This window comes from Strix aluco, chromosome 6 (genome assembly GCF_031877795.1).
Source record: "Strix aluco isolate bStrAlu1 chromosome 6, bStrAlu1.hap1, whole genome shotgun sequence".
NCBI lineage: Eukaryota > Metazoa > Chordata > Aves > Strigiformes > Strigidae > Strix > Strix aluco.
In genome coordinates this window covers 24,395,644-24,467,732 of record NC_133936.1, presented here as the reverse complement: position 1 = coordinate 24,467,732, position 72,089 = coordinate 24,395,644, and the positions used below count along the sequence as shown (strand labels likewise).

Genomic DNA, 72,089 nt, shown 5'->3' with positions numbered 1-72,089 from the left:
ACCTTTAAATGCCATCTTCTCTGAGCCATGATGGAGAAAGGCTGTTTGTTTTGAGCACAAAAGGAAACATTTACTGAATGACAAAATGGATATTCAAAGCAATCCAGAACAAAGACACTGAACATTGTATAACAAAGATGATGAACATTCATGGTGAATCTTTTTAATATCTGAGTTTGAGATCTATCTTCAGTGAAATACTTTGGTGTTCTCATATCAATCAACCAGACAAAAATTACAAAGTGAGGGGTGTGACTCATGCGCTCACTGGTACATTCAGCCAAAAATACAGAGCAGAGCAGATCTCATAATTTCTTGCTTTCCAACACTGTCTCTGGCTCCCAGCATCACTTCACCATCACCACCCTGCCAAGAGTTGCTACCATCAGCAGTCCCTAAAATGTCACATATGCAGAAACCATTCATCAACCCCAAGTTTATCTTATATAGGCTTTTTTTAAGGCAAGCATCAATCCCATCTCATTTCTGTTGCCCATATTCCTTTATACACTCACTCTCCAAGATTCTGCTGCCATCCCTAGCCAGTGCTTAGGCCACAATTATTTGGAGTCAAGATACCTCCTTTGGAAGAGAAAAAACTTTTGCCTGTTTCTTCATGTTGGTAATATTCTGAGGAGTCTACCCTGGAAAAATCTACAGAGCTGTGAAAATGGACTCCTATATGAGCAAGAAATACAACAGATGGTTATTATGTGACCTGGTATAGCTTCTGAGTCAGGGATTTATATTTATGTCTTTATTTTGGTGCATTTTTTTCCTTTATGTTCAGGGTTGTTTTCCCTTCATGAAATATTGCTATCTCTGTACCGACATCAGTTTCTTAGAAATTATGATTTTATGTGTCAGGATTTTATTGCCGATTGCTACGGATCCTCCCCAAATTTGACTAAAATATTGCAGTGCTAAGATTTTCAGATTCTCCAAAGAATTTTTCTAATTAATTTGTTGCTTAGTAAATGGTGATTTGCAGGTCACGTTAGAAACACCTTTTTTATGCATCTTGTAAATATTTAGAAAATAATTATATGCCCAACAGTATTTACTTTTGTTGCTTAATCCTATCTGGTGGGACTGCATACGGCCAAAGAGGAGAATAACCCCAGCTGTCTTTCTGAGAACAGTTTTGTGCAAGGCAGAATCCGTCTGAAGATCAAGGAAAACTTTGAGGAATCCTATTTTTAATGCGGGAGAGCTCTTCACAGACTGCTGATTCTGGTCATAGCCACTAGAAGGCCTAATCACACCCTTTACTGGAAACCCTGTAGTATCCTCGGCACCTGCTGCTTTACAGCACAGTGAGTACTTTTCTTGTTGCACAATGAACTCTCCTTTTCATTGCTGGGCAGTCGTTTTCTTCACCCCTCCTAACAAATACCGTTGTGTCCTGGAGAAAGAACATTAAAAGGGTGCTGTAGCATTCGCCCTTCCAAATGCCAGTCAGAGCTGTCTCTATAGAGCTGTCATGCTGGAGCACTCATCCTAGTATACAAGTATTTCTTCCTCACATAACCAGGAAAAAGCAGCCACTCACATAATTTCATGTTTTGGGTTGTCATATGGTTCTTGGCTTCTTAGAAGCTCAGTTCTCTCCAAGGACAGCAGCCATTTGTTCCTGATGTTAAGCACTACACCACCTTTCTGCACCCTCCCCTTCTTTTTTTTTAAGGGAAAGGCAGAGGTGAATTCTCAAAGAAAAGTACTGATTATTAAATTTTCATTGAACTAAAAAAGTCTGCAGGAGTTTAAAGTGACTTGCTGGCACTGTTCAGAAGTGGGGAAGGCTGCAGTTGATCCGATCCAGCCTGATCAGTAATGTTCATGGAAAATGGTAGGAATTGCTATCTCGAGAGGTTCTGGAACATATAGATAATTAGACCAAAACTGCCATAATTTTTAAAGCATAAATTTTTGTGCAAAGGTGTCACACTTTGTAGTGAGCTTCAGAGCAACTCACTTGAGGTTTTTTTGAAAATTTTTTGGATCAAATGGTTTGGCAGTTAAGAAGAGAAGGGGGAAGTAAAACCAAAGCGTTACGAATAGTATACAAGACACGAGCTTTATGTGCAAATTCAGATCTGGGTCCAACTTTTGAATTCCGGAAAGTTGTGTCCTCTTTGAATCCAGGCTTTTTGTCCAGGTGCACAAAGTAGTTTCAGTTTTTCTGCAGGCCTAATTAGGAGCATAATTTTTTTATGAAAGAATAATATTAAATTGAATTTTTATTTATTTATTCTATAATAAAATCCTATGTCATATGGGACAAACCAAAGCTAAGTGTAGATGCTCTGCCTATACCAATGGACAAATGTAACCACCACTATTCAGACAGTACAGGCCACATCCAGATTAAGCACTTTTCATGACTCAGAGGGAGACAGCATGCACACAAGCATTATTCTGGTATGGTGTCCAGACCTAGAAAGGAAAGATATCTGGGGATCAGGGCTATGGATTTACCCACATAATAAATGGAAGGCCTTTTTTTGGCTACAGTGAGCTTGCATGTAGTCCTGTTAGGAAAAAATTACTAATTCAAAGACTATGTCTCATAGTCCTTGGGCACAAAAATCCCAGCTCTGAGTTTGAGAACATAACTTTTTTCCATCAATCACTCAGTAAAGTATCTTGACTGATCTCAGACAGCATTGTAAAATTTATTACTTGTGAAAGTTTAAAAATCAGACCACAATGCTGGATGCTTGTTGTATTATTGTTAATAAAACGTTTGTGAGGATTTCACTAAAGCCTCTCTGTTGTTTTTCTCTTCAAGGTTTTCTCTTCATTACAGGATTGCCTGCTGATGCCATTCTTCTCAGCTCTGTGAAGTATATTTCATTTACAAATGCAAGTGTCTGGGCTTCAAATGTGTTAAAAGAAAGCATATCGTATAACAGGTATTGTATGAAGAAAAGTTCTTCATTTGTGTTTTTCCACAAGAAGAAAGGTGGTTTGTCGTGTTAAAAGTTCATTGAGTTCTCCATATAGTAAATATTAGATCTCTATTATAATTTATAAATTAAGAACCTGGATATGGTTAAAGATTTCCTATTTGCCATGCCTTCTTCTACTAGCAGAATGTCCTAAGCCCTGAAGTTTGTCCCTCATGCAGGAACACCAGCTTTAACAACACCACCTCACCTTTTGCACTGTTTCCCCATACTGCACACACACACCTTTGCCACCTCGCAGTTCTCCGTTGTTAAAAGATTTTTGTTTCCATGAGCCATTTCTGGGATACTCAAGATTCCTGAGCAGAAGTTTTGACCAACCAATAAGAGTGTTGCTGCTAGACAGTTCTTTCTCCCCCTGCCCCCCTCTTTTTTTTTTTTTTTTAATTTATTTGGGGGCTTTTCCTCTTTTTTTTTTTCTTAAGGTGCAAAATCTTAAGGTGCAAAATGTTTCTGAGAGTTTACTATGAGACATATCAATCTGCCTATTGGGTTTCAGTTCTTTCTTTTTTATTTACTTTGGTCCACAGTAGCATTGGAAGCACCACTGATCTGGATTCAGTTTTAATTAACAATCAAATATGAAAAGGCTTTTATGTGCAAGCACTGCCCATTACTGAAGGTTTGTGCTTATTTGTAGTTGGAGTTCGGCATTTTGGTTGATTGTGCTTCTTATTTTTTGCTTGAAATAGGAAATGAAATGAAATGAAAGTATGATTACAGAAGTTTTTGCTAGCAGCAAAACCAGGATGCACAGGGGTTTCAGACATGCGCATCTTTTCTTTGGTTTTAAAAACCAAATTTCAGACCAAAGCAAGTCAAAGAAGTTTAAGGTAAGTCTGACAGCAGTACTTAAACTTCTAGATATGAGACTGAGCCTATGGCCATTTCAAGTTTGATCATTTTTATTGCTGTGTGCCACAAAAATATTTATTGAAAGTAGCATGTCTCTTGTGTTCAGCTTTTGCCCTGTTTTCTAGCTAATTGATTATCTCATGAAATTTAATAACTGGTGGAGCAAAGAAAAAAGAGCAATACAATTTCCTTCTCATTTACTTCCTCAACCTAATACAAGTTTACTCTTTGGTCTGAAAAAATTCCAGATGTTAAAAGGGAAGTGGATATTTCTTTCCAGATATGAACTAGTTTAATACAGTAATAGAAGCAGCAGCATGCTTTGTATAGGTACTGCATGATTCAGGGAGGCTTTCAACATTGAAGCCCAAGTGACACTAATCAACAAAGCAGCTTTGGTGATCAGTAGGAATGCAAAGCCTGTAGAATGGTACTAGCACAATACAGAACCCACAGAACAAACAGTGTGTTTATTTGGTATAACTGAGTTGTGAATCTGATTGTAAATAATCTGAGTTGAACTTCCAAACTATTTTGTATTTGTACATGGCTTTATGTAGAAGGATTCTGCTGGGCATTGGCTCAGTTGGTACTGAAATGCATTTCTTGGGCTAGAAAGCAATAGCTATTCTGATGAAAAGCACTATGGAGATGTTTGCTGCTGGCACTGGGGAAATGGTGACACAGCACACAGTTATTCATTTCTCAGTATGGGCCACATCAATTCCAAGCAGTAAATACTCATTTCCCTAGTGAAAAATGGCAGCCCAAGAACACCATGCATTTAGCATATTGGCGATACAAGTATAACATTAAGTCACCAACATTGATTTCTGTGGTTTGTAGGAATTTATGACATATTTTTGATATAAATTCTGGGGGTTTTATACCTCTGCAAAGTGTGGTGCCAAATAACCTTTCTGCCTGAAATAGTATGATCTGTTATGGCATGATATTGTACTGAGAAAGTAATGTGGTGCTACCAGTAGCTTGTGCAAGAAGTAATAGAGCCATGTTTTGAATTGCAGTTTTGTAATTATTACTTCTTAAGGTTTGTGTTCTTCTTGATTCCTGAGTTGATATGCAAATAGGAAAATGGTGGGCTGAAGTGAAAGCATAAAAACAGTTGCAAAATCTTCATCTGGCAAAATTTTTCTATATGCAACGAATTGAGAGATAACAGTATTCATGAGCTGGAAAAGCTGATGGAGGAAGTGAAAGGGAGGTTACCGCTGAGCAAGTACATGCTGGTCACATAAGGATGACCCCACCCCTCAGTTTTAACGCTTGATCCTACAAACTCTTCAGACCACCCCTTTAGTTTATTTGATTTACATTATTAAATATAGTTAGGATTGGGCTCCAGAGACAACTGAGTCCCTGTAGGCAACTTCTGAATAGGTCAGCAGAGCCTGGTTGATGAGCCCTAGTTTCTCCATCACCCAGAGGCTGAATCGTTTGCCAGAGTCTCATCTCACATGCTCCACCCTTGTCTCCACCCCAGCCTCCTCCACAGACAGCTGAGCAGGCAGTTGTTGCTGGGATCTCAAAGAGCTTGCTCCTGGAGATGAAATTCCCCTTTCCATGCCCTGGGCAACCTGTGAGGAGAGAGGCCTGCCTGCCTCGACAGCTCTCACCTTGTCTGTGCCCTCAGCTCTACTTCCCTCACCCTCCCAGTCCCTTCTCCTTTCTCCAGTACAGCTGGTGGGTGGCCATGGGGCCTGCCTCCCACTGACTCCCTGGAAGGGGAAGACCCTCTTGCACTGCCTCTGCCGTGTGGAGGCCAAGGTACAGGGACTATGACTGGGCAGCGTGACGAGGGAGGCCCAAGCAGAGGTGAGTCATTGCCTCTTGACACTGTCTGCTCTGCTTCTGTTTCTCCTGTCAGCAAATATTTATATAGCCTTTTCACAAGGGGTGGGGGGATTTATGTAAGCAATGTGCCAGAAAGCTGATTTAGCCAGAAAACTGTGTAACAGATGATGTCTTTCTGAGCTTGCAGTGAGGGAAACTTTGTCCTCCATGCAGAAGGGAGTTGAAGGGCACCCAGTGGGGCAGGGAGCTGTGTACCCAGGAGTGCATTCACCATCAGGCTTGGGCTCCTTTGCTGGGATGGAAATGGTGGAAGAGTGTTCTGCCATGCTGGCTTAAGGCCTTCACCTTGAAGGCAAGGGCCCGGTAGGGGACCAACCTTGTTCCCCTGGAGCAGCAGGGAGAAACACCTCAGAGGCCGGGAGAGGACTGTGAACTATGTCCAGGCACCTGGGAAGCCAGGGCATATGGAGCAACAGCAGCAGCCAGCACCCAGCGTTTGGCCTTGGCCAGACACTGCTCTCACAGGGGCAACCCACAACAGCATCTGGAAACTCCCCCTTCTGTAGTGGTACCCTGGAAATCCAGGTCACACCCTGTTTTTTCTTCCAACACTTGATATTTTCCAGGTCTACTTTAACATCCTTCCAGTTCCTTGGGAGCTTCCTTTTCTACCTGCACTTACTGTTCCTACCCATCCATAGAGGCTTGTACCTTGGTGGGTCTTTCTTTTAATTTCTGATGGACACATGGTTCCCTGAAGAACCTGCCTGTGCTGTCCTAGAGAGAATCTTGCAGACACATTAAGGCAATCTGCCTTTCCACAAGGGATTTGATGACTAAAGATCTGCTATCACTAGTATGCCAATTTTATTTGTATTAAAGCACCTCAGCCTTGCAGTTAGGTAAATTGTGCTGAATTCAGTGAAATTATTTTAAGCTTAAACATTTATTCAGTAGCTTTGATTTAGCCTCTTCATTTAATTGTTTGCAAGAATTATCTGTTCTGCATCCACCTGGAGCTTATATTTTGTTATATTTTGTGATCTAAAATTTGGCTAAGAGAAAAACCCTCAAGGTTGACAAGGACTAGGATTGACAGAACTATGGCTCTTTGAAATCCCTGTTGTCCATTTAAATTTTAATGTTTCTATCATTTGTTCCTCAGTGTAAATTAACAGCCATGGCAGTGTGTTGGGTTTCTTTTCTGAAGTCAAGACTTTAAATTTAATTCAATAGCCTAGATTTACAGCTATTCTATATTTCACAAGGCAGAATCAATAATGTGACTGAAGTGAAGAAGATAAAAATTTATGGTATCTTGCAATTTAATGGTTGAAAAGATGCAATTGGAGAGATCATAAATTGTGAAGGAGTTTATGCTTCATTGCTCCTGATTCAGTGCTTGCTGTTAGAACTTGATTTGTGACTATTCACAAGGTGTGATTAATGGTGTGATCGATGCTTGCTTCAGTGCAGTAAAGCAGTTGTAATGCTCTTCATTAGAATAAATAAAATAAATTGACTGAAGCTTTATAAAAACTGTGTAACATTTAAAATCTAAAATGTCAATTTTTTTTTCCTGTTACAATTTAGGTTTCTTCAGGCAGTTTCCACCTACATCACATCACTCATTGTCATTCTTTTTGGATATTATAGAAATCCATGTGGGTTTGGGTTAGCTTTATGCAAAGCTCAGTGAAGGGGAAAGGAAAAAAAAAAAAAAAAGAGTTGAATAGGGCTGACTAGAGTCTAAGATTTTTCTGGTGGCTGTGCTTTGCCATCCTGCAAATGTACATTTATTCTCCTTTAACACATGCAAGTTTAAAGGAGTCAAGGCAGAAAATGACTTTTCCATACACAGCTCTATTAAAAACAATAAAAATTAATAATTTTCATTGTTTTTAAATGGGATGGATGTATGATCGGCACCGTAGCAGAGACAATGAAGATAAAGAGGTTTTTTTGAATGGCATTTTTTTTTGGTTTAAGGATGTTCATTACATAATCTATTGCTACCTCACATTATGCTCTAAAACAGACAGGGGAATATGAGAAAGCTGCAACAGCCATGAAAGGCAGTAGAATATAATGATTTTGATGTTGTCATTTGAAGAACTGGAGATGCAAACAAGAAATAGGGTGCCTTGTACATGCCAGTTAAGTCCCCTGCAGTATATGGATCATTTTGAAATTTAAAAATGTCTACGTTTAAACATGCTGTGTAAAACTTGGGGAGTGAAGAAATTGTGCTGTGAATTTTAAGGAAAATTCTAGTGTGGCTTGAACCTAGATCTCTTCCATTTGCTTCAGTCTTGTTTGCTTTTGTTTACCTTGTTGAGAGATAAGCCTTGTAATTAGCTGGAAAAGTTTTGAGATTTCCACTGTGCTCCCTTGCTCTGATTTTCCTCAGTGTCCTTTGTCATGATGTGTGTAGAGATTTCAGGTTTGTGTTTGATTTTAAGAGGCACTATAGGTAACTGAAGCTACTAGACAACAAGGCAGCATTTTAACAACAGCAGTGAAATAAACATTTCCTATAATATGTGTATCTTAAAATATGCTGTAGTAACTCCAGGCATCAGTGATCATGCATTTGCTGATTGGAATTGCAAAGAGAATGAAAAACGTAAGGAAACTACAAATGCTTTTGAAACATATAGCTGTGTCAAATTAGTGTTTCTATTATTGCACACAGTATTTACAGACTAGCAGTTGTCACTTCACAAAAAAATATCTTAAGATAGATCATATTCTGTCTGTCAGCAGTCTGGCAGAGATTCAGATATTAACTGCAACACGTTCTGACAGTAAACACATAGTAAAATGTGTGAGACTATAATGTAAGTAGATAAGCTTTTCTGTTGTAGATGATTTTTTGCTCCCTCACTGTCAATTGAAAAGCCAGTAATTCACACACACAAATGAGTTTCTGTGAGTCATAAAAACTGGGTTTGGTAAGAACAGACACAATGTAGCTGCAGTGACAGCCCCCAGAGCATTGCAGCTGAAAGATCCCAAGAGCTACAATGCTGTAGTGGGCAAGAAGGCATAATTGTATGAGGCAGTCGTGGTTACTTGACCAGCTGAATTTTCCTCTATCCAACAACTATCCAAAAATGTAGGGCCACAAGGAAATCTGAAGCTCTAATTGAGCTTAACAAAAAGGAGGGTTGACTCAACCTAAAACTCCACCACTTGGCAGGCAGAATACTGTGTCCCTGCTTGTTTGGTTGGTGGGTTTTTTTTTTCCCCCAAGTAGCTGATGATCAATCCAATCTATTATGCTAATTTGAGAAGCAGCAATAGCAATAACACTGAGCCCTTAGACAAAACTTGTCTTACTTTATCATTACCAAAATGCATCATCATTCTTGTTTTGTAGAAAGGAAGACTGAAGCATTGAACAATTTCTCCAATGCCATACGCCAAATTTCTTGCCGTGTCTTTTCCACCTTCTCTTTAGACCTGCACCATATTCATTTGGCTTTTGTGTTCCTCTTGTCAGTGGAGAAAGCCACACCCATTTATAAGGAGTGCCAGAAAATGATAGGATTTTGTTTGAGAGTTTTTTCTTACTTTCAACTATCAAAACAAATTAATTTCTGTTAGGTGGGTATGATTGCAGTGATTTAGGCAGTTTGTAGATATATTCAGCCAGAAACACGTGGGTAGTATATAAACAGAAGATTTTGTTACCAAGCTGATGAAAGATCATTTCATTGTGAGAGTAAAGCCCTATTTCTTCAAATGTGGCATGCACTAAGGGAATGGCTCAGATTAGGACAGGTACCAAAAGCAATATGGTAATACTAGAGAAGCAGAATATTACCATGTGAGGGTGTTAGGAGGGCTGAGCTGTTGCGCCTTAACATCTTGTTGTATCTAATCTAACCTCTTCAGAAGCAGCTAGACTCTGTGCTCTGTATGGACATCCTCAGTTCCACCAACACTGAAAGTTTCACCTGGCAGAGGAAGCTTTTGTGAAATAGGAGAGGGTGTGAACTGAAATAGCTCTTCCACACTGCCTTTCATAATGGACTTTTTTTTTTTTTTTTGATTAATGCCTTTCTGCAGTTTAACTTAGTCCACTTCAAAGTGGACTAGACAAAAGACTACTCTTCAGGCAGAAAGAGATTTTTCACATAGGAAATTATTGCAGAATAGCTAGTCCTGGCTTTTTCTGAGTGGAAAAAAAAAAGTTATTAGTCCCTTCAAAACCTGGCTGCTTGGAATATGGAGAGGATAGATTTACTAGTGCTGGTTCACCACCATGCAAAGGTAGCCATGTAGCCCATTCTCTAGCTTTACGTGCCCATGATACACCATGTGAATGTCCAGACAGTTCATGCCTTCTAATTATTTTTCCTTCTGAGGGAAAGTTGTTATTTCTTGTCCAAACAAATATATTTCCTCCTTGTTTGAGTATCTTCTGCAAATACTGGCATCAAATATTCTCCTGTCTGTTTTCCCTTTCTTTGTAACAGTGACAGTGGTGAACAGCACCTTAAAATGCCGAGTGCTTTCAGTTGAGGTTGTCAAACAAATTCAAGTTACAGACAGAAAAACTGAGGCACGGCACAATTTACCCAGAGCTATACTTTGAGACTGTTGCAGGCCTTTATTTCTTTAAGCTCAATCCTGCATCCTGTCCAGTGGGCCCTTCCAGCATGGGGAAAATCATGCCTCTACCCAGCGGTACCTTCTTGCTTTTTGAAGGTAGCAGTAACCAGCAGATGCTGCTGAAGACTATCAGTACTAAACCTACTCTCATTATTTTTGTGGTCACTCTTGATGCTGAAAGGGATACCATTTATTCCTGTTTTGCTGTTGCAAATTTGAGGTGGGCTGACAGGGTCTGTTTCTTTGTTTCCTAGGAGAGAGCACAGCTTTGACCAGGTGCAGGCGTGTCATTAGGTTTAGGCTGTTCCTGTTTGATATTTGCAGGTTTCATGAGAGATACTGCTACTAGTAGATGACCATGCTGTTACCTTATGATGAAGTGCATTTCCCCCAAATAAGCAAATTATTGCAGAACTGTGTTTTACATGTGTGGGTTTAGGTTTTGGGTTTTTTTTCTAACCAGCAGGATCTAATAGAAAATTATATTATTATACATATGTTATATTATGTTGTTATATTATTATACTTATATATATTATGCATTGCAATCCTGAAACTCTTCTTCCAGAGGTACTGATTTGGTGACAGGAGCTACAGGGAGGTAGGAATCATTGTTAGAGAAGAACAGAGGTATTCATGTAGTAGTGCCCCAGATAAATACATAGCCATTGCCACACTGCAGCTAACTCACTGAAACACAACCCAGCTGAACAGTCATTTTCATATGAAGTGGAGGCTTCTACACACGGAATACTACTCCTTTCAGGGGGAAAAAAGTGCCTAACTGTGCTTTTTTTGACTTACCTGTCTTCTCATAATTACTTTTCCCCTCCCAAGGGAAGGTAGGGGGGGAAAAACCTAACCCACCTGCTATGCTTAAATTTCCAGCCTGCAAAGATTAAGGACATAGTGAAACAGAATAAGGCTGAGGTGTCTTATGTCATTTCTGAGACATTTCTGATACCTGGAGATACCTGGGAGCAGTAAGGCTCTCGCTGTTAACATGAAGGTGCAGATTTCAGAGGTGAATTCCCCCCCTGCCCTTAATTCAGTATAGACCTTTAGTTGTAGTATCTCACACTGAGGAAACTTACTTTTTCCACAAAGAAGAATTTTGCAGCCTCATACATTTCAGTAGTAGGACAATGTTTCTTATGTTCACTCTTTCTTGTATGTAATCTAAGTTAATTGCTAAGTAATCATATATTTCTATTTCATAAAAAGGAATTCTCTGTCAACTTTCAAATGGCTGTGGACTTGTACTCCCTCTTTGTTATTGTTATTTAGCTAAATTCTTTATTTCATCTTCCCTATTAAGTCAGCCCAGTCCCCTGAATATAGATTTTACTTTTCTTCTGACTTGCTTTTGTATGACAATGTCATTCAAAGAAAGCATTCCTAGATACCAATGGAGAGGGAATGTTGTTTTCCTCCTCCATCATAAGGAGGCTCCAAATCACATCAGCCAAAGTGCTCATTTACACATTGGCTTTTAATAGCAATGATCCTTTCCCCAGCAAATTTCTAAAAATGTCTTTCTCCTTGAACTGTACACCCTCCTATTTGCTACTACTTCAGATAGCAATGAGCATTACAACACAGTGTACAAATGTATTTAGGAAATTCTACTCTGTCTTCCCCTTGCTATTACCACTTTTTTCTGGTTCTGAGTGTCTATGTCTCGTGTCTACCAGTTTCTTATGGGTCCCTCACAGTTCATTAGGGGGTTGCTTAATTTATTAGGAACCAATCATGCATTCATACCTTCTTCCATCTGAAGTGCACTTTTAAATGTTAGACTACACACTAATCAAGTTGAACATAATAATGAGAGCACGTTCACATTGTTAAGGTAAATGACCCAGTGCATTCATAGTGAAGACATATTTGAACTACAGTTTGTACTTTTCATTGCAATATTGAACATTCTGGACAACTCTGACTTGTGCTATTTTGTGGCAGCCTTGCAAATATGTGATTATTATTACATTGCTGGCAGAACTCTGGATGTTTCACTGCTGCTAAGTGGTATTAACTGGGGAGGATTTTATTGTGTAAATTTCTTCCTATAAATTAGACTAATAATGCATGAATGGAACATACGCCTTTACGTACATGCATCTTTACACTTACATACAGTAGTGAATGATGTATCAGGCTGAGCTTGATACTATGCGCCTGTTCTCAGGGAAGGCAGTAGGTGTTTATTATCAATTCACTGTTAATAACACAAGATCCAAAGCTGGTAAGTAGATCTAAAGAAAAAAAGTAAATGAATATTTTGGAGGTAGGAAGATGGGAGGTAGTAAATGCATAAAAACTTTATCTTCTGCATGCTTATTGGGGCACATTCTGGGATTTAGACATTTTACTTTTTCCCCTTCTGGGGAATGAAAAAGGAATTGATGTAGTTTTTAAATGTAGTTTTTAATTTGATGTTTTTAAAATTCTGTAGGAGAACATAAATTCTGTTTGTGCTGTGTGAGGCATTCTGTTCTAGGACTTCTGCATGTGAAAAGAAAAAGACGATTTTACATGAGTAAATTGGTCTGATTATGTTCCTACAGAGCAAGCAGGATTAGGCTTCAGCTTTATAAAAGGATGCCCAGTCTCCTGGGGCTAAATGCACAGCTAAATGAAGGTGAGGCATGTGCAAGGTAGTCTAGTGAACATGGGTAATGATAGCAGTGAATATTAGCAGGCATCAGAGACCATAATATGTTCCCAAGGTCCCAGTGTTGTTTGGTTTCTAGACACAGCATGCATGGGCTGCTCTGGCTGTCTATACTGTGCAGGTGAAGCAGAGCTTGCTGTTCTCGCCATGCCTTCCTTCTGGTGAGCAGCCGAGTTCCCAGGACAATGGAGTTCTTTGGCTTGCTGCTTCTTCATAATATGATTTATGACTGAACATTTTCTTCTGAGGACACTTAAATTGGAGCTCATTGCCTAATATCAATAGGCTTACATATACTTCTAAGAAACCACATGCCAGAATGTGAATGAGGTGATGTTCACCTATCATTCTGCTATTCCTCCTAAGTCGTGTGGACCAGATTTTCCATGTTCTGATGTAAAAGTTTCTACGACAGTTACTTTAATGTATGTACAATTCCCAGAGATACATCTATACTGGAGACCTGTCATTGCTGTTATTACAAATTTCTGGGCATCAGTTAAATCTCTCAGCATGAGGTTGAGGTGTGCTTTTAAGTCATTGTTCCTGTTTTCAAAGCTGTAGTTCCATTTCGGTATAAAATTCTAGACTAATCATCTATCCTCTAAAGTCACACAGGCAATTGCACATTAAAGACAAAATTTGGCCTAAGCTTTGCCAGCTTTTTTCAGGCCAGGGAAGATGATGAAAGACAAGGGCACAGACCTTGGAACAATCCAAGCCCTGTGCCCAAAGTCTGTAAGCCACACTTCTCAGGGCAAGTGTGTATCCTCCTGCTTTGGTCCCCACACCTTTCACTTCACGATGTCTGGAAAGCAGCACTCTACTACTTAGGGCAATACCAATGCAATAAGAAAATTTTCACTCTTAAAATCAGAATTTCACTCTTTGGAGCACAGTGGCCAAGCTGTTTACATTAGGTTGTTTTTGATATTTTGCATGGTTTATGTTTCTTACTTACCACTGCTTATTTTATTACATTTTACTTTCTAATTTTATTTTTCTAGGTACTGTAATTCACAAGATAATACCATTGGTTTTCATTATTTTGGCTGTACCACTCCCATTCCTAACATAAAGTAAGCAGTGAAAAATGGGCACTGTGCCCAAACTCTCAGAGATATTTATATGTCTCTCAAATCCAAACTGGAGAAGGCAAATGGAAAATTTGCATTTTTTGCAATTGAAACAAGCTTAACATCTTGCTGAAAGTGCTGGAAAGCCAAACCCAATCTGCAGTCAGCAAGAACAGGAGCACGTGGAAACTCAGATGTGAACTCTGTACATTAGTAAATACTAGCTTATTCAGCTGAGGTGAAAGGATTTGTGCAGCAAAGGAAAATAATTTGATTTGTGATGTTCTTCCAAGAGAAAGGCAGAATACATCTCCTGCCTGTACTTCATCTCCCTCTTACAGATAAGTCAGGTGTCATGTGCTGTGTGAGCCCCTGCAGTGCTGTCAATGAGCCACATGTTCATGTGTTTTTTGCAGACTGGCTGAAGCTGAAGGGTGCTTTCAACTACTAGGCTGCACTGCTTTTGCTTCATGTGTCTGATCTCTTTGGTCAGAGAAAATCCTAAGTAGAGAAGAGCTACTTCTGATGACTATGTCACATTGTTATGGTAGGATAGGTATGGTAGGTAGTTCTAGTTTTAAATAGAACAGCAAATTTCACTGTTTTAGTTAAGATAATACTGCACAATCTGATGCATCTCTTTTCTTTGGTATTTTGTCTATGTTTTCCTTTCTGAAGTTCTGCTCAGTGCTATTGGCAGTTTTCTCAGTCTTAGTATTCTAGTAAAATTACAGCTGTTGCTTTTAAAAAAGAGAAAGCAAAGTGATCAGTGAACCAGTACAATGAAAAAAGTTTAAGAAGCATCTAATGTATAATCTCAAACATATGTTGAGAATCTCAAGTCTTGGAGCCCTGTTTAATTTTTCATCCAAATATATGTCAACTACTAAGGCCAAAATTTTCTAACATAATTTTTAGTGAAAAAATATTTTCTGACTAAAGAATATTTCATTTCAAAGGTTCTGCAACAGTTTTGACTTTTATTAAAAAAAAAGAAAATGCAACATCAGTCCACATACTTTGGTAGAAAACTGAGATATTTACATTTGAAATTGCTACCAGAGTAGCTGTAGCTGGGGTGCCTTGTTCTCTTTAGTGGTTCCTTGCTAATTTCTACCATGTGCTGCCATGCCACATTCACTCCAACGGAAGATGAAATCCAAGCAGAGATCCTTGTTTGGGGAAAGAATGGTAATGAGATGAAGCTTCACAGCAGTGATGTTCTGTCTCTACGGCAACATTTCCAAAATGCTGTGCATGCGCAAGTCTAACCTTCCATTCTTTGTCTCCATCATGGGGCCCTTCTGCTGTAATTACTTTCCACGTTGCTCCTTTTCACTATATCTGCTTTTCCTCAGACTGTAGTGGCTTGCGTTTTTCTAAATGGATGATGATTTTTTGGTATTTGTGTTTCTTAGTGGAAATTAACTTTATTCAGCATTTGGGTTTCAGTGCAGTTTTCTGTCATTGTGCCATCCTCTGGAGTTTGGAGCCCACCTGATGCAAATTAAACTACCCCACCCTGACATTGCTGCAGACTCTCTAAGGACTCCTATGAACTGTTATGCATGAGGGTTTTTTTTGTCAGGATCTGTTTTGACAAGTACTTTGACAACCACAATACCTGCAGAGGACCCAGTCATGTTCTGCATTGTTGCTGCATATGGGCTACCCTCAAGTCTGTCTGTGAGTTCAGGTTGGCATCAGTGTAAAAAATGCCATAGGATCCCTCTGTAAGGACACAAGGAACCATTTCAAACACAGCGGTTGCAGGAGAGATAACCCTGAATAGGTGAGAGAGGGCCTTTAGCCATCCCAGGACTAATCTCTGCAATAGCCTCAGCAGTTTGCTTCTGCGAGTGAGGGCTCATTCCCACACCAAGGAAATCACTACCTCCTAGGCATCCTGTAACTTAGGTTTGTGCTTCTGGATTTCTCTTCACTCTCCAAACCTTTCCTTTCAACCCCTTTAAACAAGAAATAGCTGCCTTTCCACATCTGTCTTCCTAGTATTCTTTTTGCTGACTGGCAGGGACAGCAGACTCCTCCATCTGTTCAGTCCTTTCCAGACTGATCGCTTTCTAGATTGTCAGCAGACTGTGCTTTTGTGGACAAACTTTGTCTCCTGGATACTTTAATATTGAGCTATGACAAGGATCAGACTGAGTTGGCTCCCTCTCTCTCCCCTTGCATGCCCACAGTAAAAAGAAGCGGCAAATGGGAAACACCCATCCCTTGAAGGGATGCATGTGACCAGCGGAAGGGTGGAGTGGGTGCAAGCTGCCCACACATGCAGTATGCATGTACCCACATCCTGCTCCACTCTGCTTTTCTTGCCCGGTCTTGTCCCCAGTCATATGCTGTACTTGCCAAACTTGGCCTAGAGGTGAGCAGGACTCAACCACCTGAATTACTTGCACAGCAAACCCAAAGGCTGTCTGCAGGATGCTGTCCGTTGTGACCTGGTTACAGCTTTTGCCACTGATCCACCATGTCCTCCTTTTGTCATTCTCAAAACTGCCTTCTTTCTGCTGAGAGGCTATGAGGCTGTGCCAGAGCAAACTGAAATTCCCCCTACCTGGGGCCATGGCCCAAACTTCTCTGTAGGAAATCCAGGAAAAAATGAGCTAGACGACAGGTGTTGCAGATACCAGGGGGTGTGATGCAGACAGATATGTGCAACTGCACATACATGCAGTTTTTTTCTATGAAGTCTGATCAATCCCCTTAAATGGCCTGTGAGTTCTAGAGGCCTTGCTGAGAAGGTATGCTCTGCTGCTAGGTTTATGCTTGCAATGAAAAAGACGCTGGCACAGCCCCAAGGCAGAGGAGGGAGAGGTCCCCACCCTTTGCCTCTCTCTCTCCTCTTGCAGTACACATCCAGGCACTGCCCTGAACATGTGATGTTGTTAGGCTGCAACCTACACCCATGTATTACAACCAAGGCCATGTGATAAGCTTTAGTGCCTGTTAGGAGAAGTGCACCTGATCTTTACTAGCAAAGGGTTCACACTGGAAGGAAATTAACTTGTAGTGGCAACAAGGATTAATTCACGTTGGATTTTTTTTTTTAAAAAACCAAATACTTGTCCATGACTGTGTGTCTCCCTATATCCATCTCTTCTCTCATTTTTATTTTACTCCAATTAGTATTTTCTCAGGGTTTCCCTCTCTTGCTGTTTTTCTCTGTTTCTTTCATTCTTTCATTTTATTCTTTCCCAATAAAGAATCTTCCCTGAACAGGTGGAGCTCAAGGTCTTGTTCCTAAACAATTTTGCTGGGAAATGTCAGTGTTCCAGATCAGAAGTTTACAGTCTAAGCCCATGTTTACCAATGCTGAACTTGCAGGTCTCTCATCAGCACGTTCTTAGGTTCTGTAGAGAAGGGGGAAAGTGAGAATTCATTTACTTTCCCTTTAAACATACCATGGACTTCTCCAGTTCCTCACCCTCTTTTTCCCCTTCATTTGCACTTGAGGCAGCTTTCTTGCATGGTCTCGTTGCTGGACCTGACAGCTCCATTGAAGGAAGATGACAGTATTGTGGGGCATGATAAGTGCAAAGTTCTTTGGCATGGAAAATCAGGCTGTAACATTACATTTGTCTCTTTACTTGATGAATAGGATACACTTGTTGCTGGATGAGTGCTTTGTTCTGAAAGATCTAGCTGGCTCCTGGCCTGCATTTATATCACTCGTGGTGACTAACTAGGCATTTTTAATGCTTAATAAAAATGTTTGTTTATTATATGGGCTGTACAAGATTGATACTCATACTTTTTCTGATGCTGATGAACTACTTCGGTTTTGCACATGAGCTATTGTCATCTTTTAGCACCTTTCATGGTTTAATAATTTGAGAGTTTTAAGCATATTTCAGTTATTTCCTGTTTGGTGATATCAAAGAGAGATTTCCTTATCATCTGAGAAGATAATTTTCTCCTTGAGGGTCTGCAAGGAGATCATGGTAGAGGACCTCTGGCAAGTTGTCTTTCTGTATTCCTGTGTTGCATCATCTGGAAAGTGAGTGTCTGTGTTTTGTAGATTTTGGTAGAGAAAATTTCCCTCAATTTTTTTTTCACTTTTCAGAAGTTGCACTGGTAATTTGAAGGTTTGCTGCTAGCATTTTCCAGACTAATCTGCACCAGGCAAGCCAATGCCATGATAAGTAGCTTGAATCCTCAAGGTAGTACCAGCTGAAGTGGTATGAAATTGTGAATCCTCACAGTGCCTGGTGGGTCTTCAGAACAATGCTGTGAAAACTGTCTAACTAGCCAGGTTCGCTGGGTTGTCCTAGTTCTGTAATCAGCTCAGCTAGCGTTAATTCTGAAGTCTCTGCATCACGCTCAATTGTGCAGTATAAGCATGCCCTCTAGCACCTTATTTTCCTTCTCATTTTTCTTCCTTTGTCAATTTTATTGACAGAAACAGATGCAATGTTGCATGCATTCAGGAAAAAAAAACCTAGTGATTTTTAAGCCAGGCCACTTACCAAGCCAGAACTGTAAAGGAAAATAATTTGTAAATGGAAGCTGGTTGCAGTCTTAGCTCAAAGGTGCTGCCATCTGTCAAAATGAAATAGTTGTGTTTATGTAGAACCCTGCACCCGAGGACCTCTATGTTAAGACTATTAAACCACATAACATCCCAGTGAGGGACCTAATAATAGCATATCTGTTATGCAGATGGAGAAGATAAAACTGAGTTAAATGACTTGCCCAAGAAATCACTATCTGTTACTGGCAAGAACAAGAATTGAACTAATTGACCCCATCTTTCAGAGCCTGTTTTAATCCTGAGACAATTCTGCTTCCTCATCCACAACTATTTCACTCACAGCTTATCTTAACATGTTTTATATAAACAGCCAAATAACTGTAACATGTCTGAATTATGTAGAGTGTTTCCAATACAAAAACCACATCTGACATATTAAGCATATTTATTTTTCTATCTGGCTTCTCTAGTTTGCAGGTTCATCTAAATGATAAGGCATTATGAAGCCCTGTATTTTATTTTTCATTTGGATATTTATAGAGAGCAATTTTTTTCCCCCCACCACCTCACCGGATTATAATTTTATCCACTACACAAGCTAACTTCATACCTCATTTCTGCCATTGATATGGCTATTTTCTACAATGCGAATGAAGTACCTGGCGTGATAAATATTGAAGTGTATCTGCAGTTTCATTTTCACATACAATTGACACTTTTCAAAGAATAAAACCATTGCTGTAGTATTTACTAAGTGTCCCTATTTTAATTCTGATCTTCTTGAATAGTATTTCAATACAGCAAGCAATTCAACATCATTTCTCTTCATTTATGACCATGTTATATTATTTCAACATAATCATGCAGTAGTAGAATGAGTTATGTTTATGACATACCATTCATATTGGAAAATGTGCATACAGATACTGCAATAATTCCAATATTACATTTCACTACCTTTCAGTGACAGGAAAATGCAGTATTCTACTATACTGAGTTACAAATGCTATACAATCTAGTTTTGCAGTGTTAATAATCCTTCAGTATTACCAAAAAATTAAGATGAATATCAAGTCTGTGTATTCTTAAATGCTGTGTATTTCCACTTTTTTACTTTGCCTGTTAATTGACTTTCTGTCACATTAACTTGGTATATTAAAAAAATACAAGTATGTATAGTGATTTATGTCAGTGTTTGAATTCTCCTAACAGTTTAACATAATCTTTCTTTTGCTACTTATGTAGACGTATTTCTGCATCTCATCTTTGCAAATAGGTTGTCTTCATTCATACTGCTGAGACAGTTTGCTTGCATTGGTTTGTAGCTGTCTTTCTGGAGAAGGGGGAATCACTTATGTTGATTAGAAAGACTGAAGTCAGGAAAAAGGTCCTTCTGTCTGCCAAGGACCTCTGTTATCAAACTATCGGAAAATTATGCGATGGCCCAAGTCCCTTACAGTTACTACACTGTATCTTCTGTGCTTCAGTGTCTGTAACTGTAGTATTCCCTACATTTCATTGGACCTGAGTCTTCCCCGTAGCTTTTTTTTTTGCACCACTTAAGGTGTAGAAGAATCAGTGGAGTCACTTCTGAGTAGTATTGCTATAAAAAAAAGGATTTAAAAAAATCAGGGCAAAAATCCTGATACCACATGCACAGCCTCTGAGTAACTCAATTAGCTCAATTAATGATGAATGGTAACTCTTCAATAGAAATACTGTCAATTCAGATAGATTTTTTGACATCCTCTTAACCTATCCTTGATCAAATCTAGACACGTTTTTTAGGAGAGCATATCACTTATTTAATGCAGTATAACTATCACTCATTGTCATAAATGTGAAAAGTTAAATGACTATTTTTCTGGTATAAACTATTAGTTCTATAGCCTACATTTCAAGAGGGAGGGAGAGATAATTGCAATTACAGGGATTTTAGCACACTGGTTATTCAATTTTGAATTGTTGGACATGAGCAGAGAATACTGTGATACACAGGTTTATTTTTGCTGCCTTTATGCTAAAGACATATTGTAAAATAATAGCTATTAAATGTGTACATCCTGCAGTTCTGCAGTGCCGTGGTAAAATTAATTTAGAGTTTTCTGCACAGGATTTGCTGAAGCAAAAAATTAACCAGAAATAAATGGAAAAAGAGTGGGCAAGAAGGATAAGTGTCAATGGCAAAGAAATATGTAGCTCCCAGAATCTGCAAGTCCTGGCTTGACATCCTCTCTGTTACCAGTGAAAAATGCGTTGAAGACCTCACTTAACTTTGAGGTTTGGAGGACCTTCAGCATCCGCAGAACAAACATGGCAGAAAAAGCAAAAAATTAAAGGACGTTTCCTAGATGGAATTAGACTTTCAACCCCTCTGTGTCCACATCCTAGTGGGGAAACTTATTCTCCCACTTCCTGTACTGCACAGTTTAGCATTGTGAAAAACAGAAAAGGAGATTTCCTTTTTTAGCATTGTAGTCTGGCATCTCTTCTCTTAATGCATTTAAAGGCAGAGCAATAAAGGAAGGTTGTGCCAAACATACACCAGGAATATTTGGTTTTTCCAAGGTTTGAAACAATGGAAACTATAAATATGCTAAAAACTGTAGAAGTGCTTTAAGTTATGTTTGTGGTAACCTTTTCTGATTATTAATCATGAGATACTACAGATGACTAAAGAATAATATCACTTCAGTTAATTGTATCTGACCATGTTAATTTTGGTCTGGGAGAGGGGAAGAAATTCATTCAGATTACTACCCAAAAAATGACATTTAGGCTTTTGAAGCAGTTGGTGTTGGAGCAGTTTGGGTCAGGTAGATCCCATGGGTTGTCTCCTGGGAGGACTTGTGCTTAAAGTGAAACACCTGCTTGGATATTTATAGGCTTGAGGCATTGCCTTAACATTTACTGTAACAGCATCTATTCTGTTGGCAGGTGTTCTCAAAAACCCTTGGAAGAGAAAAACTGAGAGAAATTAGGCTCCTTTGGGCTGTTAAAGGTAATTAATTTCAGTTATGATCTTAATATTCCTGACACCAATGCCTGCTCTGTCATTTAGCTTCATGGTCTAATCCAGCAATGCCTTGACTACAGCCATCAGTAGAAGTTTTAATAGTTTTCAGTTGATGCTATTTATTTAAGATGATCCTATTTTGGTGTTTGTCTCCATTTTTGTTATTAGGATTTGCTTAGGATTTTTAGTGGTGTAAGAACCAGCCTTTGAAACAGTCAGCAGTATTCACTGGAATGCTGAGTACCTGAGATTTCAGAGAAGCTGAGTCATGAGATATGTGCCCTTGTGCTGGACTGCAGAGTGGGAGAAGAAATAAAAAACCTTCAGAAGAGAAACAAGTCACCATAAAAGCCATTAATTCCTTATAAGTCAGAGGTAGACTGTGGGGGCTTTAGCTTGTGCACTAGCTCTGAGGCCTCTGGCTCCTCATCTGCTATCTGCCTGTGAAAATTTTTTTACAAGGAAACCTCACAGATGAAAATTCCAGCATAAAGGAGCATGTGGGAGAACTAATGCAACCTCAGACCCCAGTAGGATTTCTGTGGGTTTCCCATTGCTACCCGTGGAGATTTCTGTTATGGTCTTTCTTCATGGTCCTTGGATCACTGAGAGCTCCCACCTGATGTGGACATAGAGTCACAAAGCTCTGAAGGCAGCTGATGTTTGCTCTTTGAAGAATGTGCAGAAGGAGAATCTCCACAAGGGTATGAAGGAGATGTTTCCATACTTGCCATAGAAAACAAGTGAAATCTTCTAGAGATAAGTTCTCTGGTGTCTCACAGAGGTGCTTATGCATTGTTGTATGTCCAAATAGTGGCCAGCATATCTGAGGACAAAACTTTTAATACTGGAGTTTAAATGCACAGACCTAGACACATGGGCTCAAAGGGAAGTGTAGTTTCCTAAGGGTTCCACATTATTTTGCAATTTAGTTTGGCATTACAGAATAGAGTTGTTGGAAACAAAAAGGAAGACCTAAGGTAAATTTAACTTGGGCAGACACTGGGACATTAAAAACACACAGATGAATTGATTAATGTTTATTTCTTCCTGCAGTTTGGGTAAAATATTTTTTTAACATTTAAGTTCTACTTAAAGTCCTGCATTAAAAAGCCTCCCTGATGTGCTGAAAGGTTCCAAGAAGTGCTAAGCAATAACTAGTGCAGGCAAGACACAACATCACTGCAGGGTGAGCAAAGGAAACAAGCGATGGATGCAGAGCCTCAGGGTGGGAAATGTATTTTCAGACATTGTTCCTCACTTTCTATAACCTGCCCCTTGTCAGGTCAAGGGCAATGTATTTCCAGTCTAGTTTGGAATGATTACACATGCTGTTTGCTAACTGCAGTGAAGTATTTTGCTGTTATTGTTTTGTCGGAGTTTTGTTTATGTCAAATATTTTGGGGCTGGCTCAATGAAAGGGAAAAAAAGATTTGTTACTGTTTCTTTCACAAAAGCCCAATGCTCTACTAAGGTGTGGGAGCTTCTGAACTTGTTACCTTTTTGCTTGAAAGGCTTTGAAGTGTAATATGTCCAGGAACCCAATATCACCATTGTACACCCTGTTAAAGTGTCCAAATGGATGGGGGAGATAGGAGATGAATCAAGGAAGACACCCTTAGTCTGTCCTTTGCAGTTATTTCACTTCTTATAAAATACACCTATGTGTCTGAAGGAAAAGTAGCTAAGACTGACTAGGGGTTTACAGTAATTACTTTAGGATGCTTGAATCAAAATATTAGTCTTGTGGATAGAGCTCTCCAATAAATCTAGGCCAGGAAAGACTATAATCTAATGGCCTACTTAGGCACAAGCATTCAAATGAATCCTTTTTTGGATTTCTACTGGGTTGTTAGAAGGGCAGGAGGAAAAGACAAGCATTGCAACTCTGTGAATCTAGATTTTCTTTTTTTTTTTTTTAAAAAAAAGTATTTTAAGAGACTAACAGTTTTTCTGACCTGAAATTATTCTTTTTCTATTGTCAAGAACAGCTCAACAGCCAGACTTGCAGTCCTATGCTATTGCACTTCACAATTTAATATCTCAAAGTATTTTTTTACAAGCACATAAATTTATTCCTGGAATCCTTTTGGATTCTCAGTGAAGCAAAACCAAACAGATATTATTTGATTTTTATATATATATATATATAAATATTTTTTTATTTTATTTTTAATTTTAGCTGCTACAGATTCAGGATTCCTTTGGACAAAGTGAACCACCCAGCTTTCCTATAGATTGAGAAAATGATTTTGATCTAATTTGCAGAGTAGAAAACAAAGATTCAAGGAGTAAATTAGCTGCCATTGTTAATTCCATGCAACATGATGTGTGACAGAAGAGAACGCAGAAGGTTGGCTCTGTAAGTTTTAAGTAAAGCGCTGGTAGAGCACTCTCGTGGCTGTGATGTAATAGAGCTCTCAGTGGTGCAGTGGAAGGTTAGACATGACAAGCTGAACCAATAAAACCATCTAACCCATAGGTAAATGAGTAAGCAGAGTGATTTTTCAGCCCAGTACCAACTTAATATGTAGGTTGTAAGAGGAGGGGTGGTGTAGAACATGAGCAGAAACCTGTATTTTGTGGGACGAAAGGGTAGATTGTTGCTGGCTTATTGGCTGACCTGCAGTTAGGCAAGGAAGTTAGCCCTTGGAGAGGCTGACTGCTGGGATTTTTTCCTATGTGGAAGATATTCTAAATCTACAAATATAATTTGGTGAGAGGAGGCCAAATTTGGGCCTGTCAACTTTGACACATCCCTTAAAAGATTCCAAATGATAGAAATGGTGTGTAAGAGAGTTGTAACAAAGGAGAGGTTTTCAGTTCTTTTAACAGAGAGCTACATAATCACACTTTCTTGCAGAAGCATTCAGTGTGAAGATCTGTCAATAGAAATCTCAAACTGTGAATATACAATTGAGCTTTATTATCCCTTTGTTATTTTGTAACTACATAGGTATGACAGACAGAAACTGATTTTAAAAGAAATTCGCAATTGTCAGTGTGTCACATGCATGAATCCCACTGCTGGAAGTTTTTCAGTAAATCAGCATCTTTGGGTAGGTGCACCAAATGCCATATTTTAATAGAATGTTTTTGCTCATGGTAACACTCAAGCTCTTAATTTAAAGAGAATGAACATCCTAACATTTTGTTCCAGCCTTGCACAGCAGACAGATGGTGCTCTGTCTTGCACAGAGCAGACAAGGAACAACACAGTTATAAGTACAAATAAAAGGTGCTGAGGGGAGAGCATATATAGCAAAACCTTCAGTTAGACCCATTGCCAAGGCATCCCCAGGAGCCCACACAAGCGAATAAACACTGTATTGTAAAACAAGAATCATGTGTAAGACACCGTAGGTCTCGTCAAAAGTCCTTTGACTCTCTAAGAAGTACAGTGAAAGAGTACACAGAGGTCTCCAAACCTTCACACATCAGCAGGACTATTTGTCTGGCTTTGTGTCTTAAGGGTTTACGGTGTTACTCTTCTTGGCAGGGCCCGGAAACCTGCCACACACAATGCAGAGAGATGGGGAAGCCTCTAGTGAACTTCATCTCTCATGAAAGACAGAACTATGAAGAAAAGGGAGCAAAACTCTGCCTGAGGGAGCTTTTTTTTGGGTGGGGGGTGGTGTGTGTGTTAACTTTATTTTATATTAAAATTGATTTGTGATTAATTTGTTTCATAGTTTTGGGAAGGGTATGTTGACTATGTTTTGCCTGCCAGATCAAAGGAGCTATTAGTGGTAGTTGCATAGCAAACATACTTTTCCTGCCTTGTGCCACTGCCTGTACCTGTGCTCAGGCTTGGGGGTTTCAATTTTTAAGGGGTTAGGGTTTGAATTCCAAAGACAGGCAAAATGTGCCTGCCAAGATGTGCATGTAACAAACTTTTACCTGGACAGGCACTACACTTTTCTGCAACTTTGTTTCTCTGGTATATTTATTAAATGCATAGTCTACTAAAGGAAACAACAGTTCAGTTCCCTTAATCCCACTTCTGACAGACCCATGCACAAATCCTTCAACAGAGCCATGCACCTGTGACTGAGCTGGCTGAGCAGCAAAGCAGAGAGGGGGGCTGAGATCAGCTCCCTAAACAACTAGACTGCACTGAGTGACAGCTTGTTTGTGTATTGAGTGATGTGCAGGATCTGGTTCACAATCTCACAATGGAATCACCGTTCTGTGACAGTGACAGTAATGTACTTCAATTCAGTCCCTCCACAGGAGCAACAAAGGCCAAAAAATCCACCACAAGTGTGCTTAACTTCAAAAAGTGAAAACAGGGAAGCCCACTAAAAAGAAGCTAAAACGGGCCACTAAAAGAATTAAATCATGAGATTCAGTGTGGTTGTGAGAGTCAGGATAGAGTGGTGTCCTGACTGCAGAGACAGTGTTTCAGTTGACAGGTTCAGTTGGTGTTTCAACCATTCATTCATCTCCTTGCACAAGAAGTTCAAGGTCAGATTCACTTCTTTTCACCTATTAGTGACAGGTGAACTTAAGAGACCTAATTAACCTAAAGTGCAGGAGTCCTTTTATCTTCAATAGCAGACCTTGTGCCTGGCTACCATTTTGCACTGTTAGACTCCTTTTATGCTTATATTTGAACTGGTCCCTTTGAAATATGTTTAGCATGGTTTCTTTCCCTTACATTGAGTTCTCTTCTAAGGAGTGATTTTATCTGTGTACTTTTGATATCTTTTCATACCTGGAAAGATTTTTTAAAATTGTGTTTGTGCATTTACCCAAAACCATCTTTCCAGCATTTGAGGTGTTGTCTGTATTGTATTTGAACTTGTCAACAATTTTTTTTCTAATAGATAGTATTGAGAAACACATATCAAATGGTTTCTCATACCACTTGGTTTCACTGTAGAGAATCAAAGTTCTGATGCTGCATAGATTAGTATATTTTACATTTAAGTTGATTAGGAATATTCTATGACATTATTTCATTTGAAAATGCTGACTGATCAAAAGTGTAATTTCTACAAAAGTGTATGAGTTTTCTAAACTTCTGTTTAGCTTCAAGACGTTGCTTTTAACTTTCTGATTTACAGGTGGGTTTTTTCTTTCATATAGAAATGTTCTGCAAATGAGGGATTCTGTGATTTGACCAGTTCTATCTGAGCCACACCTGGGAGAAAAAAAACATCCTTGGGTAATTTTTCCAAGTTCTCTGCTTTTTAGGTGACTGTTAAAAAGACCATAAAGCTGTTAATAATAAAATTGTAATTGGATTGATCCAAGCTAAAGGATCAATATACTACTCTTCCTAAGAAATTTAACAACTCTATTACAGTTCCCCTTTGCATGGTACTCTGCTAAGGTGCTATCTGCCTTACTTTTTTTTTTTTTTAAACAACATTCAGACTCTGAACTATCCCAATTTGATGAAATACACACAGATTATTAGGCATTCTGGAAGGAAAACAGCTGCAAAGGAGCATACTGCCCTGAAGTCAGACTCATTTGGCAGGTTTCGTATTAACTTGATAGTAATTATGATCTCCATCGAGTGAGACAGGGAGTGAATAAGATACTTAACACTGTGTGCTTTGGCTGTGAAAACCTTTTCAACTCATGCTTTCAATTTCTGGGTTTCAGTGTTATTAAAATATTTATGTGGGTATATTTTGAAAGAAATAATTATCCTTTTCTCCACACATGCTATTTTTTTAATCTCTCATGGACATTTCTCTCTGTTTGCTGTCCACTTCCCAGAGATGGATGCTCTAACCGCCATATAGAGCAGGACCATAAATACCCTTTTCCAGCACTGGAGCTGCAGTTACAGTGTAGTAAAATCTATCATCTCACTCATACAAGATACAATCTGTCTGCATCAGAAAATGACCCAGAACTTTCTACCCACAGTGACTGGATCAATTATGGTTTTAATTTAAGATATTTGATGCATGTATTCCAGGTAATGCATTGCGTAATAGTCATGATCTTATTCCTAGGCTTCTGTTATATGAAGCTTACAGTTAAAAGTTTAGTATTTACTAAATCTACTAGTAGATCTCATGTGCCTTGTTTCTTGTGACTTTCCAAGACACTCCTCCTTGGAAAGGGGAGCAGGAGGAATGAGAGGGTAAGACCAATTTTTCAGAATATTGGAGTCATGCTTCTAATCCATTCAAAAGCATGAATGTGATAGATGACTTTGCAGCAACGTGGAGGGCAAAATATGGACATACTACAATGAAATTTTTTTGAAAGCTCCAAATTTTGACACCCATGACAAGCTGCCATATGATTAAGAAATTAGGTTTGTGTTCCAGGCTGCTCTAAAACTGAATGTGAACTCTTCCTGAAAATAGTAGGGCTCCCAAATGTGCTCATTCTGATCCTGTCTGTACAGGAAGCTACTGTGCCGTGTAGCGCAAACCTTGAACTAGCTGATTCAAGTACCAGAAACAACCAAAATGTGGCAGATCCATGGTCGCTGCACACTTAGCATTTATCTTGAAAAAGCTAGGTAAACATGTCTGCAGAGTGCTGGTTCCCACATAACTAGGTTTTTTCCCTGTTGAAGGCAGCTCACATAAAAGCTTACATGGTATCTCTCTACTCTGCTACAGTCTATGAAGGAGACATCTAATAGATGAAGCCAGACGTAGCAAAGGGCAAAATTTGGGTTCTGGATTAAAGCTGCCAGCTTCTTTATTTTCTTTCTTCCATATTTTTTGTTTGTTTGTTTGTTTAGCTAACAAACTGAAGCACAACCCCTGGGATGTCCTTCTCCCTCCTTTTTTAATGCTGCAGCCACATGCTGTGCTTTTACTCACTGCAAGTACATGAACAACAGTTACCCTGTGCTTACTTGCGAGAGAGGAGCATGCAGGGTCCTGAGGAGTCCAACTGACTCCACTTGGATATGATAGCTCTATGCTTCCTTCCTCAGCCCTTTGCAAGTCCACATTCAACTGTTGCCATGACAGTTATCTTTTCAAATAGGAATGATCCTCCCATTTCATCCTGCTGCCTCGTGCCCACAAAGTTTGGCAGGATCTTCTAGAAAAAGCACTCTCATAACAATTCCTGTACTGCCTGTTGCCTGCTGCAGACAGAAAGTGAAGGAGGATGGAGGAAAGAAGTGGAAGAAAAACATCTAACATTTCTAACTATAATTTTTTAAAAGAAGTTATTGTAAAAATACCATAAAATTTGGCAACTTGGTGAACCTGACATTAATTTTTTTTCCAAGCTGCTTTGCTTTTTGTTTAGAGTTCCTATCTGGGTTACCTTTTAACAAATTCAGCTGTCACTCTCTATATGAGTGAGAACATTTTTAGTACTGTGGATCAAGCTGGCAAGAAGTGAGCAGTAGTGTGAGACCATCAGCAGGTGCGTGGGAGACAGCAGCAATTTGGGAAGCCTGAAAGAGTGCATGTGAGGTTGGCAAAGGGGAATCAATGTTATAAAAAGCATAGTAAAAATCTTTCTGGTTGTAAGAGATATTGCTGGGACAACTGTGCTGTTTACACCAGAATTTGGTTTTCTGTAGTTCAACAGTTTCTAATCTTTTGTATGTTATCTCTATGTTTTAAAGACAACTTCCTTTTTTTCAATGCATTTGGAAATATTCATCTTTGGATTGAGGTCAGAGTTTTACCCATGGTTCCTGAGAGCTGCTTATTTAACATCTGTTTAGAAGCAAGGAGCAGGATGTCAGTTTTTAGAATCTCATAATACAGCTGGATCAAAAGGTCATAGCTAAAAGGAGCATTTTCACAAATACCCCAATCATGGAAAATTTCCAAATAAAATTCCTAATAGTTATATGTGCTAGGCATAAAAATAGATAAATGACACTGAATTAGCTTGTACATGAATATGAAGACATTGGGGTAAATATGGTTACATGAGCCACCTGCTCACCAAACACCTGTTAACATGCTTGCTGGGTTTAGACTTAAATATCAAGGTAACTCCATATTCCAGTGAATGCCTTTGTATTAGCAATTTGTGGCAGAGAGACTTTAATTTGCCAATTCCTAAAAATGAATGTAACATTCTTGAAGAAACCATGGAGGAGCTGGTGCTCTCGGTAAGATCCTGAAGTCAAGAGGAACATTTTCATTGCCTTTAACAAGGCCAGAATTTGTTGACTGATAACAACCAATGAGAAAATGTAGAGTTAGAGTAGCAAAGTGATAGTTAATGAAGGGTACCCAAAAGGGTCAAGCTGAACAACATGTCAGAAACAAGTGTTTTAGGCAATCTGAAGTTTGATGTGCTGTTTATACTGCTGGTGTAGACCTTTGGTATTCAGCGTGTCAGGATAATCTATATTGAGAGTGAAGTTGGGAGAAATGCAGAACAAAAGAGGTAATCTAGAAAAAAGAAGTTTTAAACAGAAGCTGGGACTCCAGCAGAATACAGCCAGGATTTCCTGAAGAGAAAGAGGTGTGTCAGAGATAAATAAAATGGGATTACAACAAAGATGAAAGTCGTAGAAAGGAGGGTGGAGGGGAAGAGTTCACCATTCCCAAGGCAAATATGCAACCTCATTATATAACTCCTTTTACAACAGATCATTAATTGCCTATTAAACATACATACTGTGGGAAGTAAATATTTGTGTTTTGGTGACCCAAGAATGCATATCACTGAATGAAACATTTTAGTTTCTAATGAGGGATTGACAGTACCATGTAGAAGGAAAAAAAAGTGTTTGAATGAAAATGTTTTTGCAGGGAAGACTTTCACCACCCCAGTGATACATAGAGTCCTATTTACTTCGTCCTTTTATGGCTCCATGAAATTATCCTGTAGTTGCTCAGTTAAATGTATAGAGAAAAAAGATACTGAACGTTTTAACAAAATTCTAATTTATGCTACAGAAGGTACTTTGAGGTGTGATTCTTAACATGAGGTAAGATTTATCTGTTTATATCTGCCGTGTATCATGCCATATTATTTTCTAAGCATTAGGAAGACGAAACGGATGTCATAATATTGGAATTATATATTTTACATATAAATTTTTTATTACAGATTTTTTTTATTCTGTTCCTGGTCTGAATGGACATAATTTCAATATAATAGAAAAGACAGTAAAAACAAAATCACTTCAGTCATAAGAAGTATTCTGTCCTCTGTTTTACTTGAAGAAGCATACTTGAACAAGTTTCTTCTTTATAATGAGACTATTTACCTTTTTTCTGTTCAGATGCTACCACCTTATGGTTGCATGCCATGGTAAAGACTAGGAGAATATCAGGAATCAATGGAGAATACACTGAAGTAGAGTGTACTCCAAGGAAAGCAGAGTAAAACTAAATGAAATTACATGTAAATAGCATAAAATGCCTGGGAAAAACGATCTTGTAATTTTTGGGTGACCTCATTTCCCTCCAGAACAGGAGCTGAAAAGAAAAGCTATCACCAAAGTCTGGATTACATCTTATACCCTTTTCAACTGTCTCCAGAGAGAAGACACATTCCAAGAGATCTTGAAGCTAGACTTCTAGAAATGGCATGCTGCCAGAGACTGATGGAAAAAATTAAAACACTATCTGATACTGGTTCTATAGGTAACAGGATCATTCCCAGAATTCATTAAGTGCATACATGCATACACACAGACACACAAAGGAGAAAATTGTGATAAAGGGTTAATATGCTGTGTGAATACTTGTTTATATCTCTATATTGTTACCACCAGGGTGTTGATGAGCACGTATTTATCCATAAGCCACTAATTTACTGCCACTTTGCCCATGGTGTTGGAGAACCTTGTTACTTTCCAGTATCTGATTGGGAGAAGCTGACCAGAATTTTAACAGAATCGTTAGAGCACTACAATGAGCTTCATGCTGCAATGAACCGTGTTCTGTCTGAGGATGCCATACAGCACATGTAAGTTTCCTTACTTTCAGTAAGTATAATATGTGCTCTAGCAAAGATAATTGTTGAAGTGCAAATTTATTTAAAGGTGACCTGCAAGAGTATTAAAAATAACCTCACAGCTTTAGAGATATGTGTTGAATGCCCCAAATGACCAGGCTAAGTCAGGCATTTAGCACAGTTTTAATATGAAATGTAACCATTTTTACTTCTAATGCTTCCAAGAAGTCTTCACCCACTGTGAATTGTTGGCTTCTTCTCAGTGTGACCCACAGGCCTGCTGCTGGTTATGTCAAATCCACTATAGAGCCCTGAAGCAGACTGTGGTTTGACCCATCAGGGTATTTTAAAACTCCTTATTACAATGTTACAGTGGTTTCAAACATTTCACATTTTATGTGGATAGGAAATGAAGGATTTTTAAAAAAAAAATCTCTGCATGTTAGAAACCTACACAGAGCTTTAGGAAAGAGATTTATTTAATGCTGTTAAGCTAGGCCCATATTTTGCAAAGGGGTCACATGATGGATAAGCTATCATCTGCTTAATATAGTCTAAGGGGTCACTTCATACAGGAGCAGTTACTCCTATGCAGTTAAAATTTGGAGGTGTTTGAAAAGAAAAGAGGGTAGATGGGGAGAGAGAATGGGATTTACGTGTAAATTTGCTGAATCTTTTAGGGGAGTTTCCGAGGTATACCTTCCATGTTTCTAAATCTGACAAGTGCTTGATAAAACAGTTTTAGTTCCCATTCCTACACAGACTTTATTTTTGTGCCAGGGTGCCAACTTCAGCACCAATTCAGTTTGTTTCCAATTATTTTAATTATTTATTAAATTATTTTTTCCATAAGATTTGCTAAGATAATTACTATGTTATTTAATTAAGGATTGTTCATATAAGCAAAGATTTCCACTTTCATTTGTCAGAACAAAATACTTATTGCTTTTGCTAGTTGTTCACTTATTGCATTCCATGTAGTTTGAACTGTAAAATGGCCTTGGTCAGATTTGTTTTGTATGTATTCTTTCACCCTCTATTTCTCATGCAAATTTAAATTGATAGCAGCTTTGAATTGCTGGCAAGTGCAATCTGTACCTTTCTCTTTTCACAGGAAGATAAAATAAGAAAATATTTCTATTCATATTGGCTCCTTCCTTTCAGCTCCTCAAGCCTAAACTAACTGACTTTAATAGATATTTAAGTAACATCTCTTATTACAGAAACCTTGGTGCATCCAAAAATTACCTGCTTATAGCATTCTTGGGAAAGTCATTAGATTTATCTCAGTACTAAAGTGAAAATGGTAAAGAACCCCCAAGAAATATGTACAGACTTCATCCACTGGGACCCAGAGCAGAAACAAAATTAGCTCTTTATCTTGTTTGGATTTTTGTTAATCAAGAAAAATGCACTTAATTACTATGACAGGAAGCAGTGCATGTAGAAACTGCACTGAGCCTGGGGCCAGATGTCATGCAGTCTGAGATAGCATAAGTTTGTTGTGCTGCTTCTCTGTAAATAGAAGAGAACCTCCTCAATCACAGCTAAAAGAACTTGTTATTTTATCCAAATAGGAATTTCAATAAGTCACATAAGAAAAATTTATCCTTTCATGGTTATAAAAGTTTATTTTGTATTAGCAACCTATGACAATTTTTTCATCTCAAAAACTACAGGAGCAGAGAATTAGGCAATAGAACTGTGTCTCTTACTGAGAACCAGCCAACATTGGTGCTAAGCAGAAAGTGCTGTCATCCTCTAACTGTACTTGAAAGTGGTCTTAGAACAGTTTATTAGGGATGAAAGCAGAATAGCCCTGTTGCTTATCAACAGAGAAAGCCAGAATCTAAGTAGGTTAGCCTGTAGGCAGAATGCTGCTGACTAGTATCTTACTTTAGCTTAGTGTTAAGGTAGAGAATAGAGCTGCTGCCTACAGTTCTATGGTCCTGATATTTCACATATTTTCTGTGGATAAATTATAAGAGTCATTCTTCCTTCACATCATTTTTGCCAAAGATTGCCACTGAGGGAGAAAACCCAAAAATTAGTTCTATGAGCAGGAAAACAACATCCAGGGCTCATGACCCAGGGCCACACTCCCATCTGAGTTCCAGGATATATAGTGAGTGGTAATTTCACACTGTAGCCTTTCTTGTATCAGGAAATTATAAGATATCTTCTCTTTTCTTTTCTTTTCTTTTCTTTTCTTTTCTTTTCTTTTCTTTTCTTTTCTTTTCTTTTCTTTTCTTTTCTTTTCTTTTCTTTTCTTTTCTTTTCTTTTCTTTTCTTTTCTTTTCTTTTCTTTTCTTTTCTTTTCTTTAACATGAGCATGTGGGGTTTGGTTTTTTTCTGAAACCTGCATGAGCTTAACGTCTCTGTGACCTTTCAACCTCTCAATTTTTATTGAACTGGCTAGTGAAATTACCAACTTTGAATCAACAGACAAGCATAAAGTATGATTGAATGAGAATGGAAATTAATAAAATTAAGTCTCCCTAAGGAAACTACACTTAGAAAAGTTGATTTAACAGAAAACATAGGGCAGGACTCAGTCAAAACTTCCATCTAATTCTCCCTGGCTGCTCTTGGAAAGAGAAATTCAGATTAGTAGTTTGCAGCTTGGATCAGTCTATGAAGATTTTACTATATTTTCTAGCCCATCACTTTTGATAGATCATATATTTTGGGAATGCCTGCTATCAAGCAAAAATAAATACTGTGACTTAGTCTTGTTTTTATAATTATCCTATCGGTAGCATTCTTGAGACTCTTTACAGCAGTGCTCTCTTAATTGGAGTTGGAAGTAGTGTCAAGCAAAGTCTATACTGTTTAGCAGTCTTTCACAGCTCACTGGAAGTTCATCAAGTCACCAGACTTAAGGAGATGCTCAGAGTATGGATTTTGGTTTGCTGTGGCATTTTGTTCTTATCTTGCAATAGTTCATATAGTATTACTGACTCCCAAATGCCAGTAGTGGAAGAGTGTTTGCTTTTCACAAGCACTGACCCCAGTCAGGTTGTGTGTAGGCAGTGGGATTAAAGTTCAACAGCAGATTGTAAAGTTTGTTCTCATCGTTGCAGAGGCTGTAAGTTTTGACTCTGGAATACTGCTCTGTGAATAGTCTGGTTTCATATGTAGGCTGTTCTTTTGAGTGCTTTCGATTGATAAGCAATGTCAGAAAGCAAACAAAGAAGGCATGTCACCACATGTGTACATATTTTCTCATCTGCTGTTTTCTTTTTTCATTTTCTTAGTCTTTATAAGAAATGCTAATTTAACTTTCATGGTTATGTTATCTGGGCTGCAAAAAGTTGGCCACCAGTCCCAAGTTCAGACCAGCATCAGCAACCTATGACACAAGTTCCCAATACAGAACGGGGATCCATGACAAATGATGTGCAGCCCAGGCAGGAGATGAAGACTGTGGTGCTGAGAGAAGCACTGTGAGAGGCAGCAGATCCCAGTTCTTGGTTCAATAAAACTCAGCGCAAACTGGGAAACCTCCACATCACAGACAGGTGATACAGCACCAGCCAACTGACTAGGTGAAAAGTAAATGCCTTAGAAACAATGTCTCCTGGCTCCTACTGAGTTCCTACTATCACAGTTTATCTGTAATTTAGGAAAGAAACATATAATCTTGCCAATTGCCCTTTAAAAGTTGTCAGCTCCTTGTTTACACCATTTCATGAAATAGATAATATTTCAAGGTTACTTGTGACTTTTGTTCTGAGATGACAGGGAATGTTGCTTCTAATTAACTCAGCGTGTTCATCAGAATCAAATTCTTCAAGTCCATGGGATCTGCATTACAGAGAAATTTAACTTCAAGTATGAGGTAGTAACAGGTAGCTAACGTTATTTAATCTATTGGAAATTCATTGAAAATAATGGGAAATTTACCCCATTTTGACTGACAACTTAAAATAAAAATATTACAACTTTCTCAAAATATATGGTCAGTAAAACTCTAGTGGTATTAATAGATTTCTAAATGATTATTTTTACATGAATAGAAAGTCTCCAAAGATGGATCTTTTACTAGGGTTATGCCTATAATTATAGAAAGTAGAATAAGTATTTTACATTTACAGTGCATAATAAAGTGTAGTCAATGATGAAAGAATACTATGTAATGGGGTCCAGAATATCAGAAATGAAAGCTGCAGAGGAAAGACTTTCTGGTGTTCTCATTAGCAAATTCTGCAATCGGGAAGTTTACTCCTGTATGTCTGATGGGTGATAGTCTTTCTCACAGTACCATGCTGAAGGCAATACTGATTGAAGGCTGATTCTCCTTTCCTCTTAGTATATTTGTCTATTTCTTGGTTTCATTTTAGAAACAGGTACATGCATGGTGTTTCTGTTCAATCTTCTACATATGAAATACAGCTGCTTTTATATGTAGTAATGAAACAAATTTTCACTCAAAAAACCTGGACTAATGGCAACCAAAATGTGTTGGTTTTGAGGAATTTCTAAAATGCATAAGCTAAGCTTCCAAGGATTCTAGACTCTTTTCTCTGAAGCTGGTAATCCCTCAACTTCTTGGCTTAATATTATTTTGAATTTTTCAAAATATTTTGATTATCTCAAAACTAATTCCTCTGCCCTTTCTTTTGGAAAGTTTGAAAATGTGTAATTTTTGTTAGTAAACAAAATTTTTCTTTTTGAAGAATAGAATCTCTCATAAAATTGCAACCATGATTTTCCATCCTGCTTTAAACCTGCTCTAGAGACAAGGTAATGCCCTTGTGATAGAGTTCTGGTCTGTGAGTTTTGAGACAGTCTGAAAGTATTGTCAGACTTTCCTCTGTTTAATTTTAGGCCTTGTATTTGAGCTTTGATCACAGACAATTTAAAAAAATAAGAAAAGAAAAAAAAAGACTATGAAAATCTTAACTGCAAAAATGAAAAAATCTGAAGTAGCCTTACACAAGACCTTTAAGCATGCTAGACACCATATCCTTTTAAGGGACTGTAAGATTCTCATATGCAACTACAACGAGCCAGAAGACTATCTGAAGAGACTGGATTGTCTGTGCATTATAATCAAAACATACTACCTCCTTTTTTTTGTTTTTCCTGCTGAATTTTATAATGGGCATCCTCAAAGAATGAACAGGGACAGACTCTGTCCTGGTAATAATTTATATTTATCCTCCTCTCTCAGAAATTTTAACTTTGATTTGCATGCCTGGAAAGCTGATGGTTTATATGTGAAGTTTCCAGAAGTAGGTTTAATATGGCAGTCTTCATGGGAGGATAGCACTTTGTGTGGAACCCCATGCGTAGAGGACAGAATTGGGAGGTTGTGGTTGAAACTATTAGAAAAAAGCATTAATCCTCAATAACAACAAAGAAATGGCATAGAAAAGATAAAATTTTGTCCGATTGCAGTAATTTCCTTATTTGCTTTCTGCTTCCAAAAGTGTGGTTTTAGAATAAAAGAACATTAACATTATTTATCAGCTCTAACTTGGGATCAGAAAGAGCAGCCGAAAATTACTTATAAATGGTCCATATTTGTGTGTCTTGTGTGTATACTGCTATATGATATGGATAGCCAGAATTCCTGTGATATCTGCATTCTCAAGGAGAAGAACAAACAGCAGCAGCACTTGCAGGTATACACACAATACAGAGGCACCCATTAAAATTGCTCATTTACAAGGTGGCTGTATCCTGGCACCTACATTATTCAAAATGTGAAATCACAGCTTTACTGATTGACAATCCTGTATAGCACAGGTACTCTCTCAGTATTCTTCAAGCCTGCTCTGATCGCTAGCTCTGAGTTTAAAATTGAAGAATAAAGGTACTTCTCTATTTGATAGTTTCAGCAGGCAGACATTGTAAGTATTGCATTATTTTTACCTAGAAACAAAAATACAAATTTGATTTGTTTACCCTATGGTATGAAAAATCATTCAATCCTGGAGCTGAATCAGAAAAATCTTACTGTATCAATGATTTAAGTTGATTTATAAACTCAATAGTAGCTCTTTTTTTTTGCAAATTATATACAAAAAATTATATATAATATATATATCAACTCAAGTTTTACTTTACCTTTATAATCAAGACGATTTTGATGCTTATTTCATCTTCTTTCTACCTCCCCCCTCCCCCAACAGGAGTGTATTACTGCTTTTCTTTCGTTCTGTCTGGTTGTTGTCCATACATTCTGCAATTCCTGCACTTTACTAGAAAATCTAATGATCCTAGAGGAAAATATTTGTGAAAGAAAGTAGTTCGTTTTTATATAAGGGCAAACAATATGGGTTTATAGTGTAATCAGCAAGCTGCTCTGAAAACAAAATGCTTGCTCACGTTTTTGGGTAGCAGCCCCTGTCTTTGTGACAATGGCTGCATCTTCAAATTGTTAATTATGTACTGCCCCCTAGGGATTTGTGCTTTGCTTGTGGCAACCTGCCTGCCGCTCCTGCGGGATCCATGGATTATTACCGTCTAGATTTCTCATAGGGAACTCTTCCTTCTCTCCTCTTCGCCTTTTTTGACCTTCATAGTAACTTTAAATTTCTTCCTATCCCAGCTATAATGATATGACTTGCTTTTTAACTCCTTCCAGGTTAGTTTTTTGGGGGGGGTTTAAAGTTTATTATTAATATCTGTGGTTTTACAGCTTTATGTGTATTTTCAGTGCATGCATATTTGGTTTTACACATGAATTTTTCTCTACATTCATTGAATAGCATGGTAACATTTTTAAACATTCTTTTTCCTTTTGGTATTTCTAGGAGATGGGTTTTCTTTTTCGATTGTTTGTTAAAAATGAGGTGTGTGAATTTCCTTCTCAGAGCCACATTTTACTTCAGTGCTTAAAGAAAGAAGCTGGAAACTAGTACTTTACACAGGTGTCAGATACCTGATGAGTGATTTCTTATACTTATTGATGACATGGTGGTTTCAGGTAAATACTAATGAGAACAGTGATAAGGACACGTGTCCTTTCACATCACTCACATAGGTGAGATGAGATGTCCGCAGGAAAATGTGTTCACAGGAAAGAAGAATTTTGCCAAAAGTATTTATGATGGAAACAGTTTGGAAGTAAAAGATGGTAAAATGAGCAAAGGGCAGTAGGTTTTGAATAGGCTTCATCAGCAGAGGTGAGAGGTCATCTGGGAAGATTAGTTATAGGAGCTATTAAATCACCTCTGTGACACTGTTAGAAGAAGCTACTTAACATAATCATGTGCAATCAGTAAAAATGCTGTTTATCACAAAACGTTTTTGATTTTCATATTTGATATTGTTCTGTAAGATGGTATAATGTAAGGCCATACACATTTCCCCAGTACAAATTATCAGCATTAATGACTTGCTTTTCCTGACAATTTTCAAAATAAAAATTTGTTGGGAAATACCTCTCCAAACCTATTTTCACTAATATATTTAAAGACTTGCAGAAGTTTTTCTTTATACTGTAGCTGTAGACACTTCAGGACAGGAACTGACACAGTGTTTATATATCAACTAGTGCTGTATCCTGTACCTCTGAGTCTGATTATCCTTCTTAATGACACAATGCCAGCCATCTCTTTGAAGTGTTTATCATTTAGTGGTAAGAATCCACAGAAAGGGATTATCTGCTATCCTCTTGTCTCTTCAGTTTGCAGTTAGACTACTCTATGAATATTTTCTTATATGCAAAGTGGAGAATTATATCATCACTTTTGTTTCTTATATATTTATGCAATACTATGGATTATCTCGGGATGAATGTGTCAAATCAGAGTTTTCGATTTGGACATATCTGTGTTGCAAGGTGGGTTAGAAATTGAGTCTCATGGTTGATGAGGACTAGTTTGAAAATTTGAAAGTGATGGAATCTTGCCAGGAGTTTTTTTGGATAAGTTTTTGGCACAAATTAGTATCTTGCAACACTGAGCTTCCCTGAGTTTCCCTTCATTCTGGGTCATAATCCTGTGAGGATACATGTTCTTGTTCTGTCACCCTGAACAATGTGTAGATTGCCTGAGAAAACAAACTCTTAATTTCAGTGTAAGTCTGGAAAGTGTTTTACAAGTGGAACTGGGCCAGAGTTTCTCAGTGAAAATGTCTGGATGCCATCTGGTCCTGTGGGTGCAAGAGGTAGAACTCAAAATATCTGGAGACTTAGCCAGAGGGGAGAAAGTAGTACCTACTGTGTTAGCTCTGGCCTTATTTTTGTTTATAGTGTTAGACCTCTGGCAGAAAAGCAAACTAATTTATAGTGTCATAAATTCCAGCACTGTAAAGACTGGAATCTCTCTAAAGAGCCGGGATCAGGAATCCGATACATTATCACTGTCTGTCTTCAGTGTTTTGCTGCTGCTGATTTCAGTGGAATTATTTTAGCCTAGAAGTCAGATATAGTTTTATTTCAGATCTTTTCTTATATTACAGAATAAGTTAAGTCTGTGTATATTACAACTTTACTACCTATAGAATAGTGTATGAAATTTGCAGAAAGCTGCTAAATCAAGAATAAGAATTTATATGCAAACTTCATTACATACTGCAGTAAATCCTCTTGAGCCAGCCCACTCACACTGACACCAGTGGGCACACTTTCTCTGGCTCATCGGTTTGCCTCAAGCCATATATAAAGTAGTGATGTATGTTGGGACCCTTTGTCAAGCACCCTCAGATTTGGGTTACTGATCTTGACTGGGGAACCCACAAAGCACAATAAATTTCCAGATAAACTGAGTCAGCAGGGGGATGGCAAAGTATTTAAAAATTAGTAAACTTAACTCAGTCTTAACTGTTGTAATGCTGCTTTTCATAGTGATGCACATTTGTAGGACCAAACACCTACTAGCAAGTTACCAAATTGCAGCAGATTATAAACATGGATTTCCACCACTGAGGCTGTACTTTCACTTATTTTATTATTTTCTCAAAGTCCACCTAGTTCATTAAAAGTAATATGTCAGAAAATTAGAGCTGTATTTTTAAATTTTACTTCCTCATTATGGCTTATTTTGGTTAAACTCAAAATATTCCTGTATTTTTTTTTTACCTGCTTTTTGGTGATTTATTACATGGCATTAGCATGTGTTGGCTCTTTATTTAGTTTTCCCTGCTTATCTGGCAGTCAGAAAGAGCTAGAATGAGGTATGAGTGCAAGTAGAGTACATACTTTTGGAAAGCATTCTGAAGCATAATATATTGAAATCTTCTATAATGAATCCTTGTTTGCCAGAAAAAAATATTCAACCATGCCAGAAAATTATCTGTGAGGAATAAGCACTTTTCTACCCCCTTCTTTCCTCCCCCCGTTCCCAATTTGTGTTGCTTGGAAGAGGAGACGAAAAATGGCACAGATGCATGCAGTATTGCACAAAGAGTATATATGGACATTTCAGTCACTGATATTTCCCCATTTTCTGATGCTAATGTAAGATATGTTGGTTTTGCATTTATAATTAAGATGAACAGATGGTGAAGACTTAGTTTAAAGTAATACTGTACATCCATTAAAATAATCTCTGCTGACAGTGATTCTTCACTACAGCAAGACTTAATTGCATATATAACACATATACATCAGAAAGAACTCGGTCTTCAGCCATTTGCTCCATTAGGACAATAGTAAGGCAGACGTCACCAAAACAGGATTTGTCCTGGAGACTCCTGAGAGTAACAGATGCATCTCGGCTGACAATATTGGCTCACTTTAATTAATGAACTCTTTATGAATAAAAGAAAACATAATTTCTGAAAATATACAGGATTTCTTTTTAAAAAGGCACCATGTTTTGAGGGAGGAGCATTCAGGAACATGACAGAAGTAAATTTTTAACAGATTGATTTGATGTTATTTACACTGTGTGTCCCATGGAGTAGTACACATAATTTGTGGTGTTCTTTGGCAAGCTTTAGAAATGTGTGTCTTTATGGACTGCATTTATGTTTTAAGTTAGGTATATTCTTAAATGTCTGACTGAAGCAAGTCCTTAGGCTGTTATGAAGTAGAAGGAGATCTCTGCGTGTTTTCATTTTTCCATAGAAATGATACAAGATGTCATTTTGCAAATTGTTTATACATGGGTAAAAAAGTTATTATGTGTTTTCCCCTTAAGATCTATACTTCACAGGAAATGGAGCTTCAGGTTATATCTCCAAAGTGGGTATCCATCCTTCATCTGTTGTACAGAACAGCAACAGAGATGTTGAGCAACAATACTTATTTTTCACTAAAGAGGTCAATTACAGAGGTGGTTGTATATTTATAACTCAACTCCTTTTCTGTTCACTTCTTGTCCTGCCTACCATCCCACATTGGTAGCTATTTTCTATGATAATGAAATCTACTGAACTCTAACCTCCAAGGATATAGTTTGGCAGAAATATCTCCCTTCCTTCCCTCAAGCTTCTTATGTAAGGACATATATTTTGACTACTGTTGCGATTACCAAAAATGAAGTATAACTGGGGTTTGAACATTTCTGCAAGTTTCTTAAACTAAAATACATTTTCTGCCATGCCAAAATTGTCAGCAAAGTTGCTACAGAGTGGCTGAACAGTTCTCAACTGAGAAAACAGGTTGTCCACACTAGTTTCACAAAATCATGGAATCCCCATCTTTTGTCATTGTGCTTCATCTGTTGAAGGTTTGGACTCCATACTCTCTCTTCCTCAGCAGTTGTCACTGTCCATGAGAACACCTTGGAGACTGTGTTGTGTCATACTTTGGTTTAAGTTCCTTCATTTTTTCCAGTTAAATCTCTGCTTTGTTTAACAATATTTAGATATTTATTGAAGCAAGAACCTGAACCCTGAGGTCCCATTTTCCCCATGAGTACCCCAGACCTCAGGTTACTGAGTCGTTTTCACTGTCTCTCAGAATATTTAAGTATATTAAAGCAAGTGGAATAGCACCAGCAGGAGAGATTGAGAGAGTCTTTATCCCAGAATATGAAAACTCTATAATATGGTAGTTAAACATTCTTCCAGGAGATGCAGTTCAAAACCCCTCAGGCAGAAGAAGGAATTAAAACAATCTTTGTTCTATCTGAGATTACTCTGTAGGGTAAAGCAGGAGAGAGATACTGCTTTCTTTTAATCAATACATTAGTTTTCTTTAAAATGTCTGAAATTTAAATTGTTTTTCTTTGGTGTGTACCTCCCTCCCACCCCTTAACTAAAACCATTTAAAATTAATTTGGACACAAATTTGGGGTTGGAAAAGGATACAGTTTGGCCACCACACTGACAAAAGTCTTTCATTTGCATGGACTTCATTTTGGTAGCAAAATTAATAAGACCAAATAGTTCTGTAAATATAGCTGAGGTTTATAGGTAGTGCTCACTGGTAAAGGAAATAAGAGAGGAGGAGGAATGAGTGAGGCTGGGAGCCAAGGGACCAAAAAAGGCAGCAAGTTTTACAAAACATTCATTTGACTAATTTGCTTAACACAATAAAGAAAGGATGGTTTTATTTGGGGAGTTAGCAGTAATGATTGATTAGAAGGGTATTATATTTGCTGGATATGTGATGAATAATGTCTGTGAATGGAGATAGAAAATATCTCTCCAAAATTGGAATAATCCATAAGTCATAGGATGCAGAGCACAAAATACCAACACACTAACATACTGAGAAAGGCTTTAAACAATAACTGAGCAAATCTTGGAAGAGTTCCAAAGAAACAGGGAACAGAAAAGGAACTACATGCAGAATAATGGGGTTTAGACAATAGAGATAGTGCAGCAGACATTTGTGAATGGAGTATTAGCTCTTTAATTATAATAATTACCTAAGTTTAAGGTCAAGGCACCTGTGCATTGCTGTCTGTGAGAAACTGATTAAAAAATTAGAAGTAGCATTTAATCTCTGTGATACTATTTCCAAAAATTCTCTTAGAAATGTGGATATTGCCAAGATCATTACTTATTATTTGTACTATACCTAGAGACATTGACTGAGATGGGTTCTGTGTTGCCACCCTGAGATCATTGACATCAAGATTGACTCTCTTATCACTTAAAATAAAATATAAAATTAAAATCCTCCACAGGGAGGAAAACCATGAAAAATGAAGACTCTCACATACTAATTTATTCTGCTTTCCCATTCATACTGACCATGGAGATGAAAGCCTTCATATTGTTCCCTTTAGTAATTCAGACAAGTCTATTCCTAGTCTTGGAAATTAACTTCTTAACTAATCAGTTGGTATAACCTCAGATTTGCTGCAAGGGAACCCTATCTGAGAAGCAGCAAAGGTGGATCTTGTCACCCAGATGGGGTTGAAGCACAGAGTGTTGCACAGCATCTCTAGTTGGAAACAACTCTACGCATATCATTCCAGTTATGTTCCTTGGTATTGGAGGCTCTGTGCTGTTTTCTGAGCAGGAGGATGCAACTGTCTGAGTGGCTTATGCCTCTGCAACACCACGTCTAGTCAGTATGTCACACCAGTGCAGCGGCATAGCACTTCAGTGTTTTGCTCGTTGTCCACCACGTTAGAATAAGCTTGAATTTGAAAAAGAGCAGGCACAGATCAGTAAGTTGCATACATGGAGAGAAAGATTTCTTTCCCTGTTTCCTCCTCCACTAAGGGTATAAATATTTGGATTTGGATTGCAGGTGACAAAAGAAAGCCAGTCCCAGTAGGAGCAGATATCAGTGTTTGCTACTAAGAACATGGTTGGAGGAGACTCAAGTGACGAATAAGTGTTGAGTTGAGGGAATTAGAGAATCAATACAAGGGCAAGGGAGAAGGAATAAAACAAAGAGAAGCAGGAAATATTAGAGGTGATGGAGCCAAGGTATGGAGAGGTATTCTATAGAAAGAGGTTTTCTAAAAGCTCACAGAGATGAGAAGCATAAGGTTATTTCTAGAAAGAAGAAGGGAGTGAGTAAGTGTGTGAAAGGAAGTCATATGAGAGGTCAAGAAAGGGAAACCTGGAAATAGAAACTGAAAAAGAAAAGTGACAATTTGGAAGTGATTTGCCGTATGTTTGTTATAACTGTTACTCTGCAATGTAATCTGTGACAGAAGAATATTCCCATACCAGTAAAAATTTGAAATTTTTATAGGGTTTTTTAAAATGAGTGATTTCTAATAGAACACATGGAAATTTTAGTTTACACATTTTGTTTCCTAAAACAAACCTGATTTCAAAATTTTATTTTGCAGTTTCTTGCCTTTCTCTCTTTTTGCTACTTCCTCCCTCTTTCTTTTCTCCCATTCTAACAACTCAAATCTGCACCATCTTCAAAAAAGGTGTGTGCTAGAAGGAACAACTGAAATGTAATTTTGACAATCTAAAAGTTTTCAAAAATGAAGAAAAACTAAACATACCACAAGTGTGCTTGACAAGGAGGAAGGAACTGGTTTTGCAGAAAGTCACCCTAAAGATTAAAAAATATAGATTAAAATAAATGCAATAAGCTTTTCTGATGAAAAAATTTAAGTGATGTTTCCATAAAAGCTTCATTGGGGAAACAAAGACATTTTCAAGTTTGTATTTATTGTACTTCTAAGCTAAAAAGAAAATGTTGAAAGGACATGTTAAAACAAAAGCAACCTTTGGATCCCTTTCTGACCCTGAAGCAAGTGTCAGTCATGGCTATCATTGCAGAGGGAGATGTTTTGTCTCCAGCTGTGGCCTGTGGGTGATAACCAGAGCTTTTACATTTCAATTGTAACTGTTAAAGATGTCGTGAAAGAAACAGAATTAATGTTTTTTCACCATTGTACGGTGCTCACCCCCTCTTGTGCTCTGGCTAGTTCAGGGGTCATTGTTTACATTCACATTTGAGGTAAAATGTGCTAGTGATGATCACTGGAAAAAGAAGTTCACAGAAGATGAACTGAGAAAATGAGGTGCCTGTGGTGAAATTCTGGGTAAAAGCATGAAATTAACTGCCATCCAAGCCAAAGAGGGTGAGTAACTCCAAGTCAGTACCACCATCACTCTGATTGAAGTAGTGAAAGAACATCGAAAGAGCCTGTTGTAGGTGAGAACAAGCCTGAACATGAGGAAAAAGGTAAGAGGATGAGAGGATGGAAAGCTTTTAGTGAATCAAAAGTACCTATTAACAATAAATAAATAAATAAATAAAAGTGAAGAAGAACAACCCTTCTTCATTTTCTTAACATTTTGGTCAGATAAGAAAAAGTCTTGTAGTTTTGCTTGATAGTATCTTGTGAGAGGGGTGGCAATAATGAGCAAAGTATGGCAGGAAATCAGTAATATTTCATGGTTAGAATATTGTTACAGTGAAAACTGGGACCAGGGCTGATTGTTTTCAATATGATTAAAAACTGAAAGTTTGACTAGAGAAAAAAAAATAAGAATAAAGATCACTAGGGTTATTTTATTTTATAATATAATCTGGAAAGTCCGAGTGGGAAGGTTCTATGAGTTAATATATAATCACAATTAGAAGCAGCTGCTGCTTTAAAAAACTTGCAATTTAGAAACATGGAGAAGTAAAGGGGTAGGAGGAAGAACAGAAAAGGAAGTTAATATAATTTCCAGCAAAAGTTTATGTTGGGAATTATTAAAAAAAATCAGATGATAAAAGCAACTTGACAATAGCTCACGCTGACTAGAGAGACAAGCTTTACTGAAAACTACATAAATATGTCTGGCATAATTACCTATTTTGGTAAAGTGGCTGGACTACATTATCTTTTTAGGTTCTTTCTAGCACAACACTTTTTGACTGAGGAAAAAAGAGTCCTGATCTTCTGATTCCAGGCCAGCCAATATCTTTCTCATTACACCACACTGCCTTTTAAAGGGAAATAACGTGGAACTTTGGGTCTCACTGCAGTCAAATGGGGAGCTACTTATCCCCACTGATACGCAGCTACTTGCTGAAATAGTCCAATCAATTTAAACGTGTCTATCTGTGCAAATAGTTTCTACTAAAGGCAAGAACAGATTCATAATATGTCCCTTGGTTTTGGGGTGTGGAGTTGGTTTGGTTTGTTTGTTTGTTTTCTGTCCTGGATGTTATTTTTCTTTCAGGCAAGAATTTAATTTGCAAGGATCTTACGAGGCAGAATTTACTTTTTGTAGAGTGCTGTGAGATTCCAAAGTGAGAAATGCTAAAACCTTTGGAAGGTCTTGTTACTCTTCCCCACTAATTAACATCACTGTAAGCGATGGGGTGTGAATTTGCAAAGTAGGCTGAGAGTTCTGTGTAATGATCTTAAATTGTAGATAACAGTACTTGTACTTTTTGGTGATATCTGCACTGTTTAGCAAAGGCAAACTAGAGAGCATCATAGAGAGCATGGAATTACAAGGGTTTTGCCAGGCAGATTCAAGAGAGAATGGCTGGCAATTTTTTTATTGACGGAATTTATCAACAGATAAAGGTTAGGAAGGACAATAAATGGGAATGATGAGAGCATTTTTTTTTTCCATTTACAATTGACAAATAACTTCACCAGGCAGAAATACAGCAGAATGAATTGTAATAAACACAGTGTTTGTGGTAAATTATCTTTGTTAGTGAGGAAAAATCAATACATTGATTTATTCTTTATGTGAAGAATCCAGTTATAGAATGCCTCATAAAATCATCCTTTTAATCCTCATATTACCTGCAACATAAGAGTGAATTAGGGAAACTTCATTTCATTTCAGATGATAGTGTTTCATTCTCTTTTTGCTTCTGGAGAAAAAGCTTGAATGGCAGAAATGGCAAAATCGTGTTCTTGCTGATTTTGAAGGGTACTTAAGAGCAGCTGCCCCAGCTTCAAGCTGGGGTATAAAGAAAAGGTATGTGTCTGTGCCAACTAGTTTGTGTGAGTAAATTTAGCCACTGACTTGCCACTGTAAATCCCATGGTAACTCCTACTGACTTTCTGCGATAGCCCACCTGAGCAGGCTAGCTAATGGTAAAAAAGCTCTATAGTCCTGAGCAAGACACCATTCTGTAGGGCATGTGAAGAGGTTAAATGTTTTTGGATGCTTGAATTAAACTTTGTGTAAGTGATGCCAGAAAGCTACATGAGTTGAATGCTGTTTTCTATCTTTTTGATTATGCTTCCTGAAGATACTGGAAAAATATTCTAATTATCTTTTTTTTTTCGTCTCCAAGTTCCAACATAACTCCAGTGTTGTTTCTGAAGTAACATGTGCTGATACATTCCCTAGCATACTTCTGAAAGTTGTAGGATATAATTTGGTAGATTTACGGATGACAAATTTGACATTTGGGGCGAAGTAAAGAAAGTTGAACACAACTGCCTCTGACTCTGTGTTGCTGGCAGTAACAGAAACACTTTTATGAAGGAAGTGAGCTAGTTCTACCTTGTTAGTGTAAATGCACTGCATTAGAGTGAGTTACAGGCATAAAGGAGAAAAAAAATAAATCCAGAGTATTTTGAATTCACATACAGTCTCATGTTATACCACTGTGGTGCTGAAAGCAATCCAAACACTTTTGGCATGGTATTTGTGCATTCTTTACGGGCATGTGTAAGAATGCCCTGTCTTGGGCTTTTAGCATGGAGCAAACGTGCATAACATTTTTTTTTTTCCTGGACTGGAGAATGAAACCAAGGAAAATAAATGTTAGCTTGGTTTTACATGGCTCTATTTCCACCAACCAGATTTATTTTGCCAATTAGAATCATGGTGAGAGTCACTATGAGAAGATACTGAAGAGAGTGTTCAGTGGAAAATGCTTCACCTATTTGTTACAATTCTCCCAGTAGGTGTTCGGTTGTAAAACAGTAATTTAACATATAGAGTAACCTAGAATCTCTGCCAAATGCTTATTCACCTATGTTGTTGGCGTAAGTGAAGATACAGATGACTGGACCAAACTTGATTTTTGTAATGTCATTAGTCGTGGGAATAAATGGAATTCTTAATAGTTCATTTTCCTTTAAAGATAGGAGGAAATAAAATTCAGATGAGTTAACGTTGCAGGAATACAATTTCCTGTATTTTTCTAGAAATAATTTCATGTTAAATTTTTCAGACTTTTGACTAACATGTGGTCTTTAAAATACTGTTTAATTAAAAAAGAACATAAGCATAGCTTGTTTCATGTGTTTTTAAGCATAATCCCATGCTTCATCATTTTTCAAAAATTCTTTCTCAAGATTTCTAGGCTGGTTTAAGTCAAATTTATCAAACATTTGTTTGATTATCTCTGCTCTGCAGTTGGACATTTTCTTTCAAATTAATTCTTTGATTAGTGATTTGTCATGGTGTTAGGTTCCCACTTGAACCCAGTAGTACAGCATTTATGGCAGTAGGACTCATGATAGAGCACACTTGCATTACCAGCCAATGTCTGACACACTTCTCTACGTTGCGCTGGACTGAACAGAGCTAGCTAGAACCAAAAGTTTGCAGCCTCAGCAGTTTTAGCAAAGGTACCAAGGAAAAAGGTACTTGGCAGCAGTTGACAAATGGAGGAAAAGGGTTTGTAAAGTAAAATGAGAAGGTGTGTGCCTTAAAGAGTGTGTTTGTCTTTCAGCAATTCTTTCTACAATTCTCATCTGCTTTAGATAAAATATTTTATATATTCAGTTTTTTTTCTCTGACAAATTCTGTTCAATAACTGGTAGAAATTGAAGATCTGCAACAAACAGGTCCTAGGTACTCTGGTTTTTACACTATTGGCTGTGTAAGATTTCCCCTATTTTCCCTGCCTTGTCCTAGTCATATTTTGACATTCCTATACCTCATTTTTTTTACTTACAATATTTTTCCATGGTGTATTTGTGTGTTTGTGCACTTTGTGAAATTTCCCTTCAGCTGTGCTGTAATATACATGCTGTGCATAGTACATTGAAATTTTGTTGTCCTGCCTCTCATTTGATCTTGATTTAATTCCTTTCCAAGATAGTGTAACCTCCATGTTTTGACCTTCCCACCCCCTTTCAACACTTCTCCAGAGAACTGATCAATACCTGCTGCTTTCCCTTTATTCAGATGATGGATAGCTTTGGATAACTCTGTAATCTTTGCTGTCCTGTTCACCATCAGATTTCCAAGAACTGACCTTCATACAGGAATTCTTCAGTTGACATGCAGGAACCATTTCTGTTTCCAAAAGGTTAAAGAAAGTCCTGGTAAGTTCTCTTGTTATTTATTTAGATTTCTTGAAACAGAGAAAACAATACATAATAAAATTGAGACATTTTGAGTTCTGACCTTTTGTAGGGTTCCACAAAGCTTCACCAGCTGGCTGTCATTTGATCTACTTTGACGTTTCTGTAATCTGTACTTGACCTAGTTTTAAGTGTGATCCAGCCCTTTCCAACAGGTTAGTTTCATGTGACTGAGTGTTTAAGTATTTACAGGAGATGCCTAAGTGAGAAAATAAGGTATTTACTGCCCAAAGAATGTAAGTCTGGTCTTGAAGCTGCTTTCCAGTGCTCTGAAGTGACTCACACAGGGTCAGAGATGAGAGAAATCTTCAGAGGAATTTTTCATAATCCCACAGAAAGTCTCATGATTCCCCCTTTTACTCTGAATAAACAAGAAAAAGAAAAGCAGACCTGTTCCCTGTCACATAGTTAGGCAGAGTCATTCATACTAAAATGGAGGGTAGAATATACCTACTTGTGCTTAAAGTTAGAGCCAACAGACAACTCTATTTTGAACTAAAGGAAAGAGAATTAATGAGCAATTCTTGTTCTGAGAGGGAGTGGGCACTGACCAGATGATTCTAAATCTGAATGCAATAGCATCCAGCTTCCAGCAGCCTCTCTGCTGGAAGTTGCCTAGGCACTGGTTGGTAACACGGAGGAACTGACATACCTGGAAAAAAGGGGATGATTTTAAATGAGCACCAACCCTCCACAACACCTCTTAGATTGCTCTCTAAAATACTGAATACAAATACTGAATACAAATTGAATTACCTTTTAAAATTAATTTTTAAATTACCGTTTACATTTCATATCTATTTAGCTTGCATTATTTTTTAGAGCTGTCCCTTTCTATTGTTTCTCCTTACACTGTACATTGTGCATATTTGTATCCAACTGTGCACATGCTTGGGTGCGTCATGGATTGGTCTGTATAGTAGAGTCATGAAGTATTTATGACTAGATCTTAGTCTCAGATGGATAAAATTGCACCAATATCTTATGATGAACACACAACAGACAGACAGTATGTTATAAATATGACTGAATTTTGACTCAAAATAATTGAGCTGACAATACACAATAGTACCAGAATCCGTAAGACCTGCTGAAGTGATCTTGATTTTAAAAGGACTTTGTCAGCATAACTTCTTAACATTCACATTAGAAAGCAGCAAATAAAAACAAAAAGCAAGTTTCTGGTAGAGCATGTGTGCTAATTTTTAGCACATTGTCTCCTGACATTTTTCTTTCAGGGCTTGCTTTTTAAAAGAAAAGGTTCCTCTGTTTTCTGGTAGCATTCAGAAAGGACTTACTTTAAAGCACTTTTTGACAGGGCAGTAACTGTTTTTATATAGAGATAAATACTTAAATACATACATACTTTTACATATATGCTTTCCCAGGTCTTATAGTAAATTTTCAGGCTGAAGGAAATATTTTGTTGAGCAAAATGAAATACTGATATTTCAGCTTTTTAAACTGTTAAATAAAATTAATATTTTTTTTAAAAAATAGAAACCCAAACAATTTAATTTCTAAATTGTTTTGACTAAGAAAATGTGTTTTTCCTTCAGATAAAATTCTATGAAATCAAGATAAACTCCTGAAATGCCTATCTGATGTTGGGGGGAAAAAAAGCCCACAACGCAGCCAAAAGTCTCTCCTGATTGTGTGAGTCTTAAAATAAAAACAAATTTCCAGTCCTGGTGAACTGTACAGCCATTGACATGACTCAGGTGTGGTATCTGGGAGCTTTGGATACTGTCAGCAGCAGCGTCATTGAGAAGGTAGATTTATTTGATTAAGCTTATGTTACTACTTTCACGTGTTAATATGACTTTTTCCCCCTCCTCCAGTATTGTTATTTGGAACTATCTGTTCTGAAATAACACAACATTTTGTGTTATTCACACTATATATTAATAAAAGCTTCAACCAAAAGCTGAATAGTTTGAATGTTGCTAAATAGAATGTAGGTCACCAATGCAAAACAATTTGTGAAATGTATTTCTAGGTTAAGAGGATGTCTCTTAGATTTGTGCAATTTTATTTCTGCTTAGTCCTTTTGAAAGGTGACAAACTAAGAGTAGGGAGTAAGGCAAAATTTACACATCATGCACAGCGTGGGAACAAAATGATCCATGTGCTATCCTTTGAACACACCCCCGATGAATCAAGATTGTCAATTCTTATGACTTTACTGGATTTTGTGATTCTAAGATTTGTGATATTTGTCATCTAGGTTCTTCTTAAAGCCTTAATTCCTAAAATGAAGGGATTGCTTGGAAATGTTAGCTTTTTCTCACTCTCTTTTCCTGCTTTTCCTTTTCCTTCATTTTTCCTTTCTTCCTTTCTTTTTATATCTCTTTCTTTTTCTATACTTCTAATTATTTTATTGCTTCCATGGCTGCAGAGAAAAGCTTGAAAACATGTTCTGAATAAGTGTTTTAAAAAAAGAAAAAAGGTATACCTTACATATCTTACTTCATTACTTTAAAGTCAAATCAATTTTTCAGTGGAACATAGAGCAGGCATATATATTAGCAGAATTTCCTGTTTCCTCATCCATAAGACCCAAGTTGTGTCTCAATGCCAGAATGAACCATCCTCCTAAGATGGCACTGAGTCCTCATGAGCTCAGGGAGAAGCAGAGAAAGGCGTATTGTGGAGAGCATTGCATGACTAGTGAAAAAGAGATTTTGGGCCTCTGGTTGCTGCTGCAGAATCTTCTGCTGCCTGATCTCATCAGATCTTTGCCCTCAGCACCAAAATGAATACCATATTTAACTGATCTGGAGAGTGTAGTTGACCGAGATGTCATGAATGCAGATTCTTGCTTCCTGTCCATCAGGAATGGTTGTGTGAACTCAGAGGCCAAGGCTGTATTGCCAGTTTGAAGACTGACTAAGTTTTAAGTCCAACATTTCAGGCAGGCGTGGAAAGAATTTCACCATGGAGGAGAGGATGTACTGTGGAGCCAAAAGTCTTCACATTTTATATCTGTTTAATAATATATATACATGTATTGACATACTACTCATGAAACAGGTGCTAGAGGGTTTGGGATTTTTTTTTATTCCAACTTTCTAGAACAGTGTAAGTTTTATATTCACTGAAAAATGACAAGCTGTTTTTAAGCGATTGCTTCATGTCGCTGCTAAAGGCTACAGTTGTGATTGCCAGAGGGATGAAATGCCCATTAAAGATGGCAATTTTACTAGCACTATGGGATTTCTGGGTACACAGTGAATTTAGCCATGAAAAAACTGTTTTTTGGCAGAAATGTGCACTTTGTCCTAGATTCAGTTTATAAATACCACTCAAAATATCATTGTCTTTTTCTCTGTGTGTGTATGCGATTACTCTCAAGATGGGAAATGGGCATTTCCACACAGCTTGAAAGCTGTGATCCTTGAAAACCCATCTTTATTCTCTGTCAAGGATGACTGGAGTAGATTACATCGGAGTATTAAAATACTAGACAACAAAAACCTTAGGCCATTACCATAACTAAGCTACCATAATAATAGTAACATTTTTTTTTTAAATCTAGAATGTGGAATAAGTGTCAGCTTTCTTACCTTTTTTTAATAAACAATCACTTTATCTCTATAAGAGAGTTTACTTATTCCTTGCAATCTGCTTTTATCAATAGCACTAACATTGTAGAAATAGAGCAATTATATTTAAATGACAGAGCTAAATATTGTGTCAGAGGTATGAAGCAAATGGCATTGTTGCTCATTTCTTGAAGAATAATTTGCTTCATGAAAGCTACATTCTCAGGTTATAAAACCCAGCAGGGCCTTTCTGTCAACAAGCTACAACTTTCAACTAAATTATGTAATGCAATACATAGTGTTTCTGTATTTCACATGGTTATGTACACATTATGTGTGATTTTTCCCTGCTCAGAAAAGTTCTTAAGAGTTAGATCCCACTCTTCTGCATACTAATGTAAATCATAAAAAAACAAGGAAATTAACAGTTAAGCCATTCATCTATTCACCTACACTCTACTCACTTGGGTACCTCCATTCTGCTACTTCCCACACACATATCTCCATCCCCCACTTGAACAACCCACAATTATCTTCATAAACCACTATGTTTATAATAATGGAGCTGGGAGCATCATCTATCAGTTTGCCTTAAACTTCCCATTGAATGGCCATGTTTTCAGTTATTCATATGAATGAACTTCAGATATTTAATAGAATTTCAATTACTTATAACCTTTACCAGAATGAATTTTTCCTGTGTTTATACCGCAGTCTGAAATTTTGGGAAAACTGCAACCAAAGCAGTGCAGCTATTTTCAACAGAAACACTGAGGCAAGGTGGGTGAATTTTCTCAAGTTGAAGTACACTGGTGACTCTTTGAGAATGTAAGAATGTTTAGTAGTTGGGGCAGGGCTTTGAAATTGATCAAGAAAGCAAATATTTTGCCAAATCTGTGGAATTCTATCCAACTTTAGCTAAGTTAGAACCACATAACCTGCGTATAGTTTCGCCAGACCTCGCAGCTCTGTCTGAAATGAGAAAGGTCCACCCTGAAGTTGTAGGTGACAGACCAGGACTCTTCCTTCAGTAACAATTTTCAGTTGATGTGAGCGTTGTGGAACCCAAGTCTGGGCCCTAGAAACCAAGGATCTGTGCTTTCCTTATTGTTCCTCTTGTTCGTTATTTTTTGCATCTTTGCAGGACCCACAAGTTCAAGTTACCAGCCACAACTCCCCCAGCGAGTTGCTGCAAAACAGGGCAAACAAAAATTGCATTTCCTTGTAGAGGACCAACGCCAATGAGGTACAAACAAGGGAGGACCCCTAGGAAGCCTTCCTGTTGTGTTGGTTAGCATTGCCCTGGCACACAAACAGCCTGATTCTTGTTGTAGTTTCTGAAGGTAAAGTGAAGATCTGAGGGGGGGATTTAAAAAGGCAGAATGTGAAGGCTTTGCAGATGCTGATAGGTAATTCCTTCCCCAAGTGTGAGGGGCAGCAGAGGAAAGAGCGTGACTGGGCTTGTTTTGAAAGCATTACAGTCAGAGGAAGGTACCTTGGCTCATAGACTAATTGAAAGCAAGAGCTGACCTTTTGATATTGAACATGAGAGGGTCAGTGGTGAGCAGATAGGCCACAAGGGGCTTTGAAAGTCAAGACAAGTCATTTGTGTCTAATTCGACTGAGAAGGCTACAGAGAGCCAGACCTAGGGAGGGGCAAGGGGAAGGAGATTTGTGTCAAGAGCTTGAGAGAGAGAGGGCTGAGACTGGAGGCGGGAGAGGGAGTTGGGAGAGCAGGGGAAGTGGCTGGACAATCTAACTGAGATCAGCACTAGCAATGAAAGGAGGAGGGAGGATGGGATGTTTGAAGCAACCTTCATATGAATGAAAGCTTGACAGAAATGGCAGCAGTTTCTGAATTATTATAATATATTCCAAAGACATGCCAATTCAGGAGTTCACAATGCAGCTGTTGTTTCTGAGGGAATGAGAAATTATTTTACCAATTTATGCAAAGGACTGTTAAAAAGGTGGCAGACGAAGAAAAAATATCTACATAAAAAGGAAAGTTAATTGCTCCATAAAATGACTCACTGAGTGGTTCAAAAATCTTCTCATGCATAAATATCAAAGTTTTACTGTTTGGGTATTTTTTGTTTGGTTCCTTCATACTGAAAGAGTAATTCTCACAGGCCAGTATCTCCAGAAATAGTAGTAGCTGCATAATTGGATGTTATGAAACAAAGCAGATATCTCTTGGTTTTAGCTTCCTGTAATTGGAAAGTTATAGGAACTAAAAAAAGGATTTTCATCTCTGTTTGCTGTATTTATCCATGGACATTTGTTCAAAGTACTCATTATGTGCCTAACCTTCACTTTACCCTTGGGACTATCAGGGGCATAACTTTAGCTGAGTGTGGGTCTCCTGTCACCAAAAAAAAAAAAAAAAAAAAAAAAATTCAAAGTTGTTGCCCCTGTAAATTACCAGGCTAAAGTAATAAGTGTTATGGGTATTGGACTTCTGTGAGCTTAAATGCTATGTTAATAAATAAATGGCCACTATAATCATCCACCAGTTCCCTGTGAAGTTTTCTGTCAGTAGATTCTGTTCCTCACATGACCACATATGAAGACAATTCTGAAAATGCACATTGCTGCCTCCAAATCATGGCAGTGGCTGACAGTGTTCTGTACAGTCAAATATGTACTTTATGATCCCAGCTCTCTCTCTTACTGTTGCTGTTTCACCACATGCTTGTTTTGATGATGGCCAAAGTCCAGTGAAACATGGGCTCCATTCCGATGAGTGATGTGCTGATGTGGAACCAAAATGATGCTGGTTTTGTGGCAACTGTCTAATTGTTCATTTTAGCATGGAGGCTGATTTCAAAGCAATGTTCTGCAAAGAATCCATCACCAACAGAATTTGCGGGGGTGCTTTTTATGCATGTAGGTGGCTTGTAACAAATCACAGTCCTGTTCTTTTATTTCAAAAGCAGCAGCTGTATGTTGTAGTTAGGCAGGTGTCTATAAATCCCAGCTCATCAGCTCTGAAGACGAGAGCAATTTTCCTGAGGGGGTGGATGAGCTAGCTGCCAGACTTGGGAGGAACCAGGAGTGGGGACTTGGGTACCCTTAGACTTTCACATGCATCTTACGTACATGCAAGCATATGTGTTTTCCAGCTTCTAGTTTGGAATTTGAATGGGGATGTTCCTCTAGATAGATGGGAAACACAAAAGCATTGTAAATGGCATCAGGGCCCCTGTATTTGTATTTTATTTTTAGATTTATATTGTTTATGGCTGAGTGTCTTTGGGTTGAATGTGCTTCATGTGGAGGTTTGCTTGTGGGCTGGTACTAGAGGCAATGGGTTTGTTTTGATGGATAATTTATACGTATTGTGTCATGGCACCTCATATTTGCAGGGGACTTTAGGTAAGTTTAAGACAAGATGTAGACTCTGTCACAATACAGAAGTGATTCGGTCAACATTGCCTTCAAAGTGTTGCCCACAAACAAGGGGAGATAAATTCCCTTCCTAAATGAGGTGGTTTTATGGGCCACAAACATGACAGTGTTAAAAATCAAGGACCATATTATGTTCTTCAACTGCCAGAAGTGCTCAGTCCAGTGCAGCTCCCTTCTTCTCACTCCAGTGATCCTCCTTCACTCCCCTGTAGCAAATCAGGATGAGTGGCTGCTCAACCTCGCTGATTTTTTTTTTTTTGTTTCTTGTCCCTCTTTGTCCCTCACATCGCATTTCCCAGACCTACAATACTAACTTCCTCCTGCTCTCTTTGCCTCTTGGAATAACCTGTCTGTCTGGTTCTGCTCCACTGCTCTAGCATCCCACACAGTTATTCACTCAGTCCCATGCAATACTCCAATGCTACCTCAGCCGTCTACGAAAACTTGTCTTATGGTTCCTTGACTCTTCGGTGACCAGGATTTAAAAACAAAACAAAACAAAACAAAATCTGTGCAAGATTCTTAATTTTTTCCTTCTGTGCTTATTTTCAGAAACTGGAGCAACTATTAGCTTGTTCATCTTTGCTCAAGACCAATTTTAATTAAATAGGTTTTCTATAGTAGCAAACAAACAATTTTTTTTCCCGAACAACCCTCTTGTCCCTGTTCCGTAAAGAATCCTGCATGTTTATCCTGCCTTAAATTGTGCACATGAACACAGTGAAAACTTCATTTTAAAGCCATTGTCCTTGATGGCCCCACCTATTACTCTGCTTTTCCATGACCTTTCACACCAAGACTTGGTGCCACTTTTGTATCTATATACTCTATATAAAAATATATCAAAATATATTTTCATGTAATTTTTCTTCTAATCAGTTTGTCGAACAAGCAGAAACTTCTGAAAATAACTACAAAGAACTGACCTTTATAGAGGATGTGAGTGGCATCTTTTTGTCACGTCTCATGATATCAGTCAATTCTGATAAGCACAGCTCAGGAACGGTTTGAGTAACACTGCACAGACCCATAATTTTAGTTGTTAATTCAAGCAAATTGTAGTTACCAGTCTGTCCAGATTCTTTGGCATGTATTTTGTAAGGGCTGTCTGCCCAGTGTCCTCTTACTCTGTGATCTTAGCTGGTTTTCATGATGCTGAAAGATAAAGTTCTGGTCACACTTTATATTTTTACAACAGAATACACTTTTCATGTCACATTTTAAAAAATGCTTCCCCTCAAGAATCCCCTGCTGTCACAGGCTTATAAAGAATTAAAAGGTGGGTTAGCTGGGTTTAACTTATGATGGTAGAGCAATTTAGCACAAAATTTCCTTTTCCTTAGTAACTTATGAATTAGAATTATGAAATAAAATGTCCCCAAAGGTGTCTATACACCATTTTGTAAGGAGAACATACTCTGCTATATAAAGAGAGGGGATCTCTTATTAAAGGACTGAGGCTTGGAACATCTGAATGCTCTTTGATGTTATTTACTCACTGTTGGCTTGAAGCCAGTGATAGAAACTCTTTAAATACAACAGTGAAGAATTGGACCCTGAGAGACGTTGTAATAACAAATTACCCTTCTCTTTCCTCCTCAGTTATCTCCATCTGTGAAATGGGAATAGCCTGTTTGTCAGAGCACACTTGTGAGACATAATTCATTAATGCCTGTGAAATGGTTTGAGAACATCGAATGGAAGTCTCTGTTCAAGTGTCAGGTATTATTAGCTCTGAAATGAAAGCTATTTTATATTGCTGCATCAGGAGCTACTTGAAGTCTCTTGTTCTATACAAATAACGAGTGGTACATGAGTGACGTTTCTTTTGGCTTAATAGGATAGTCTATCCACAGTGTTGAAGGAACGGCTTGTGCTGGTGAAATGACATTAGGGAGCGCTGCTAACACGCTGAGCAAAGTCACCCATTCCAGAAATGTTTTGATTTGGGGAGTCAGAGAACCAGGAAAGAAAGAAGGTAAATGAGAAAAGAGAGAAAGGCAAGAGGAAGATGGCTGGGGCAGGAGGTAGGAGAATGGGGTGGAGGAAAGCAGGAAGGCAGGTAGAGCAGGGCAGATAAGCTGGAAAAAAAAATGATCATGAGGAAATACAAAAAGCAATGTAAAAAATTAGTTTTCAAATTAAAGAAAAAGGCAGTTGGATGTGTTTATTGCAAAAAACGACAACTTAGAAAAACAAGGCTGTAATGCCATCTTGGGGTTTCTGGTGACATCTCAATCCAGCAGAGCTCTGCTCATTTGGTTTATGAATGTCAACAGAAACCCCTTGATGCCATTGAGGCTCACAGTTGCCTCTCATTGATTCTGTATTATTTCAACAGTGGAAAAATAACACCTTTATTTTCACAGCCAAAGTATCTCACACTGTGATAGAAATGTACATGAGCTTATTGAATATCATCCCTGTTCATTTTTATCTAACTTCTGTGTTATCACTATGGATTAGAAAGATATATGTTCTTTTATGGCTATCATGTGAAAGACTATTTGTCAAATATACCGTAGTCCAAGTCTTTATTAGGTTAAGGGATATAAACTATTCTGTCCAGTTGTCTTCTACCGTTTTTTATTTTAAACTCACCTTATCATTACAAATATTAACCCAAACAAGCCTCTTAATTGATCCTTCTGATGTGCTGTATACATTTTTCTCATATTTCACAGAGAGGATAATCAAACCAGAATAAAATGTATTTTGTGAAATGAGTAAGAATATGCACCATTTAGTCATGAATATGTATAAAATGTATTAGAACTTTTTGCCCAACTCTGTAACATGTGGAAAGTCTTTACATTTTCCTGAAAGAGGTTCAGAGGTGACATCAGTGACAAAGTGGTATGTTGTCTCTTGATCTCCAAAGAGTTCAGGTGTATTGGATCTGGCTGAGATGAAGTTAATTTTCCCTGTATCGGCCCTCATAGTGCTGTTCTTTGTATTTGTAGCTAGAAAGGTGTTGATAACACACCAGTGTTTTTGCTAGTGCTGAGCAGTGCTCACACAGCATAGAGGCTGTGTCTCTGATGTTTCCCCCACCCCTCACCCAGTAGGCTGGGGGTGGGCAAGATCTTGGGAGGGGACATAGCCAGGACAGATGACCCAAACTGACCAGAGGGATATTCCATACCATATAACATCTGTTCAGCAATAAAAGCTAAGGGGGTGGGGGGGTGGGGGGCGTGGCATTAATTACAGCAACGTTTGTCTTCTGGAGCAACCACTACATGTACTGAAGCCCTGCTTCCCAGGAAGTGGCTGAACATTGCCTGCTGATGGGCAGTAGAGAATAAATATTTTGTTTCCATTTGCTTCCCCATGTGCTTTTCTTTTGCTTTATTAAACTGCCTTTATCTTGACCCATGAGTTCTTTTCCATCTTATTTTCTCCGTCCCTGTCTTGCTGAGGAGGGGAGTGATAGAGCGGCTTGGTGGGCACCTGGCGTCCAGCCAAGGTCAACCCACTACAATAGGAAACAATACCATTGTAAAATGTACAGCCTGAATTGTACTATTCTGTGCACGAGTCACAAGAATTCCATTAATTAATTGCGTGAAAGTCAATTTCACTGTCTGCGATGACAGTGGAAAAGATCAATAGTTAAATTATACAAAATGGAAACATTATTCTGTATATGGTCCTAACATAGACATTCTTATTATTGAGAAATATTCAAATAATCACAACTTTTCAGTAGGAGTTTTTTCTTTAGAAACAGCAAAATTCTGAAGAAGAATTTTATAAGAGGAAAATTATGTTATGGTAACTGAACTGACATTTCTTTGTGACTTAGAAAATAATTCTGTGACTCAGCTGAGTTTACATACACCTAAACCTTCTCTAACAATCATCTGTCTATTTAGTCTGGGCCAAAATCCCTTTAGTGGTGAGAATTCCACCACCTTCTTTATCTAGGTTGAGCATGTCCTTCTCTGTCCTTACAGCTAGGAAACTTTTTCCCAATTTCTCAGCTCAATCTTCATGGCTTCAGACTGAAATGGTTATTTCTTGTCCTTGCTTGTGGTGGACATGGAGGAAACTGATCACCAGCCTAACCATAACATCTTTCTGCATAAGTGAAGATGTCATCGTACTCTCATCTCTTTTTTCTAAACACTATTCTCAATCTTTCCACATTGGTTTTTGCTCTTAATTTTTTGGTCATGGTTTGTGCTCTAATTTTTTGTTGCTCTTCCATGGATTTTCTCTCAGTTGTCAATATAACTTTTGAACAGTGATGTTGAAAACCAGCCATCAATTCTCTTGCTGGGACCTTGTATGTATTGCATAGATCAGGGGTTCTCAACCTTTCCTTCACCACGGACCCCCTTTAAATACCTTTTGTGGCTGCAGACCATCAAGACTTAATTCAAGATTTAAAGCACTAAACTGCATTAAATATTTATTTCAATTTTCTCATGAAGGGCCTTCAAATTTGGAGAGAAAGGGAAGTAAGTTAATCTGTTAATGCACAGACTCCTACTATAATATCTTTATTGCAATGATTTCATATGAATTTAAAATAATAGCATCAACACTCTTCTTGCTCAAATGGTCCATTTTATGGTATTTTAACATGCTAATTCCAAATTTGATGCCAATTTTACATTAATATTTGATGAAAAGTTTTTATAATTCTTCTCACCTCCCCCCTTGTTTGTCTGTGTTGAGTCACCATATATTTTTGTTTACGGGTCCAGGGCCGCCACTTGGAGGTACAGGCTTCATCCCCGTTGTGGCCCTAAAGAGGGCCATTGGGTTAAGAAAATGTCTTTAAGAGAAAAACCACCTAGTTAAAGTGGGTCCCACCAACTATGCTAGCACCAAAGATACTAGCACGTCAGGGCAAGTGAGGTGGGGAGATGACACACACACGACTTGAGTATGAGAGGAGCACTGAGGGGAGGGGACTGTGGAAAAAGGAGGCACAGTGCTTGCCGCAGGCCAGACCAAATGTTTCTGGTCTGGACATTCCCCACCCCTGCTTCATGGATCCCCTGTGACGACCTTGCAGCCCCCCCGAGAGTCCACGGACCGCAGGTTGAGAGCCACTGGCATAGATGACTTCTGGTGTCCTGCTCAGATCCTGCCGCTAAGATGTCCCACAATGATGCTTTGTGTTTTTCCCAGTTACATCTGACTGATGACCCACACTCTGCCTTTGGCCTTCTCCACCCTGCGGTTCTGGGCTGCAATGCTGCTGTCTGTCCCGGTATTCTTTGGGTTTGTATATTTGATACTTGCTACTTAAGTACAGAACTTATTTTTGATGCTACAGCCCCAAAACCTGCACTGGCTGAGAATTTTGATTACACAGACACTACGTGTTCTGGCTGAGGGTATGCATTCAGTTCTGTGAATTGCCTTGAAACCCGAATAGTGCAGTAGAGGGCTCATATTATTAATCTTAAATAAATTTGTATATTTTACCTCACGTTTTGGGGGAAAAAAAAGAAACAAACTTGATTTCAGAATTTTAAAACTCTTCTTCTTTTTCTTTTTTCTTAGCAATGAACACTTTATTCTAAGTCTTTAATTATCAAAACTTTATTGAAAACATCAAGAGTTATGTGAAGATACACTTGACCTGGAGTGAAGTATCAGGAGTTTTTAAACATTTAACTTATAGTGTATATTAGTATGAAACTAAGTTGAGCAGAACCCATTAATGTCACAGTGGTCGGTTACCAATGGAAATAAATAATTCATGATGAAGGGAATTAGTCTAATTAGCAGGCAGTTTGAGTCCTTTGATAAAACCCAGCTCTAATTCCGTGAAGGGCAGGAAGTGCTGTCATCAGTCAGCCCTGAAAAGATTAGCATCTATTATGAATGAGGTTAGACACCCTAGTGAAGTCATGTGTGTCCTGGAGACAAACTTAATATGTTCCAGAATGGGACACAGTTTGTCTCACCAACACATCATGATTCCTACTGGGCTATTGTATGTAATAACAAGCAAAGATCAGTGCTCCTTCCTATCATTCTCCCCCTGTCCATCATTCTGACAACTGTGCAAATACATTTTCCATGCAAAGCAGGGAATGTGCCCTGAATACTTGTAAAATTGCGTGAGATGTCAAAGAAAATGTGTTACCTTTTCTCAGCAACCTAAAACTAAACAAACCAAAATACCAGTGTGGAAAGAGGGTTTAAAAATGCATCTGGTAAATATATGGGGTGTAGAGGGAGGTGTATCAGTTTTGAAGTACGTTGATTCCATTTGAAAACATTATTACCATCTGTCATAAGATGCGCCAATAAAGCTATAGATGTAGATATGCATGATAGAAAGGTTTCAAAATAACTGGTGGTGCTATAAGCTTATAGTATTGGATGGATATATAGAAGTAGCATCCTGGAAAATTGCCTTAAGTTCTGGAAGTATGACCTTAAAAAAAAAGGAGAAGCTTCTTTGTGTTATGTATTTTCATTTCGAAATGTTAACTGGTTCATTTGAGGAGACTAGCTGTGAGCTGTGCAAGCTTCATGGTTTTGTAGTACATGCTGACGCAACATCAGCTGTGTTTCCATTTTTGCTTATGAGCCTTTTGAAATTATATGTTTCCGTTTTGCAATTTGATGCAATAATGAAGAAACTCCACATTTGTACGTTATTGTATTGCCTGTTTTTATTGTAGGAAATTAATTGCTCCTTTTATTTATGTTATTAAGGGGGGAGAAAACAATTTTGCAGTATTTTATCATTTGCTGTAATAATTATCATACTAGTAATACAACGGAAGCCTTAGAAACAGAGTATATTATGTTCAAATGTCTGACAGCACTTAATATGCTGACACTTGTGTCTGGGGAATGTTGGTCTTCTAAGTACATTGAAAAAGGTAACAATAAGTTACTAATAATGTCCCTGATGAGCTTAAGATGATTTATAATATAGAAGTGAAAAAGAAAAGAGTAAGTGTAGTCAACACAAGAAATTATTTTTGTAGAAACAGAACAATATAGCAACTCAGCTGTCCAAATACTAAATGACAATGGACCACTGGTACTGTAGAGACTGCCAGAATCAAGTGCCCCACTGTCTTCAGGTAGATTCCTAGATGAGGTTAAGAAAACAGTGACCTTCTCTGTATGGTTTATTGTTCTGAGTTCCTGGAAGAAAGAAGATCTACAAGGTAGTTGACCTTGATTTGTTCATTTTTGTCTTGAATTCACTGGCTAGTAAAAGGCAGGACAAAATTCAGCTTCATGAGCATTTTGGGGGTTTGAGTCTTATCATCTCTGTGTGCCTCTTAAAAATGACCTTGGGCTGGTGAATGGGTTCATTCATTAAAATGGATTTATTTATACGTATGTGTGAACAGGCGCACACTAGAACCACTATTTTTATCACTATGTCAGTGGGAGCATGGTGCTTAGAAGCAGAAAAGTTATAGTCTGGAAAACTTGCGGTATTAGGTACCAGTTTAGGCAACTAAACACATGTACCCTGAAGTCACATGAGAGAAAACAGGGAAAAGTTTGTAACAAAAATATGATTTTGTCAAATCTCTTGATGTACTTAACTGGCCACCTAGCTTTGACTGTTGTCACAATATACAGGAGCTTCTTGTATAATTCACTGATATATGTCCTCCATGGAGTTCACAGACTGGCTGGTATGCTTTTTTCAGGTTAAAAATGCTGCTGAGTGTAAACATAAGAATTTATCAAAACTTCATTTGTTCTATGTATCCAAATAACACCTGTCCCAGGTCATACTTTGGTAGTATCTGCCAGAGAGAGAAGTGGAGCAATGAATTCCTTCTACCAAAAGCTCTCATTCTGTCCTTTCCTGTCTCGTCTAAGGAAGGTTGAAGTGACTCAACATAAATACTTTGCCTTTTTTGTCTGTGAAGTATGATATACTTTTCAGCAGCTGTTGTTTTTTCCAGATTATTCCCTTCAGAATTCATACGGTGAAGCGCAAGGATGGGGTGAGGGTTAGTGGCCAAAGGCTGGTTATGTCCAGCTTTGCTCTGTAGTTCTGTGTGAGGTTTCCACCAGGCACTGCATGGCCTGACGTCAGTGGGCCTGAGTGATAAAATCATAGAATGGTTTGGGTTGGAAGGCACCTTTAAGGTCATCTAGTCCAAATGTCCTGCAGTGGACAGGGACATCTTCAACTAGATCAGGTCATCACAGAGAGATCCAGCCCCTTCAGTCAATAAATCACAAGTAATTATATGGCTCAGCTGTATTCCCACTGAACAAAGATACACATTCCAAGTGCAACCAGAGTATGAATTCTTATTCTGCTGATTTTCCTTGAATGATGTGTTTAAACAGTACTCTATTCTTATTTTTTGTTTATTCTGCTTTCAGCACCAGGAAAGTGACAGTGGGAAATGAGTGACCACAAGGCATTTCTGACTCCTATAGTATACTTGCATTGCTACGTCCCTGTGTCAAAATCCAAGTTCTTATATAATGGGACAGATGGAGTCACTGCATCAGTAAGGAAAACTGGGGAGGTCACAGTAGTTCCTGCGTCGTGTGACAAAAAGGGCACACACCTCAGGCGGTCGTGCCGCTATGGAGCTGCTCTTTCACATTGTACTGAAAGGGGAATTCTGCAGGACTTTGATATTTTAAAAACCAGCAAGCTAGTGAAAGAAGATCCTTTTCACTGAGGCACTCTTTATCTTGGCAGCTGTCTCACCTGTCCCCTCACTGAGGCATCCTTATGGGATATCATCCATTAATCAGTTCCTCTCCTTCCTGCTATTTTGTAACCAGTGTTTACATGTGTCATCCATGTCTCTATTGTCCTTAATCCTCACTCACACCCTCCCACAACACCAATACAGCAAGATATTGCAGCAAAGGACACATCATCCACATTCACAACTAAATCTATAACACACTGAACCATTTTCAAGGTTTACAGAAGTGGATGTAATAACCCTATGTTAGTCCATTCTCATTAGCTACTGATCACACTTTTAATCTGTTCTTGCTGCATGTTTTATTCAGGGGCTGTTGTCACACGTATCGATGTGAGCCATTTCTTTTGTAAATAAAGGGCTGTTTAGATCTTCTTGTAAATAACAACACAGAGCTAAAATTGTCCTGATGAATATAACACATTGGTGAAATGTTCATTCTCAGGTATGTCTTTGATTCATGAGGCTTATACTATGGTATCTAATCCAACTGCTGCCCATTGTCCCCTTCTCAGATCAGCTTATGTTCTCAAATACCTGTTAAAGAATATGAGCTATTGGCTGCTTCTACTGGACAGAAACATGGAGCAGAAAAATGTATGCCCTTCAGTTTCCCAGTTCACCATGAAATTAATCTCTGTTTTTTTCTGCTAGTAATGTAAACTCAGATGCTGGAACTCTCAATCAGAAAGTTTTCTCTACTTTAGATAGAGAGCAGATAGACTAGATGATCATTGTAGATCCCTTCCAAATTAAATACTCTGTTCTTTTCTATAGCAATGAAGAATAGCAGAGAAAGGAAAAAAGACGAAGACTAGAGTAATATCATGCTATGCCCTGGTTTTAGCATATGTTTATCTGCATGAAACCAATCCAAGTTTACTTTGTGTAGATAGAGCAACAGGATGGAAAGGGACTGAAGTAAGGTTACGGGAATTTTCATCAGGGAAGCGTTCAATTCTAAGGGCATTTCTGGAAACATATAAAGCTGAGTGCATAGCAGCATGACAGGCAGGAGAAGGAAGGGATCATGGAGGCTAATATTGCAGGGACACAGAGAAAACAGTGGGATGTGAAGTCAGTAGCATACACTGAAGGAACTATCCTGAGCCCTGCTAAAATGAGCTGGAACTTGGCACAGGCAGAAAAATGGTGAGGCAGCTGAGTCTTTGAAACAATACAGAGAAATAATGCTTCTGGCATTAGAAGCGAGTGAACTTTTTGCTGCCTTAGTTCTAACTGGTTGTACTTCATATCATTACTTGCCTGTCATTGCTGGGTTTGCAGATGAAAAATGTAGCTCATACTCTAACTCTCTGTGTGATTCCAATCCAGAGGGAGCATTTTGGGAGCATTTCCTGTCTTTTGAACAGAATGGAAGCCCTGATTAAATGGAAAGAGAAATGTAGACACTCTCTCTACTGCACCCATTGTGACCCAAGAGGAGGAAACAGATTAGCCATCAGTTTCACAGCCCAAGGTACTCCTATGGCAAGTCTGCAGTCCTGATCAATGCGACGTTCTTGTTCATCCAACAAGGTGAAGTCTGGTGTAAATACCTACAGTAAATTAAGCACTTAAGTCTTTAATTAAATAATCTTTTATACTTTTTGCTGATGGTTGTCTCAATTTCTGTTTTTTTTTTTTTTTCAGCTCCAGGTCTTTCCCTGCCAATGCCTTGGGCCCTGTTCTCTGCTGCTGCTTTTCCGCAGACTCACAGCATCACCTGGAACCTGCTGAGAGTGCCACCAAGAGAGGCAGCAGTGAGAACCCACTGGTGGGATGCTTTTTCAGTTACTACACTCAAATATCAGATTCTTGTCTGCGTTTTCCATAAAGAAATGAAAAGAATAGGAATTGGTGCTTAGGTTTATCAGTTGAACTGAAATCCCAGTTGGCTCAATTATAAAATGTGCAGCCCATGGCACACTGCAATATTTTGACAGAACTCTGGTTGTCAAGGTGTTTGTCTCCAAACCAACAACACATTATATGGCGATAAAGTTTGTCTCCTAGAATATTATCTGTATGAATGCAAATTGTATTTTACCAGTGCACCAAAATTTTGAAGCTAACAAACCTTCTCTGAGCAGTGTACCGTAACTTCAATTCCATAATTAAACCAGAACCCCTCTCCTGGACAGGTTCGCTCAGCGTTGCCTTTCTTTGAGTAATACACCTTCAGACCAGTGCCTTGTTTTGATGTATTACAATGATAGACTGAAGAATTCATGTAATATATCATCACGGTCAGCTGTTTCTGGACGCCAAGGATTGAGAGACTGAGCCAGCTGTTTTTCTGATGTATTCTGGTAATGTATCACCAGGTGATGGAAACTGATAATGTGTTACTTCAAAATGAACCACCCAGAAAAGGAAGAGTCCAGAAGTGCAGATTCTATATAATGAGGCATCCAAAGTATGAAGCAGGGCTGCAAACTCCTGGAACAAGATGTTGGTAATAAATCAGCTTTCTATAGTATTACATTACCAGTGTGGCTACACAGGTATACAGACACTGTTGTGTGTAATGTGGTTTCCAGTGCCTCTGTGTGATGCTGCTTTTAAAGATAACCCTAGCAGCAGTTTTATCTTCACTTCTCTTACAACTAAACCGTTCACAATGCAACAACCCAGAACAAGGGACAGGGCAGAGTTATATTTTTTCATCGAATCCAAAGAGTTGGGATTCCTCCTCAGTTTGGGGTACCATTAGAGCCACACAGTTGCCACTCTTTTAGTGAACTGAGCCCATCTGTGGCAATGGCAATACTCTTCCCCTTTGCCCTCGATGGGAGTACTGTGTCCCAGAGGGGCATGGCCCAGAGCACTGCAGTTTTGGTTGTCTTTTCTTGCAGGTTGACCAAAGACAAGGAAGGCTTCTTTGGCCGTCTCTTCATCCCCTCTGTGTTCATCTTTCCCCTGTCACACACACACAGAGTCAAGCCAAACAATAACTGATCCCCACTTATTAACATCAATTAAAAAGAAAATTATTGGAACGGGTAGCAATTCTGAACATTTGCCTGCAAAACTCTACCTCCTTGGTAAAGCAGGATTGTGTATGTGTAAAAATATTTCATCTGAATTTACTTTTAACCCCAGGGCAGTCATGGGAAGACAGAAAAACTGTAAAATTATTTTTTAAAATCATGAGCTATGTCTCTACTGGTAGCTCTTCCAAATACTTCTAGTTTGTTAAATGCAGTACTGTTTATAAATTTACATGTATAAACCTCATTATATCTTTGGAAACCCTTTAAGATAAATAGGTCCTGTCCTCAAACTTTACTTTTTTTTTTTATGGAAGACTTACACTGTAAACAAAGGCTAAGTATATTTTACTAACAGTAAGTATACTTTTCTGTCTGTAGTCAGATATTACAAATCATGGGACTACAAGACATTAAATATGGGGTTTTGGCATGTGATTGTGAGTCTAAAATATTCCAACTTCATGTATACAAAGGTCTGTACCAGTACAACTCTCTCTGCTAGCTCAAATTTAATCAAAGTTTTTTGAAGAGAAGCTTTGCCTGGCAGACTCCATACGGGATCAGGTAGTTTCACAGCCTATCCTTTCATAGCCACCACAAGACTAGCATAAATATTGTGCCATGTGCTGTGACTTACTCTGCAGAACAGTGATTGTGTGCTCATATCTGATCCATTGCCAGTACTGTCATTTATTCTCTTCATCTTTGGTACTCCAAGGAGCTGTGTGTTTTCAGCCCCTGCCTGCCTTTCATCTCAAAGCCTATGCTTAGCACTTTGCAAGAGCAAATGCTGTAGAATCACGTCTGTAATTTATTTCCTGCAGTTGATTGTGGGTTCAAAATTCCAAGTGCAAATGGTCTCAATAACCCACAGAAGATTTCTTAATTTTAAAAAAAGAAACACAAGAATTTTCTGTACTTGCTTTTTCAGACCACTTCATTTCGTCCCCAAGGTTATATACATGATTGGCAATCAACCTTGAATCATCGCAGAAACATTTTACTCAGTCTTGACTGCTCATCTTTTATTTTACTTTTATTTTTAAAGTATTTTTGGTTTTCCTTTAAATATTCTGGCTAATGTGTATATGGGGCAAAAGTTCGCATATCAGGAGTTATATTTGCATGGGACCAGTGGAGAGTGTCAGGTATACATTCCCTCTCTGACACCATTTTGTCACAGTTAAAATAATGACCATTAATATCTCCTTGAATGAAACTTCATGGAAATTGTAGTTCTGAACATGTAATCAGCTCATTTATGGCCTAACAAATGTTGCCCTGAGCAAGCAGTTGACTGACACTCAACTGTTTTTGTAAAATTCACCTTATCTTCTACTATTAGATACTGAGATGTCCCTTCCTCTTTTAATTTTTGGCACACAACAAGCATCTCATCTTCACTCTCTGTGTGGAAAAAACACAAAATTTTTATTTAGCTCTCCTCATAAACTTGGATAATATGAGAAGTTTCTAATCCACATAATTATTTAAGTGTATTACAATGATAATTATTGCACTGATAATAACACATTATTTCAGCTGACAATACATTAGTTCCATAGGGAGATAAACTACAAGGCCAATGAATTTATCTTGATAACAAAATGGATTACTATTAACTATCGTTGTAATTTTTTGCATCCATGTATAAAGAAATCTCCCATTGAATTCATTCTCTTTTGACTGACTGCTGGTAAGAGTTTTCTCAACATATACATAACAGGACTGGATCCTGAACTAGTACAATATCGTTATTGTTATTCTACTGTTACCTAGACAAGCTCCAAAAGCCTATACCTTTTCTTAGCACTGTAGGAGTAGGACTTCTGGCTTTGAAAATGCCTCTTAAAAATCTTGAAATGCAAGACAAATACGGGATAAAACCAGCTGTGAATCTTTTAGGATTTTACAGGCTAGATTCATAAATGAGAACAACAAATCTTAACCTAATTATTATTTCCTCTATGTAGCAGCATAGAAGAGATGGCTCTACCTCCCTGATCTTCCACCATTAAACCAGAGCCTTTGCTATACTGGTGGTACAAACTTTGGACATTACAGTTCCAGGTGATTTTGGGCAGTAGGAAATAATTTATTTTATTCTTGATTTTTATTCTCATTCTGAAAAGTATCTAAGGACACCTGATAAAGAGAAGGATCTTTCACAGTGATTACGTTTTTGTAGGAAGGCAAATGTCCAGAACTGTTTTGTTAAAAATCTTCAGCCCAAGTGTCTTCAAAGAGCTTTGGATCAGTCTCTGAGTCTTTACTTAACACTTACTTAGCAAAACTGTTATAATCCAAAACCATTAAAAATCCATACATGTTTTGTTTAGTTCATTTGGTTCATCTCTCTCCTGCATGTTTGTCACTGTGATGTACTGGTTTTCTTACTTTGTCTTTACAGCATACCTTTTAAAAAAAAAAAAATTAATTAAACCAGGTCAAGAATATTATAAAATTATTTGGAAATTTTGATAATTTTCATGGACATTTATTTGCTAAAAAATACATTTGACACTACAAGACTAACATTAATATGCAAATCAATGGACTATAAAATTCATTTTGGTGCCTCCAGGGCAGTATTTTTATAAATACAGAAACATAATCATGCATCCTCCAGAGGACTAAAAATAATTATACAAATTTACAATAAAGCCCAAGGCAGTGTCTCTTTTTAACTGTCTGTTTTTAATATCATTTAAATCTTGTTAAAACTTAATTACCAATTCTCTTCTGCAATAATTTAGGTGGAAGAGCTGAGGTCTAAGCTTGCTGTTTGAGAGAGAGAACTTCATCAGAGAAACAAAGACACTAAGGCACAAACTGACAAAATAGGACAGTGCACAGAAAAGCTTGGTAAAGGAAAAGTCATTGCAGATGATAATGAAGAGCAGAATATACATACATCTATTAACATCCACATAAAGTGGAACTGAGCTGATGTCTTATATGATGGTGATATAAATACAGCAGCGTATATATAAACCTAAATATAATGTTTACATCTATACATGCATACTTACGTATATGTGGTGATTTATTCATTCACACTGGTATAGCTCAAGCTGTATCCACCTGGACGGGGAGTTGCAGGACCAATTCTTTCATCCTCTGTCCCTGCTCTCCAGTTGTTCTCTGGGAGATGGTGGCTGCTCAGAGCAGCTGTGAAAATGAGTAGCTCTAAGTTCAAAGCTGGCCTGGTGACAGGGTTAGGCAATGTGTGGAGTAGGCACATTTTATTGGGAATTTCTACTGTTTGAATAACTGTGGATCTGTGTTTATTTTTTAAGGCTGCACTTCTGAACAAGATAATCTGTTCTCTTTCCCCATGGCTTAAGAAATGGGTGCAATGGCAACTCTACCTCTATATCAGATGTATGAGGTCAGGGAGAGGGCCTTAGCTTTGCACCCCAAATAAAGCACCTGGTAAGTAATTTAAAAGAAATGTTGCACTGTCAAAACCTGTTTCTTTGGACTGATTTACAGAAGATTCTGTACCCATTACTTTTTTATGTGTTTGTCCAAAGATCCCAGCAATGTCTTCTCTCTTTCCATTAAAGGTAAAGCAGAGAGTAGAGCATATGGTTTCTCTACACTGCAGTGCTGGCCCCCACCACCCCCCACTTTTGCTGCCAAGAAAGATGAGGAATCTGGAAAACAGAGTAGTTTCTTGATTTCCTCCATTAGTGATATACATCCCATTGACATGGAGACTGCTGCCTCAGGTCTTTTCTTTGTGTCATGTTTGCCAGCTAGTGTTTAGTAACAAGTGTCACTGTCTGCTCCTCTGCTTTGAACTAGAACACATTTCTGTTAGCCTTCACATCCAACTGAAAGCAGCTTTGTATTGATTTAATTCACCCTTTTTAGTATGACCATACTCACAATGAGGGATGTGCATCCAAACTTCCAGCTATTGCACAATTGCCGCTGGGCATAAATTC

General features: G+C 38.1%; 2 long non-coding RNA genes across 2 annotated transcripts; both read left to right on the top strand.

The window, feature by feature from the left end:
* Positions 1-31,272: 31,272 nt before the first annotated feature.
* Positions 31,273-51,231, top strand: LOC141924953 (uncharacterized). Its single transcript, XR_012623710.1, has 3 exons — positions 31,273-31,399; positions 49,376-49,461; positions 51,060-51,231. It is a non-coding gene; the product is annotated as an uncharacterized LOC141924953 (long non-coding RNA).
* A 2,536-nt stretch (positions 51,232-53,767) lies between these two features.
* On the top strand, positions 53,768-67,468 carry LOC141924952 (uncharacterized). The gene is made up of 4 exons (XR_012623709.1): positions 53,768-53,825; positions 66,514-66,679; positions 66,794-66,917; positions 67,285-67,468. It is a non-coding gene; the product is annotated as an uncharacterized LOC141924952 (long non-coding RNA).
* Positions 67,469-72,089: the final 4,621 nt, after the last annotated feature.